Source organism: Drosophila kikkawai, unplaced genomic scaffold (genome assembly GCF_030179895.1).
Source record: "Drosophila kikkawai strain 14028-0561.14 unplaced genomic scaffold, DkikHiC1v2 scaffold_182, whole genome shotgun sequence".
Taxonomy (NCBI): Eukaryota; Metazoa; Arthropoda; class Insecta; order Diptera; family Drosophilidae; genus Drosophila; species Drosophila kikkawai.
The window spans coordinates 402-71,930 of NW_027222518.1; the positions used below are offsets into that span (position 1 = coordinate 402).

General features: G+C 46.7%; 3 protein-coding genes, 1 long non-coding RNA gene and 1 pseudogene across 4 annotated transcripts; 2 read left to right on the top strand and 3 right to left on the bottom strand.

Annotated features, from left to right (window-relative positions):
• The first annotated feature begins 10,256 nt into the window (after window positions 1-10,256).
• On the top strand, window positions 10,257-16,046 carry LOC138929396 (uncharacterized; annotated as a pseudogene).
• Window positions 16,047-17,065: 1,019 nt separating this feature from the next.
• LOC138929395 (dynein axonemal heavy chain 2-like) lies at window positions 17,066-19,548 on the bottom strand. Its single transcript, XM_070288831.1, has 5 exons — window positions 19,417-19,548; window positions 19,250-19,354; window positions 18,245-19,187; window positions 17,695-18,188; window positions 17,066-17,644 (listed from the first exon to the last, which is right to left on the bottom strand). Exons 3-5 carry the CDS (start codon window positions 19,063-19,065, stop codon window positions 17,097-17,099), a joined length of 1,863 nt encoding a protein of 620 aa, XP_070144932.1. The 5' UTR covers window positions 19,066-19,187; window positions 19,250-19,354; window positions 19,417-19,548; the 3' UTR covers window positions 17,066-17,096.
• An 18,679-nt stretch (window positions 19,549-38,227) lies between these two features.
• LOC138929392 (proteoglycan 4-like) lies at window positions 38,228-40,291 on the bottom strand. Its single transcript, XM_070288828.1, has one exon. It carries the CDS (start codon window positions 40,289-40,291, stop codon window positions 38,228-38,230), a length of 2,064 nt encoding a protein of 687 aa, XP_070144929.1.
• A 14,090-nt stretch (window positions 40,292-54,381) lies between these two features.
• On the top strand, window positions 54,382-54,741 carry LOC138929397 (uncharacterized). Its single transcript, XR_011445769.1, has 2 exons — window positions 54,382-54,430; window positions 54,490-54,741. It is a non-coding gene; the product is annotated as an uncharacterized lncRNA (long non-coding RNA).
• A 5,495-nt stretch (window positions 54,742-60,236) lies between these two features.
• LOC138929393 (uncharacterized) lies at window positions 60,237-61,280 on the bottom strand. The gene has a single exon (XM_070288829.1). It carries the CDS (start codon window positions 61,278-61,280, stop codon window positions 60,237-60,239), a length of 1,044 nt encoding a protein of 347 aa, XP_070144930.1.
• Between the last annotated feature and the right edge of the window lie 10,249 nt (window positions 61,281-71,529).

Genomic DNA, 71,529 nt, shown 5'->3' on the forward strand with positions numbered 1-71,529 from the left:
AATAGACAGGTTAATATTAACAACAAAATACAAGAACAAATCAATAGTATCACCGCCACTGTTAATCAAATTCTGAGGTCGGCTGTATGAGATGTTATTGTCCCGCAACAGAATGATCGCAATGGAGCTGCAGAATTTATTGCTGGCAGTGGCTCTTGCCAAAGTCAATGTCGTTAGCCCTAGCATGCTAGATCATGCAGACCTGGAAAATGTGTGGATTGAGGAGGCCCCACGATACCCCTATTAAAGACAATTTATCCGTTGCGTCCGTCAAAATATTACAGTCCATCAACATTTTGCACTTCATTATTAAATTCCTAAAGTCAAATCAGCTTGTGTTAGAATCACCGTTTCCCCGTGTCACATCACGACACAATGCTTAGACTGGAGGACCAGGTCATTGCGGATTGCAGCGGAGAAATTCACACAGTCCAGAATTGCTCTATAACAACGGGAGCCACTTTCTGCCGTCTGGCGCAAAGAAGATCATGCGCCCAAGAACTCCACGCTGGACGGGTTGCACACTGCGACATTTAACCCAGCGACCTGCATCCGGTCACCTTCGTGGACGAAGGTATCATCATTATCAACGATCGCCCGGCTCATGTGTGCGTGGACAATGGCACTTCCGTTCACCTGCGAGGAACTCACCTTGTCACCTTCGCCGAATGTGCCACGGTTAACGAAACCCGGTACGCCAACTATGGCGCGGCCCAAAATAGGGTCCCAGGAGTGGCTAGCGCGCCCTCCCTCAATATCACCCTAGAACATGATATACTTAGCCTCCCTTACCTTCACCGCTTGAGTGAGCGTAACCTGGAGCATATTAAGAGATTCGGAGAGAATATCAACGACTATCGTTCACATCAGATAGTGCTAGTGGCAGGAGCCATATGCTGCGCGTTGATCTGCGTCGGCTTAACCTATCGGCGAGTCATCCAGGCCAGGAGATCTACGGCCCAGATAACAGAGATGATTGCCCAAATAGGGTCGGCCGAGGGCGGCCTTATTCCTGAGGGGGGAGTAGTTAACTAACTCAGCCGGGCAACGGCAATGACCGTCCGCCCGAAAGCTCGCTCCGGCCAAACTGCTGACACAGCGTCTGGCCGGAAGCTCATGCATAGCCGGCAAGCACTACCCATTGGAGTGGCCGCTTTGATATTCTTTTTTGTTAGCTTTTAAGTTCAGTTCATATTTGGCATTCAATAAATCCAGAGCACAAGCTCTTATAAATGAATCTCCGACACTTTGTCGTTAACTCTTTTAATTACTATCATACTGACTGAGTCCCTAGGCCAGCGGTATTGAAGGGAAGTCAACCTTCCATCGTAAACATCCTATCTCAGCATTGGATTAACCAGGCCAGCCGGCCGCACACGGAGATACCGACATCGTCCTATATCGGCATTGGATTAAACAGGCCAACCGGCCGCACTCGGAGATACCGACATCAGCCATCCGGCTAATACTTACTGGAGACAGCGGCGAGGGAGTTCACATTATTACTCCCATCCCCCCATTTCCATTAATTGACACATTCAAAAACTGTAACCCAATCAAAAAAAAAGGGGAATTGGGTTAGGGCTTGCACAGGTAAATCGCTACCTGCCAGGTGTCCATTTTTTTCACTTTTTTCTGGCTAAAGTAGTCTATATCTTTTTTGGATGGGCTGAGCCACTATACACACTATAACTTCGACCTTTGTGAATCTATTCTGGACCAAAATCAATTTACATCTGCTGCGTCGAGCTGCGTCCCCGGAAATGCAACATCATAAACCAAAACTACTCAGGGTTAAATATACCAAAATACCGACTCAGCTTCATACTAACCAAAAACAAGAAAGGAAGCTAACTTCGGCACGCCGAAGTTTCTATACCCTTGCAGATATTATTTCATTACATTTTACCTACGTATACTTATTATGTTTACAGTTTGACAGTTACAGTTTTGCATTCCCAGCTTTATATTTTATCTACATCTACCGATCGTTTATATGGCAGCTATATGATATAGTTGTCCGATTTTTATGAAATTCGTAACAAAATTCTGAAATAATAAAATAAGACTATATCTCAGAGTAGATGAAAATACGTTGAAAAACAACGAAGTTATAATTTTTTTTCTATTAATTTCCTGATCGTTCCTATGGCAGCTATATGATATAGTCGTCTGATTTTCATAAAATTTTTACCAAAATTCAGAAATAATATAAAATGGTCATATGTAAAAAATAGTGCACATATGTTGAAACACAGCTAAGTTATAATTTTTTTTCTAAAAATTTATTGAACATTTGTATGGCAGCTATATGATATAGTCGTCCGATCCGGCCCGTTCCGACATATATAGCAGTGAGAGCATATAGAAGACTATATGCAAAGTTTCATTCAGATAGCTTTAAAACTGAGGGACTAGTTTGCGTAGAAACAGACAGACGGACAGACAGACAGACAGACAGACAGACAGACGGACAGACGGACAGACGGACAGACGGACATGGCTAGATTGACTCGGCTGTTGATGCTGATCAAGAATATATATACTTTATAGGGTCGGAAACGTCTCCTTCACTGCGTTGCAAACTTCTGACTGAAATTATAATACCCTGCAAGGGTATAAATATACTAACTGTAGCGCGTGGCGGTTACACGTTGAAATAAAAAACAAATATTTTCAGTTTTCAAACTATTTTTATCTGAGAAAATACATAAAAATAAAGATAAAAAATTAGATAAAAAATATTTTTAAAAAATTGTCTTCATTGAGAAAAAATATTTCTTTACTTTGATACCCTTTAAAAAGGCGAATGAGTGGGCGTGGCAGGTTTTTGCAATACATATGTAAATTTTACAAGAATAACCTATCAAATGGCGTTTAAATTATTTAGTTATCTTGTTTTGTTCAAAAGTTATGATTTTTGCAACGTAAAATGAGAAAAGGCGCTACTGTGCGTCGCCCCTCTGAGATGGTGGAAGCCCTGAAAGGCAAGGGTTTCCTTGCCAAGAATGTGAGCAACATTATAAATAAATACAAAAGCCGCAATCACTTTTCAAAGTCGATCTGGAGCCAGAAAGTAAAACCCTGAAGAAGAATGAAGTTCACCCGATCTACAAGTTGTAGTTCCTATTGCATCGAAGAATCACCGTGGAAGAACCGTACAAACGCAACGGTCCTGTGTAATGCACAAATTGCCAGGAGTATGGACATACAAGGACATACTGCACCCTTCGGTCAGTCTGCGTAGTCTGTGGAGACTTCCACAATCCGCACACTGCCCTGCGAACAAAGAAGACCCAAAAACGAAAAAATGCGGAAACTGCGTAGGAAATCACACAGCTAACTACAGAGGCTGCGTGGTCTACAAGGAGCTGAAGAGTCGCATGCGACGAGCAAAAGCTACACGCCAAAAAAATACACAAAATGTGTATTATAATTCAAAAACTACTCCAGATGTATTTATTGCCAAAGCAGCCAGATCCTCTTTTGGTCCGCTAAATGCCCCCACAGGCATCTCCTACGCTGAAGCTCTACGACCAGGTATGCAAAATCCTCCCCCCTCAAACTCAGTAAACGCTCAGCAAGCCCCAGGGCAGTCACAAAACAACCTGGAATCCATGATGGTGACCATGCAACAAAGTATGATGGAACTCATGACATTTATGAAAACGACCATGCAAACGCTTGTCCAGAATCAGAATATGGTGATACAGTTGCTTGTATGCATATTCACGTGGAATGCCAACGGCGACTCACGGCATTAACTTGAACTAACACAATTCCTAAATGAAAACCACATCGACGCCATGCTACTGGTTGAAACGCACCTCATAAGCAGATACAACTTTCATATAAGAGGTTATACCTTTCACCGCACAGATCATCCAGATGGTAAAGCCCACGGCGGGACCGACATCCTTATCAGAGAACGTATCAAACACCATTTTCACCAAATGTTTGCAACAAATTTCTTGCAAGCTACGTCCATAAAAGTGCAGTCAGGTAACGGCAACCTTTGCATTACTGCTGTCTACTGCCCACCTCGCTTTACAATCTCTGAAGGTCAATTCATGGATTTTTACAACTCCCTTGGAGATCGATTTATAGCTGCAGGAGATTACAACGCCAAGCATACGCAGTGGGGATCCCGCCTCGTAAGCCCCAAGGGAAGACAACTGTATAACGCTCTCATCAATGTGAGAAATAAGCTGGACTACGTTTCCCCTGGTAGCCCCACATATTGGCCAGCAGACCCCAGAAAGATACCCGATCTAATTGACTTCACGGTGACAAAAAACATCCCACGCAATTTAATAAACGCCAAGGCCCTTCCAGACCTTTCTTCAGATCACTCACCGCCCCTACAGGCTGACGTCGCACAGAACCAATTGGATGAAATACAAAAAGTTTGTGAGTTCCCACATTGAGCTAGCCCCCCAGCTCAATTCTGAAGCCGACATTGACTCCTCCACCTCCGCACTGGAAGAGGTACTTGTGACTGCAGCCAGAATCTCAACACCACAACAGACGGATGTGCAAAAAATCAAACTCAAAGCGAACCAGCAAATTGAACACCTTATCCAAGAAAAGAGGCGTCTGCGACGGGCGTGGCAAACCAATATATCGCCATGCTCAAAGCAACGTCTAAATGAAGCCACACGCAAACTAAGCCGGGCCCTGAAGCAAGATGCCGAAAAAGCACAATTAAGATATATTAAAAAGCTCTCGCCAACCAGTACAAAGCATCCTCTTATGGAGAGCTCACCTAAATTTAAGCTCACCGGCTGAAACCATCACCCCGATAAGAAAGTCATCTGGTGGCTGGGCCCGCAGCGACAAAGATAGAGCCGAAAATTTTGCCTCACATCTCCAGGGCGTTTTCCAACCGAACCCTGCTGCAAATCCATTTGAACTACCGCAAATCCACTTTGAAACGGAATCTACTCCAGCATCATTTCGTCCGAACGAGATAACGAGGGTCATCAGGGAACTGAAGCCGGGAAAGGCTCCCGGCGATGACCTAATAACTCAAAAAATGATAATTGAACTTCCGAATTGTGCTATTGAGGTCATCTGTAAAATCTTTAATGGAAAAAATCTATAATTATAATGATACCGAAATCCAGAAAAGACCACACGACTCCATCATCTTACCGACCAATAAGTCTACTATCATTCTTGTCCAAGTTATTTGAAAAATGCCTAATAAAGCGCATAATTCCTTATCTGGGAGCTCACAAAATCATCCCAGCTCATCAATTTGGCTTCAGAGAAAAACATGGAACTATCGAGCAAGTTAACAGAATAACATCAGAAATTCGCACAGCCTTCGAGCATCGAGAATATTGCAGCGCGATATTTCTCGATGTTTCTCAAGCATTCGACCGCGTCTGGCTCAACGGCCTCATGCACAAAATAAAAACACTTTTTCCGGTATACACACACAAATTACTTGAGTCGTATCTCTACAACAGAGTCTTCGCAGTGAGGTGCAACGCAACAACATCCGGCACCTATTCAATCGAAGCTGGAGTCCCACAAGAAAGCGCACTTGGGCCTACCCTATTTGTCCTATACACAGCGGATATCCCCACAAGCGACCAGCTAACATTATCCACTTTCGCTGATGACACTGCGATCCTCAGCCGTTCCAGATGCTCAGTCCGTGCATCAGCCCAGCTCGCCAACCACCTCAAGGTAGTCGAGAAGTAGCTATTTGACTGGCGTATCAAAATAAATGAACAAAAGTGTAAGCACATAACGTTCACTACTCTCAACAGACAAACATGCCCCCCGCTCTACCTGAACAGCACACTGATCCCCAAAGTCAACGTGGTAACGTACCTGGGCGTCCACCTGGACAGACGCCTAACATGGCGAAGATATATTGAATGCAAGAAACTTCATCTAAAACTAAAAGCCAGCAGCCTCCACTGGCTCATAAACTTCCGATCGCCCATGTGTCTGGACTACAAGGTCCTGCTCTACAACTCCACACTAAAGCCAATATGGACGTATGGCTCCCAGCTCTGGGGGAACGCGTGCAGCACCAATCTAGTCATCATACAGCGCGCCCAATCAAAAATCCTGAGAACTATCACTGGGACACCATGGTATATTCGCAATGAAAACATCCACAGGGATCTCGGCATTCCTGCAGTTAAGAACGAAATAGAAAAACAAAAAGCGTCCGACAAGGAAAAGCTCTCAGTCCATCCAAATCCTCTAGCAAGGGACTTGATACGGGTTTCCAGAAGAAGCCGTCTACTACGCAACGACCTTCCAACCCAGCCATAATTAGTCAGGGCCATTTACTCTGTACCAGTCTACATGACTGCTGTTAGTCTTGTTAGTCTCATAAATGAGAAGATTCAATAAATAAAAGCAAAGCATAAAAAAAAAAAAAAATTATTTTCCGGATCGTTCCTCTGGCAGCTATAAAATATAGTCTTCCGATTTTCATGAAATTTTTATCCATATCTAAAAAATGGTGCAAAAAAGTTTGAAAACAGCCAAGTTATAATTTTTTTCTAAAAATTTATCGCCCGATCCGGGCCGTTCCGACATATATAGCAGTGAGAGTATATATGATATAGTCGTCCGATTTTCATAAAATTTTTACCAAAATTCTGGAATAATATAAAATGGCCATATATCAAAAATGATGATGAATTTTCTAAAAATGTATTGATCATTTGTGTTTAGGTCAGCGGCCCATTGCACATTGGGATGAAATGCCTTTATTTTGGCCAAAACCTAAAAAATTCGTGTTAATATATCAATATTGTTACAATTATTTTAAGCTAAGAAATGTCCCTAGACATCAAAAATGTTTAATTGGTATTTTATTGTCCAGCCGTTGTCTTCCACCAGCCCTTGAAAGTGAACTGTTCTTGCCACGTAGTGCGTGCCAGTTTGCTGATTAGACAAGTTTCTTAACTTTGACGTTCTCGGATTCTTAAACAGTTTGACCAATTAAAATACCTTAAAATGGAAAATGTTTCACATGGTATGTAGAAAATATCTGTAACAGTGATTAATTATATGTGCTTTTGTTTTGTCATGCTTTTAATGAAATACGTAACCACTAGTTTTGTTGATTCTAACCTTAAAATATTTTTGTTTCGTGGAGCATATCTAGCAAGATACAACAGGATTCAAATAACAGCTTATGTGGTAGTATGTGTTATTATGTGTATATTCAGATAGCATTTAAATAATTTGCGGGAACTTGCGGGGGGGTTTGATATTTCAACAGATGCGAGCAAGGTTGGAATTCGTCGAGGTGACTTACAGGAAGTTTGGCTGGATAATAATCGCAATGTCATCGCTACTTTTTGATTTGCATGCGAGGAAAAATAGTCGAGTGAACAATTTAACTGACGTATTTCATCGAGCTTTGGATTCTTCTGATCCTTACTTATCAAAATCACACTCATTGCCAAGTGAAGTTATTGCACTTTTAGCTTCTCCAAATCCAGAAGATGCAGCCCAAGTATATAATATTAAAGACGACCTTACAAGTATACCATATTTAGATTTTGATTTAGAAGAAGAACGTTTATATTAATACAAGTTTATGTACTTATTTTTAAGTTTTCGTTTATCAAATTATGTTATAATATGCAAAAATATTAAAATAAAAAAATTGTCTAACAATTATGGATAAAAAAATGAAAAAAAATATATATAACAACATTAATATGAATTTTATATGAATATACTGCAGTTCTATTATGTGGGCGGCAGGGAAGGAAAGGTGGCAGTGTAAAAAAAAAAAACCGAAATTCACAAATAATATAAGCAGCAAATTCTCCAAGTTTCAACTTTCTAGCTTTAAAATTACGGTTGTGGCCAAAATAAAGGCATTTCATCCCAATGTGCATTGTGCGCCGCTGCGCGCTGAGCTGACGGAGCTTTTTTCCCGCTCGCCCCTTTAATGCGCTCACACCGCCTGCACACTCGGGTGCAGTCCGAACACCTTGGTCGGCTGCTGTCGATTGGTAGCCGCTCACTGCAGCCAGCTTCTCTGTTCTCTGGCGTCTTTTTCCTATGCTTAGAGTTAGTAATATGTATGCAGCTGAATAAAGCTGATCGCTTGAATTGCCTCCACGACGCCCCCGACTTTTTTTTCTCCTCTGGGCTTTCTTCGGTCTCTGCGCCGGTGGGAACTACTTTCTCCAGGATCTTCAGTGGAAGGATCGCCCCCCGACTAATCAATGGTCCTTCGCGCCGAATACGGATATCCTTCCGCAACACAGCCAGCAGTTCCGGTGATTTTTTTGCTCAAGATAAGTACGAGCCTCTTCTATCCCCCTCTCTCTGCCGGTCTTCAGCAGTGGTCCGAACACTCAATTTCGTTCATACTGCTGCAAGATAATTGTGTTCCTTTTTTTTGTGTCAACTCTCGATCCGAGTTTTTCCGACACAACGGCAGTTTGAAGGAAAATTCCAAGGCATATGCATCAACATACATACATACATACGTGTGATAATTTCTGCATATACTTTTTTCGCGCAAGTCCGTCTCCGCCGAAATACAGTGAAATTGTGTGGTGAAATAAATAAATCAAATTAAATAAATAAAACAAAAAGGCTCAATTAATATACGCCGGTGTCAACATATATATTTTATGTTGTGTGCCATTTGTTTTTTTTTCTCCACGCAAGGTTCACAGGCCTTCACAGTTTTATATGCCAAATTCTAAAATACAGTCCACTCTTCGTGTTCCCACTGTACCATAAGGCGAAACATCCAACACATACCCCCACACAAATCCGCTCTGCTTGTCCATATATAAATATTTTCTGCCTCAACTATATATTTTTGCATGCGTATCCAACTCCATACATATGTCATTATATTTTCTGCCCGCCCATACAGGAATTAAATTACAATAAAACCAACCAACAAAAATAACCAAGATAAGAAATTCAAGTGCAAGTTTTTTTTATTTCTCCAAATCCGCACAACCGCCGCAGCAGACGTTTTGTTGTTGTCTTTTTGTGTTCCGCTTTGTTCTCGCTCCTGAGCTCTTCGCTTATACGGGGTTTTGCCAACGGCAAAACCAAACTTCGATTTACGGTTAGTTTCGGATTCCCGCGCTGACCGTCGCATCAGCCGCGCTGGTGTTGTTGTTGTTGTTGTTTCGGTTTTTCTGTGCCTTTATCTCTCGTCAGCGCCTAGCTTATGCACGGCTGTGCCGACGGCATAATACAGTTCGTTTCCAAGTTCACGCCAAGGGTATTTTTTTATTTAATTCCGCCTTTTCGGCGCCGTCGTAGTTACGGGAAACTAATTAAATACTCCAAACTAATTATTTCCAACACAAAAAAATTAATTTTGTTTATTCCAAGCCATCGCGAAGTGTTATTTCTTTTAGTCAGCCTTTTCGGCGCCGTGGTAATTAGGTGTCAGTAATTAAATACTTCACGTTAAATTATTTCCAAAATTAAAAAATTAATTTTTTCCTCTCTTTATTACGGAATATAATTAATAAAGAACTTTTCCAATTCATCCGTACAAGCTCCACGTCCGAACCACGGAATATATATACATAAATATACAATTGGTTCCTAAAGTCCAGAGTCCGGGTCCGACATTCAGCACTAATTCGGCCAGCAGCAGCAATCGCTTCCCATCCATCATTTGTGTTTCGTGGCCGAACTTCTCCGCTGAGGATTTGCTCCTGTTTTCTCTTCGCTTGCCGCTGACATTTTTTTTGTCGCTGGTGCTGTGTCCACTGGCGTTACGCGAACCAGAGTTGAGTCGTCTTTCCTTCGCAATTCGTATGTATTTCTTGGGCGACAAGTAACGTTGTTAGCGACCCAGATTGTGCCGAGCGCATTAATGTGACCATCTGTGAGTCCGAGAATGCCCACAGGTGACGACAAGAAGCTACCTGTGCTCCCGTCAATCCGTTTGGAGAGGTCCCGATCCGCATCTCCGCGCCCGTCTCCGCGCTCAACTCCTCTAAGGTCGAAGGCAGCCATTGCCATCCCAAGGGCAAAATGCGACAATTCTGTGAATCTTTGCCCCGGTCCAGCGCCAAAAACTACGCGATCCGTGTCCAAGATGGCTCAAAAGGCGATAGATATTGCCCTGAAGAAATTTATTGCCACAACAGACCGTGTTAGCCACTTCGAGGCTAACCTGCACACTCCGGCTGCCCCTGACACGGACAGATTGCCCCCTGGCATGTGCCAAATCCACCGGGACCAAATTCGGGCCCTGTGGGAAAAGGTGGAGAAAAGCTATGAAAGCTGCTCCGACCTCCTTGCCGAATCCGACGACCCTCCGACCATTGCATCAGAGCTAGAAGTATAGTTACTGCTATTCTGTGTTTTCGAAGTGTGTGTTTCAGCTGCAGGACGTAATTGACAGATCCGCCTTCCAACCCACACAGGCTTCCGCCAGTAGTCAACCACCCCCTTCTACGGGTTGTCGTCTGCCACCAGTGGACACAGAAGTCTTCACTGGGGACTATATTCGGTGGCCAACGTTCCGAGACCTTTTTACGGCGATCTATATCCAGAATTCGCGTCTCACACCGGTGGAAAAGCTGTTCCACCTGTTGTCAAAGACAAGTGGCGATGCACATGCCATTGTGTCGAAGGCCCCTCTTACAAACGAAGGGTTCATCTCCGCATGGCAGAGCCTCACTGAACGGTTCGAAAATCGGCGGTTGCTCGTCAACAGCCAGTTGAAAATCCTATTCAACCTTCCAGCAGTCCCCCAAGAGTCAGGAGTGCAAGGCACCATCCAGAGTTGCCTAACAGCCTTGTCTATGTCCTCCATCCAAGTCGAAACCTGGGATTGTCTCCTGGTATACATGGTTTCCACAAAACATCCCAAAACCACACTGTCCATGTGGGAGCAATCCGTCCACAACAAGGCCGAAATTCCGACCTGGAACGAGCTGAACTCGTTTTTGACCGAGCGTCACCGTACTCTAGAGGCTATCGACGATATCAGGCCTAGCAGTTCGGGGCAGGTTCCCCCCCGATCGACCCCTGCACGCGCCCCTGCGCGCCGGCTCAACTCGTATGAGGCCCGAGTGACTCCAGCCCCAAGAGGGTGCGATCTTTGCTCCAGGGAAAACCACCCTATTCGTGTATGTCCGCGCTTCCTGGAAATGGAAATGGTCGCTCCGACTACATCAGGAGGAAGCAGCTTTGCCTAAATTGTTTCGCACGAGGGCACCAGCAGCGGGACTGTACGAGTGCCCATAGCTGTTTCACTTGTCACAGCCGTCACCACACCCTCCTGCATCGTGGCAATCCATTCGCGACCGCTCCGACTCCGTCTGCGCCAGCGAGTCCGCGCCCCGCGGATTCCCCAAGAAACGCGAGCACCTCAGAAGATCACTCTGACGTACAAGTGTGCTTCGCTTCCGGCTGAAAAGCCGTCCTGTTGGGCACCGCTCTCGTCGATATTTGCCATATGGGGTGCACTTTCCAAGCGCGTGCCTTGATTGACTCTGGTTCCGAGGCGACATTTATTACTGAGAGGCTATTCAATCTCGTGAAACTGCCTTTCAAGACCATTCAAGCCCAAGTCTCCGGCCTTAACCAAACCATTGCCAGTCTACCAAATTCTGTCATTTCTCCATTCGAGCGCCTTCCAGACCCGGACTGCAATTGGAAACGGCAGCGTACGTCCTTCCGCAGTTGGCCGGGAGTCTGCCTTCGTACCCCGTCCCACAAGACTTTCTGCAGGGGCTCCCTGACATACCTCTTGCGGACCCCAAGTTCTTTGAGAGCTCCCAAATCGATGTCTTGATAGGAGCCGACATTCTTCCGTCAATACTCCTAGGCAACTCCAAGGCCAATATTTGTGGTTCTCTTTTCGGCCAGGAAACCATTTTTGGATGGGTGCTGACAGGTCCCATATTTCCGAGTGCCTCCCGAAATGTGTCCGCCTTCTCTACACGAGTCACCTGCGGCTCCGACGACCCGCTGGACCAGCTCCTCACCAAATTTTGGGAAGTAGAGGAAGTGCCCTCACAGATCGTCTCCGAGTCTGATTCTGTCTGTGAACGCAATTTTGTCCGAACTACACGCAGGGACAGTTGTGGCAAGTACGTTGTGACGCTCTCCTTGCGCGACCCTGAGCATGGTGGTTCCGAGCTCTCATCTTCAAGATCCTTCGCTCTGGCTCAGGTTCTGCGTAACGAACAGCGCCTAAAAAGGGATCCCCCCCTCAAGGCCCGATACGACTCGGTAATCCAAGAATACCTCGACTTGGGCCACATGGCCGAAGTTTCTCCGAAGAGCCGTTCCGCTACTTACTACCTTCCGCATCATGCAGTTCTCAAGCCCGAATGCACGACCACTAAGGTGCGGGTGGTTTTCAACGCCTCTAGCCCGTCCGCAAACGGGACAAGCCTTAACGACATTCTCTACGCGGGCCCGGTCTTACAGGCCGACCTCACAATACAAATCCTAAAATGGCGATACTTTAGGTTCGTTTTCAATGCCGACATCGAGAAGATGTATCGACAGATTTGAGTAGACCCCAACCATACACCGTTCCAGCGCATTCTGTTTCGCAATCCCGATGGGGAAATCCGTGACTACGAATTGAAAACGGTCACCTTCGGAGTCAACTGTGCCCCTTTCTTAGCGATCCGAGTCCTGCAACAGCTCGCCGACGACGAAGAGTCGAGGTATCCGCGGGCCACTCGGATCATTCGACAGTTTATGTACGTCGACGATGTCCTCGCGGGGGCCGACATAACTGAGGCGCAGGTGGCCATCGGCGGGATTCCCACTCAGAAAGTGGACCCCCAATAATAAGGCGATTTTGGCCAACATCCCGAATGACCATCTCCTTCACTCAGATTTTCTGGAACTCAACTCTGAGAGCACGGCTAAAACTCTCGGCGTGCGGTGGAAAGCGACGTCCGACGAGTTTTTCTTCATTCCGCCAAAATTGGTCTCAGAATCGTCGTTCACCAAGCGGCATCATGGATTCTGCGACGCATCCCAGAAGGCGTACGGTGCCGCCATTTACGTCCGGGTGGAGGTGGGGTCTACGGTAGAGGTGACCTTGCTGACGGCAAGGACGCGTGTGGCCCCAGTAAAAACGTTGTCGCTTCCGCGGCTCGAATTGTGCGGAGCCTTGCTCTTGTCCGAGATGGCGGCCGCCATCCTTCCGAAGATGCCCGGGCCTGCGTCCGCCTTGCACTGTTGGACGGACTCTACAATTGTTCTCGCCTGGTTGCATAAGCCGGCGTGTCATTGGACGACGTTCGTGGCAAATCGGGTGACCAAGATCACCCAGTTTACCAAAGTGGAGAAGTGGGCACATGTTCGCTCCGAGCACAACTTGGCAGATCTCGCCAGCCGGGGAGTAGCGCTCCAAGACCTCGCGGACAGCCAACTGTGGTGGCATGGGCCGGCCTGGTTGCGAAGGCCCCGAAGCGAGTGGCCCTTGCAAGGCGATGTCTCCCCTATAACTGACCTCGAGAAGCGAGCAGTCAAGGTCCATGTGGCGAAGGTTCCTCCTGAAGACATTCTTGAACGTTTTTCCACACTCGATAAGGCGTTGCGAGTTCTCGCCTACGTCCATCGCTTCATCCAGCGCTCGCGGAAGCTCCTGTCGTCGGTAGAGGATCGTTTAACAGCTTTTGAAATCGTGTCAGCTGAGTTACTTCTTATTTCCGTGACACAACGCAGGCACTTCAGCCTGGAGAGGGGTTGCTTAAGCCAAAAACGACCAATTCCAACTTCCAGTCGGGTTCAAAATTTGAACCCGTTCCTTGATTCGAATGGGCTCATGAGAGCAATGCGGCCGGGTTACAACTTCCGAGCTGCTCCAATACGATGAACGACATCCCATCATCCTCCCATACGACTGCCACCTGTCTCGACTCATCGTCCATTTTACGCATCGGATAACGCTGCACGGCGGCAATCAGCTAATGATCCGTCTGATCCGTTCCAAGTTCTGGATCCCGAGGGTGAGGAATTTGGTTAAGTCTGTTAACCGTCTGGCAAACGGAACTCATGGGAGACTTGCCAAAGGAACGGACCTCCTTCTCGCGTCCTTTCACATATACCGGCATGGACTACGCCGGTCCCTTCGACATCAAAAATTATACGGGACGAGCTTGTCTTATCACTAAGGGGTATTTGTTGGTGTTCGTTTGCTTCTCGACTGAGGCCATCCACTTAGAGCCTACGTCCGACCTTACTACGGAAAAGTTTCTCGCCGCCTTCGCCCGTTTCGTGTCTCGAAGAGGATGCCCCCGTCAAGTGCAGTCGGATAACGGGAAGACTTTCGTGGGGGCGGCTGCCCAACTCTCCCGAGATTTTCTCCACGCTCTCAAAGAAGCTGTGACGGGGGCCTACAGTCACCAGCAGCTGCTCTGGCAGTTCATTCCTCCGGGAGCACCCCACATGGGAGGCTTGTGGGAGGCAGGCGTAAAGAGCTTCAAAACCTTGTTTTACAAGTCCACGGCCACGCGAAAGTACACGTTTGAAGAGCTTGCCACACTTCTGGCTAGAATCGAAGCTTGCCTGAATTCGCGTCCGCTCGCTCCAATGTCCGAAGACCCCGCCGACTTGTTGGCGCTTACGCCTGGGCACTTTCTGGTTGGAGGCCCTCTCCTCGCCGTGGTTGAACCCGAGATCAAGGGGGTCACCACATCCATTATAAATCGCTGGCAACATCTGAAGGCTCTCCATCAACACTTTCGTCTGCGATGGAAGGAGGAGTACCTCAAGGAACTCCATAAGCGGAACAAGTGGCGAGCTCCCACAAGAAATCTCCGTGCCGGGGATATGGTAGTCATCAAGGAAGATAACCTTCCGTCCAATGAGTGGCGATTAGGCAGAGTTGACGCGGTGTTTCCAGGAGTCGATGGCCATGTCCGTGTGGTCGACATTCGCACCGCGCGAGGACTCATCAAGCGTCCCATTGCGAAGGGGATCCTGCTTCCGATGGAGGAGGTCGCCTGCCCGCAATAACCAACCGTCCCTCCACTCCATTAATCCACCGATCCGTTCCGTAGTTTCAATGTCTTGTTCCAATTCGTAGCTCCAATTCGTAGTCCCTACCAGTACTGATTAATTGTTCTTTTTTTCATGTGTTATATTCCACCAGTCGAGTGACGCACGATGTCGCCAAGCCCACGTACCGCCGAAAGCAGATGTTCTCGAGGTACGGGATCCTACCGATGCCGAGTCTGCAGAGGGATCCATCCGCTACGGAAGTGCCGTCAATTCCGCCGCTTGAGTGCCGAGAAGAGGCTCCGGGCCGTCCTGGCCAACCGGTACTGCCCCAGATGCTTGGCCCACGTGGGGGGGGTGACCGTTGCAAAACGTGTGGCCAGGACCACCACACGCTCCTACATCTCTCCGAATCGCCGATGTCGTCACGCCAGTCTCGCCCGGCAAACCGCCGGTCAAGGGATACCGTTGCCACGCCCAGGCCTTCGTCAGCCGCTCCACGGCCCTCGTCAACAGCTCCACGCGCCTCGCCCGACACCCCTGGGCAGTTTTCCGCCGCTCGTCCGGGTACTAAGCCGACCACGGTCGCTGCTCCGTCGCTGTCGTCGCTTTTGCAGCGGCACAGCGTGAACATCCTGCCGACTGCATTGGTGCGGATCCACACCGGGACTCAGAGCTTCGACACGGCCGCACTCATCGATCCGTGCACACCCATGAGCTGCATCGACGCGTCGCTAGCTGCAGCGTTTCGCCTGCCGACTACCAACGTCGGGGGTGAACAGATTTGTTCTGCCACCGTCGGCTCCAAGATCGACAGCGCCGTCCGGCTCGACGTTGTCTTTAAGATAGAGCCTCGCGTGCGCATCCGCACCCCAGTTCGGGAGCTCAGCGATGCGGTGCGTGCCCACTTCCGGGACATCACGCTGGCCGATGAGGGGTTCTATCGCCCTGCTTCAATTTCCGTGATCCTGGGCGCCGACATGTACCCGCGGGTGATAAGACCGGGCTTTCGAAAGATCGACGACGGATTGCCGGTGACCCAGAGCACAATCTTTGGATGGATCGTGTCCGGAGCTTGTCACCAGCCATGATGAGGACGGTTCCTTTGCAACCCGGGTGATTGCAAGGGGGGGCGGGATGTTTAGGTCAGCGGCCCGTTGTGCGCCGCTGCGCGCTGAGCTGATGGAGCTTTTTTCCCGCTCGCCCCTTTAATGCGCTCACACCGCCTGCACACTCCGGAGAGCGGGCCTCGGGTGCAGTCCGAACACCTTGGTCGGCTGCTGTCGATTGGTAGCCGCTCACTGCAGCCAGCTTCTCTGGCCTCTTTTTCCTATGCTTAGAGTTAGTAATATGTATGCAGCTGAATAAAGCTGATCGCTTGAATTGCCTCCACGACGCCCCCGACTTTTTTTTCTCCTCTGGGCTTTCTTCGGTCTCTGCGCCGGTGGGAACTACTTTCTCCAGGATCTTCAGTGGAAGGATCGCCCCCCGACTAAACAATTTGTATGGGAGCTATATGATATAGTCGTTCGATCCGGCCCGTTCCGACATTAATAGCAGTGAGAGTATATAAAAGACTATATGCAAAGTTTTATTCAGATAGCTTTAAAACTGAAGGACTAGTTTTCGTAGAAACGGACAGACGGACGGATGGACAGACGGACGGACGGACAGACGGACATGGCTAGATCGACTCGGCTGTTGATGCTGATCAAGAATATATATACTTTATAGGGTCGGAAAGGTCTCCTTCACTGCGTTGCAAACTTCTGACTGAAATTATAATACCTTAAGGTGTATATATTTTTTTTTATTATATTAGAATTTTGATATAAATTTCATAAAAATCGGACAACTATATCATATAGCTGCCATCGAAACGATCGGTAGAGATATCGAAAATGTAAAGCTGGAAATGTAAAACTGTATCTGTCAAACTGTAAACATAATAAGTATAGGTAAAATGTAATGAAACTCTGTTTTGTGTGTGTTTTCAGCATTATAGTTTATATAATATAAATATCAAAACCAATCTGCAAGGGTATACAAACTTCGGTGTGCCGAAGTTAGCTTCCTTTCTTGTTTTTTAATAAAATAATAAAAGAAAATATTACATGTAGGTTCTTTATTTAATTTTTTTTTTAATTTGCTAGACTTAGCAAAATTGCTGTACTTCGCTTTATCCAATGCTCCGATTTCTCAATGCCAGATTTTAAGTCAATAGCTATGACAAATGAGTTTGAACGTATAGGGTAATAATATGCTGGGCACTGGTAAACACCTCGAGAGCGCTTTTTAAGATTTTCAACAGGCTTGAAGTGTATAACAGGTAATGAACAGATAAGCTCCATTGGAAGTGGATCTTGAAGGCACTGGTTTTTTCGCAGCCACCCCGCGCCTTCTAAGAACAGACTCCGTATGTATACACCACCTCCTTCTCGTATTATTCGAGCTGCGGCTGCATCTTCTTCTACAAAAACATAAAACTCCCAAGACAACTCATCTATCGGGGTCTTCGTGGTTCGAGCAGAGGTTTGCAATACAGCAGTAACAAATCCAGTTGGGAAGGTATAGGCCGCAAGCCAAAATAATGTTGGTGAACGAAGTGTTTTTGCCCAAGAACTGAAATGTGCAACTCTAAGGCTTAAGTCACGAGCCCAAGCCGCTAATGGCTTAAGAGAATTATAAGCTAAAAAACAGGCATTATTTTTATTTTAGTGCTTTAAGCCAAATACTCACCTTTCAACCATTGTAATGGTACACGGCCCTCAGAAATAGCCATGAAAATATCCTCTAAATCAGAACTCATTACCACTAAACCTTGTATACCACGGCGTAAGTCCCGCAAATGAGAACTCATTTCAACAATAAGTTTGTTATAGCGCTCAATTTCTTGTAGCAAGACAACTTCCAATGGAGACCGATTAATGCCAATAACTTTCGCGGTCTGTTCATAATTAATCTCATCTGGTGTACCTAGCAATATTTCCTTTGCTAGGTCAGAAACTTTTTTTTCAGTATTTTCATTGCCACCTGATCCTGAAGTCTGTACCTGCATTGATAGCAGTGTCTCGAATAACATACGAGATTCACCTATTAATGAAGCTATATCAGCATTAGAATGTTGTCCAAACGCTTCTGGCTTATCAATATAGGGAAACATTTGAATTTGATCTAAGTACGATTGAACATCACCGTCATCGGGAATAAAGTAATTAGTGAGAGATGACAATCTTTGAGAAATCAAATTAATTAATATATTAATTAAATTGATTAAAGTCTGTCTTACCTAAACTTTCTGGTCTGTATAGCTTGATCACAGTAAAATTGATTTATATAGGTTATTAAAAGGCGCCGATCCCAGTCGTCAGTAACGTGACCACCATAATTAACTCCTGCTATAAGATACTTTAACGCACCCCAAGGAGTTTCTTCATATTCGTTTAAATACAATAATAATAATATTTCAGAAACTTCAAAATCTGAATCGTTAAAGCTGTATATTACATTCCAACCGAGTTGTAAAAATTTTTTACGCTCAAGTAAAATAGTGTGAAAAAAACATAAAGCGAACAGTAGTTTTTTATACTTTATCGGATCATTACAAATTTCTATATTAACTTCATTTATATTGTTATACAATCGTTTCATATTTGACTTGATACCTCTTGGAGGTTCTGTTGTCATTTTAATACTTGTTTGCAAGATGGAAATTGGAAAGTCCGGATGAGGGCTTGAGCTGAGCCACAAGCGAAACTTTTTATGTAATTTCATAGATTGCATTGTATTAATCATTTTATCTAAAGTTGGCATCCAGCTTAAAGATAAATGACAATTTGCTAAAAAGATCCAGTTGCCATCTCTTATACCATCCATAATCAGCTTTGTTGCCACCGGTGCTTGTCCTTGGCCTAAACTAAGGGAATACATACGTTGTGCCATTTTAACAGATTCTGACAATGTTATAAGTGATTGCGCAGGATCAACTCCTGGTGATAAAACAAATATAAGTGGAGTCTGAGATATGGATTCTTCAAAAGTAGCTTTAAGATCAAGGACGGGTGGATCAACATACCGCGGTCCAAGCTTAGTAATAATAAACTGAGTCATACAAAATGATATTCGATCTGGTCGTAATGACCGTATAACACAAATTTTCTGAAAATCGGTTAATTTATCATTCCATTCTCCAACGAGGTCCTCTTGTTCTGGAAAAGTAGTAGCATACCAACCTGTAAACAAAATAATTGACTAAACTAACCTAAAAAAACTTTTATATATGTATGAACAATACCATTCCAAGCTTTAGAATTTTGTTCAAAAGAATCAATTATGCCATGAAATCCTGCGACTTTATCAAGTTCAGTAATATTATCCCAGTTTTGTTCATTTATCCACCCTAGATAAAAAATGTAGATCAGATAATATTATTTTTAATTTTATAATTTTTGTTAGTCTTACATGGTGCTGGATTAGGAGCCTGTCCTTGTTTATCTAAAACAATACCGCCTTTTAAAATAAAATCATATTCTTCTTCAACAAGTTTTCCAGCATTTGCAAGAATCTTGCTGTCATATGTATTGAAAAAAGAAGCTTATGGCGCTCAAATAGGCCACGGCAAGTGTTTCTATAAACAGAATAGGTATGATATTCATTGATATTTTGAATTCGTTCGTGAACAAGTTGGTTGCGGGGACTACGTTCTATTGATTGCGTAAATAATAAAATGTAAGCTGTCAACGAAAATACATACATTGGATCTATTTTAGACATATCCATTAAAACGAAGAAAAGAATAGCAGCTCGTTCAGATGCTGGTTTATATTCTTGGCGTGCTGCATCAATTTCCACTTCAGTGACTTCTGCAATGCTTAGAGACTCCTTAACTAGAACTGAGGTTTGTCGTGATTTCTGAAGTGTGGAAAACAATTCATCATCGTCTAATAGAGATCCCCTGCTCTCATTAAGTAAACGAAGGATTTCATTATCAAGATCAACAAGAGTTCTTTTGTTCCGAGCAATTGTAATAACTAACTCGTCTTTCTGTTCTTCAAGGGCTGGCTTTTCCCTGCAAACAATAATCCCTAGAAGTTGGGCTTCAAGTCCATCCTGTTTTAATGCAAAGTTAACAATTGTAGTCTTTGATGAAATTTCAGGGGGATAGTGGGGATTTGCGATCTTTGTCGTAATGTAAAATCTGAATTGATCATTATAAGATATGTATTTATCGTTAAATTTAAGTAGTATTTCACCACTTTGAATCGTGAAGCTTCGACGGAGTATCGGGTTAATTGCCTGATCTAAATATTCTCCTACATTTTGCAATAATACTGGTAATCCTTCTTTCATTGCTCGTTCTAATTGCCGCAAGTAATCTATCATCCCGAAATCTATTATCATTAAGTGACTACGTTCTTCCATATTCTTAATCCAATTATTAGCTTGCATTTGTGGATCAATTATAAGAGGCCAGCGGGTTCCGTGCGTTACAATAACTCCGTTTTCTGTACTTAAATCATCAGCTGGCAAACCTTGAATGTTCCACTCCCGTATTGAAACAGCGTCGATAAGAAAAGTTGTTATTTTTAGCTCTGAAGTACATGGTATTAAAAGATCTTCAATTACTGAGGACCACTTTGTAACCAATTCTTCACGATACTTTGTATCAAATGCACCCAAGTAAGACATAAATGCAGTACAAAGCAAACAGTCTCCTGGAAGTTTTTCAAAGGCAAGGTCCAACTGAGCCACTGTCTCTATCCACCGCTCACGTTCACCTGACAAGGATTCTACCAAGATGATTGCACGCTCTAATTGTTTTTTAAGTCGTTCTTCCTTAGCGCGCAACTCATTAAGAAGATCCGTTTTTTCACTTAGTTGACGGTAAAGTTCTTCAATGACAGCTTGTAGCTCCTCAAGTTTTTTTTTTGCAGCAGCTAATGCAGCTTGTTTTTCTTCTAGAGATCTCATGGCATTATCTAATTTTTCTTGTTTTGGAGCAACGATTCGGTAAACTTTTCCATAATTTTCTATTGCCATAATCCATTGCATCAAAGATTTACAAGCAAGTGACACAACGGCCACTTTATCTGGTTCTAGCTCCGGGTTCTTTGTGTAAATTGCAATTCGTTTAAGGGTCTTATCAGATATATGGTCACGATCAAAATTTTTTAAGTCGTTTAAAAACGTTGATTCACTTAAAACTTTCTTTGCGTTTTCCCAAGTCGGCTCCTTTCCGAGCAAAATTAATACAGCTTCCATAACTTTTTCTATTTTCATAGGTGGACGCCCATATGATTTTACTTCAGAAATATCTTTTTTATTCAAAGCATCTAGCGCTTTAACAGCAGCGTCTATCATGGGCATTACGACCTCTAGGTCTGCTCGAGCTGTTGCAGCTAAATCAAGGCAAATTACTTCTTCTCGTCTAATAATAACGGCTTCTGCATCAACCTTTTCTTTTTGCTCGGTTGCCTCCGATTTTTGAATTTCGATCATAGTTATGAACTCTTCGCATTCTCTGGCAAGGATTTTAACTTGTTCGGAGCTCGTTTTTAGCTCCTCGGACATCAAAGAAACTTTTTCTTGTGTCTCAGCAATTTTCGAAAGTCCATTGCGTAATCTGTTAGCAGCAGTTAATACCTCCATCCTTTTTTTTCCTAACAGTTCCTTGAAACCACTTACTAGCTGTAAATAATTGGGTGATGTGACATAATTATAACGTTTTACTTCCAAGAACATGAGGTCCGACATTTTTGCAACACTAGAGTGAATAATTGAACACGCAAGAGCAATATCACGTTGAAGGATACTTTCGGTTGTCATAACCAAACTATCTCGATGCTGCTCGTCCTCTTTTCCAGGAACTACAACATTAAGTTGAAATCCATGTAAGAAATGAGAAGCAACTTCTAAAAGGGCTTCTTGAGGCCATAGTCTTAGCCAATTGGGAGTGGTTGAACTTAATAAAGCAGGATATTGCCTTATGTAACTACGGAAATGTTCTCCAATAGGGTTAAAGCACAGTGCTATATTCATAAAATCACGAACATTTAACATAAAAAACGAGTACAAAGCTTCTGTTGTTAAAACTATTCCTGCCCTTTTAGCGGAGCGTTCAAGTTCACTTTTCAGTTCATCGAACTCATCCGACTTAAAAAGATTAATTTCTCCTGTGCTTAACATATTATTTATAATTTCTAAAAAAGCTAGTTCTGCTATTTGTTCACTACTAAATATAAACACAGTTTTTCTCTGCTTTATCCCTGTAACTTTGTAAAGATTTTTAAGGTCCTCTCTTAAATCACCGGTTTTATATTTTTTTGTTACTTCAATTTGAAAGATGCTCATTTCTAAAATAAATGCCGCTAATTTTGATAGCACTTGACGACCTGATCCACCAATACCCATATTTAGAATATGACCTCGAGGTTGAGAAATCACTCTTAGAATTCGAACTATATGCTCAATAGCTTCCTTAAAAAAAACTAGATTCATACGAGTCGTTCCTGGAAAATTATTATATTCCTCTAGCTGATTTTTCATATAATTTCTTAAAGAATCTATCTGAAGGTCTTCATAGAAACCTTGAGGATGTGCAAAGTCACCAAACAAGGGGGGTAGTTTAGATGGGCATAAACCATGAAATGTAACCTCAAAGTGTTTTCCTAATGTGTCATTTACATTATTTAGAAACCAGAGCTGATCTGCATCATCAACCAAACGGTCGCAAAATACTCTAAAGCACTCGTGAATCCACAAACGTAAGAATAAGTTTTTTTTTGTTTGAAGTTCTTGCGTACTTCTCAGAAGACCTTGAAAGACCTTAGATATATCTCGAAGGTTAAAAAGGTAATGTGACTTATTTGGTGTTGGCAACATTTTTCCAATTACTGATGAATATAAGTTAATGGTGCATAAGGTAATAGGTAACCAAATCTCACGAACATCACTAGGAAAAGAATTAAGCTTGTGACTTAGCATGGTACCAAATATTCGAATAATTGTTTCCTGTGTAGGAAATGTTAAATTCAATAAGACGAATCGGCTTTGCGTACGAGTTGAAATTGATTGCCTACCACCTCCTGGTGGACCCATGGCAGCCATTAGTAATGTGTTTTGAACAAAAATTTTTTGTTGGGTTTTACGATTAAACCAATATTTGTAATCTATCCATTGCCTAATAAGTTCTAATGGTGGTTGTGATCCGTAAATATCTTTTGCAGGCATATTAAAATCATCCATAAAGCATATCATCCTTTTTCCACCAATTGGCACAAACTGCGTTTTCGTTCGCTTTTCCGTACGATTTTCTATAGATTCTTGAAGTCCAGCTGCTGTAGTTTGCGCTGACATATTAACGCATAGTACGCAAAATTTATTCCTATCACATGAATCCATTACACTTACTGCTGTTAACGTTTTTCCTGTGCCAACATTTCCAACCAGCATTACTGGATATTCTTCAGCAAGAAGTTTTGAGACAACATATTCATACCTTATGGTGTCCCCGGTGGGTACAATTATTTTGTAAAATGGTAAGCTAAAATAGTAAACTTTACAAACAAATCAAAATATGTTTTATTTTATCTTACTTTTCATCATATTTCCAAGTGCCGGATAATTTGCTGTCCCACGGTAAAAAGGTTCTTTCTTGTGGATCTACAAAGTAGTCATACACAGTGTCTTTGATAGGAAAACAACTTTCCATTTCACGAATAAAGCTATCAAGCTTCAAACGACTATCTTCATCTACGCTCGAGCAAATAGACCATACTAAAGAAAACATAAACCATAGTCTGGTCATTTCTTCAAGTAATTCTAAATTGTTTGCGGTTATGCCATTTTGTTTTGTGCCAAATATCTCCAGCAATTTACATAACGACATAACTCCATTTAACTCATTAGTCTTAACAGGTTCCTTGCAACGTGCACGTTTATAATCCAGTATTTTAGCAAGCATGTACTCAAAATGAAATCGTAAGAAATCACCAAATTCCTTCACTTTTAAACGCTGCAACCAAGAGCTTACATAGGGTTTCCATCCCCAATCATTATAGTCATTGTATACCATTCCACAGCGGGAAACAGTAGCAGGTGACGCCACCGCCAAGTCTGCAACTTCAAACAAGAGTGACACCTGAACAGGCATAGTGATCCTTTCACTATTTACAAGAGTCAGTAGTTTATTGTCATCCATTACTGAATTCATATTTTCAATCCAAACTGCATCCACAGGTCCATCAAACAATAACCATTTTTGCAAGGGATCTTCATCAGCACAAATTATTCTCATAATTGAACTCAATACGCCGTCGAGCCATTCACCAGTAGACAAATTATATTCCCCATAAAGCTCAGCCAAATTTAAAGCTTTTGGATTTAATGGGAATACACTAACAGCCTCCCATCCGTGGTATTTAAGAGAATTCATTCGGCAAAAGGCACCTTGCAATATTCGCCATGTGACAGATTTTGCTGTTCCAGTATCCCCTATTATCATAACTGAGTGCCTTGAATTTTTAGTTTCATAAAGTTCTATTACTTTTTTTACAGCTATAGTTAAAGGTTGAAGCCCGGCCTCTTTAAATTCATCATGTATTGCAGTATAAAACTCGCTGTAGTCTATAACCGGTACACTGACTCCAGGGAATATATCTGACATAATTCCAACAAAAAGAGGCAAATCATTTGCTGTTAAGCGTGCTACGTTCATATCTTTCATTGCTAAGTATACAATCTCTTCTTCATTCGTGTTCGGAAGTTGTCGACGTTTTAGTCCTGCATATCGTAGGAGAGCAACCATTGAACGCAATCCAAAGTCATAATGATACTGTTTTGATAGTTGCTGCTTAGCTAGTTCATATAAAGTAAAAACTTTTCGTGCTAAATTTCTTGTATTAGTAAAACCATCAGAAAAAAGCAAATTTTCTGCAATGATTATGTTATCAGGGACCATCATTGATATAGGGCGAAACATTGATTTCAAATTATCGGGAAGTTCTGTCCTTCCGGCATATCCCGGATTCATAGTAATAAATAGACCAACTGTATTTTTTAATTTAATCATTTGACCCTCAAACATAAACTCGAAGGCCTTAGCTGATAGAGCAGCCATAATAGACATTATTTGTTGTGCTACTACTGATAAAACTTCAATATTTATGCGATTAAATTCATCGAAGCAACCCCAGCAACCACTTTGTGCCAATCCAGAAAAATTTTTGCCAATGCTTTTATAATCTAATCCTTCGGAACAGTTTGTGACTATAACCCACATACCCAATGCTTTACCCAGGTCTTTAACTGTCTCTGTTTTACCAGTACCTGCGGGTCCTTTCGGACTTCCACCACGGTGCAAATGAAGGGCAGTGGTCAATGTAATATAGCACCGATCTGTCAGTGGTGTAATAACTAAACGTCCTGAATTACCAGTATATTCGTATCCATACCAGTGCTCGGTATTTGTCTGTTTTATCACGCAGAGCTCAGATTCTCGGTGCCAATAAAATCTTAATTGAGAAAACCACTCAAAATGGCCAGTGTCTTTACAATTTGATTTATACATCCTTTCAATAACATCACGTCCGTGTATTTCTATAGTAATAAGAGTATTAATCTTAAGGCGCATTATTTTAGTGAGATCCTTACGGCTCATTTCTGATAACTTTGAAAGAACTTTAATTTGTTTTTTTTTTAGTTTACGAAGAGGTTTTTTTTGATCAACCATACTGCAGTGAATTAAACTTCTTGTACACTCGGTAGTCCATTGAATCTGGGCAGTGGTCAGCACCATTTGCCCGGGCCAAAGAGAAATCCATTTTTCACGATTTCCAATCAATTTTTTAAGAGATCCTCTTGTTAGTTTAAGAGAATCTTTCATAACAGCAACCATGAAATCTTCTACCTGCTTAAGGCACTTTTCTGATGGACCATCTATATACAGAACTTGTAAAAACTCGACATATTCTCCATCATCTGAATACATCCCGGTAGCCTGCCAGCGACTTAAAGTTTTTCCAACTCTTTTTAACTCAAGCTTATATAAATTGTCGAACAACTTTTTCAAATGATTTTGAACTAAATCGGGCATTTTTGCATTTCCTAAGATTTCTAGAAGGTCGTCGTTTGATATGAAATAAAATCGCGGAAATAATTGTCGTTTCGCTTCAAGATATATTTCCAATGCACGTTGAATAACCTCTAAACGTTCATCCATTCGAATAAAACGATTCAATAGGAAAGGCGCTGGTCGTAAATGGGTTGCTTTAACAGCTGTTTTTGCTTGATACATTTTACTAGATATAGTACGAAATTCTTCAGTAATTGTAACAAAACGTTTTGCCTCTTCTGGAAGTTGCTTTCGTATGTCATCTCCCTGAAATATATTTTCCAAGTATAGCCACTGACGTTGAACTGTCAAACCTTTTTCAAGAGTCTCACTAATATATGACAGAGTTTTTTCCCAATAATCGACAATATCTATAAATGGTTCAACAAAACGCGTAGCCTTTATTGCAGATATTTGTACCATGTGTTCCTCCAGCAGCTGAAAGCAATCATCGACGTTCTTAATTCGATAAATGCCGTCATGATAAAACGCCATTTCAAAGCCTTGTTTTTTCCAAATGGTAGCAATATTTTTAATTCCATTTTCTATTTGTAATTCCATGGTAGCAGCATTAGATATATCTTGAATATCTTCAGAATAGGCTTGAAAATCTAAATTAATTATAAGTTCCAGTGTAAAATTCTTTGCATTTTCGTCAAATTCGCTAAAGTAAATTAATAAAATAAAAAAACCTTTAAAAATAGTAAAATAATATAAAAGTTTTCATTTAATGTATATTAGTGTTGGAGGGGGAGGCGCTTCTTTCCATGGAAGTGATGGTGGTTTGAAGTTGGGGCCATCTTGGGATAATTTCTGTTTAGCTTTATTCGGCTGCATACATAATACTGAATAAGATTTAACATAAGATGGCGCGCCGGCCCTATTTACGCTGCGAAAACGAGATCGGCAGCGGCCGTCTGTGGAATTCGGCTACGAAGCCCGAGGCTCGAGCTCCGGAGCGCGGAAGCTGTGGGAGAGGGGCGAGAGCAGAAAGCTCAGCAAGCAGCGGCGGTACAATGGGCCGCTGACTTAAACATTCCGCTCACCCCCTACAATCACTCGCGTTGCAAAATGTCCGTTGTCAATACGGCTGGTGACAGGCGCCGGACACGACCCATCCAAAGACGATGCTCTGGTCCACGGGGAGTCCGTCCTGGACTGAAGCGGAAACCCAGCTATATCACACGCGGATTAATGTCCGCGCCAAAAAACCACGGAGATCGTCGCGGGTAGGTAGCTAGCGTGATATTCCGGAATAGTACCCGCACAGCGTCGTACGGACGCGCCAGTGAGGCTCGATCATGAAGACGACAAATCTGCTCGCCCCCAAAAGCTGGTAGTTGGCTGACAGAAACACGTTGCTAGCGACGCGTCGATACAGCTCATAGGCATACACGGGTCGATGAGCTCCGCCGTGTCGAAGATCTAAGGATGTTGACGCCTTCCGCAGCAGGAGGGACGATAGGGACGGAGCGGCGACCGCGGTCTCCGCGGCACCCTGACGAGCAGAAGAAACTTGCTGAGGAGCAGTGGACGAGGGCCGAGGAGCGGCCGAAGAGTTCCGTGAACTGACCAACGAGGGCCGAGAAACGGCTAAAGAATTCCGAGGACGGGCACAGCTGTGCTGTCGTGGCTGGCGTGGAGCCAGTGCTTGATCGGAGAGGAGCAACGGCGTGTGGTGATCTTTGCCGCACGTTATGCAGCAATCTCCTCGCCAACACTCCTTCGGAGTCCTCGTGGGCCAAACAATTGGGACAGTACCGGTTGGCAAGGACGGCCCGAAGTCTCTTCTCTGCACTCAGATGGAGAAGTCGAAAACATTTCCTTAGCGGATTGGTCTCACTGCAGACTCGGCAACGGTAGGATTGAGAACTTCGAGTACGCTGCGTGGACGTGGAGATATCATGCTCGACTGATATGAATGGGGCGTAAAGAAAAAATCTAAATCAGTACTAGAAAACTTACGAATTGGAACACGAATTAGAGCTACGACACCACAGTGACTTAAAACCGGCAAGCGGGCGCTTCCATCGGGAGAAGGACGACCTCCGCTATGGTCGATAGTGTGCGAACTAGAAACACGGAGGGGACGGCTGCTACGAATGGGATGCAGGCACTGGACGGTCATGCCTATGCAGGAGAGTGTGGTGGTGCTGATTGCACAGTTTTTAATGGTCGGTGCTTGGACGACGGACTTGGTGCGGTCGCGGATAGATTTGGAACGCTGGTAGACCAATGTAAAAAAGACAGAGCAAGCGACATCTAGGGGTCGGTTGAGGAACTCGATTCGCGGGCTAAGAGAAAGAAGCATAGGGCAACAGGGCGAATTGTCAGATGAGTTCTGGTGAGAGTGGGTTGCAGCTAGGCTGTTTAGGGGTTTGGCGCCATGGGCAAGCGGCATCAGCAGAGAAAGTCGTGCTAATCAGAATAAAAAGTTATAAATATATTGTGAGGAGTCGTTTGACTCCCCACAAATACGCGGCCGACAACAACAACAGCGGCCAGCGCCGGCGGCCAAGCAACAACAACCACAGTTGCCAACGCTCATGGAGAGCCTCAACAGCCACAGCAGCAGCCGAAGAACAACAACAGCAGCAGAAAAACCGAAAAACCAACACAAACCCTCGCGAATAACTTTGTAAATAACTTTGTATATATTTTTGAATATCTCCTTCATATGTAAACCTAAGCAATAATTGTAAGATTTCTCATACTATTTCTAAATATTAATTGCATTAATCTAAGCTTAAGCGATAATCGGTAGTTATCTTTCCCCCCGTTCTCACACCACTAGCACACACACCCACACACACCCGGAGAGCAGAGAGATATTCACCACGAACAAGTGGCCACGGAGCCAGCACCGTACAAGAGCAAGAGAGAGAGGACATACGATCGAGGCCAAAAACAACCCCCGAAAATTGGCACGCGCCCAAGAAAGAGCGAGAGCAAAGGAATGCACCGAAACTTCGAGAAGTGGAAAAATACCGGAGCTGCAGAAACTTGCAAAACAGATGGCAATTTTTCACTCTTGCGGACGTGGCGAACTCGATCAGAAGTGCGAGCGGAAAATATGTAAAACTTCGAGCCAGATTTTTGCGATTGCTAAGTGCGGTTAACAGTGAGCAGCGAGTGACGACGAGGAAGTCCGAAGTGTTGTAAATTTTTAAATAAATATTTCTCGCACATTGAAAATACGGCGCTCGCCTTGATTATTCCCAAATAAATTCTGGAAATATTTTAAAGGGAAAACTTAGATCTTTTCTCGCCACTGTCGGTCCAACCAACTCGCGGAGTAATGCGCGCCGATTTACATATGTGTGTATGTATGTATAGTACGGAGAAATGTAGAACGGGCCGAGGAAGTAGAAAAAAAACGGCGATAATTATGCCGTTGCAGAACGTAGTGCAGGCAAATGGGAAACAAGGATTTCAGGACTATATCCTTATCCGGCTCGAAGAACCATGTTCAGGAGTGGGGTGGCCAGGAAATCCTCCGCAAAAGGATCCAGTATAAGTTTATCCCAAGAAGAAAAAAACGTAGAATTTGCTGAAGGTGGCGTAACGGAGTTCGCCTGGCTTACTAGTACTTCATATTTTGTCTCTTATTCCTAATTTTAACCAGGGATTGCAAATAAGAGTTATGAGTAAAATAAAAGTTATTACCAAAAAATTGAGCTAAAAAGATGAAATATTTAGGTATACCATAATTTTTGAAGGAGTTCTCAAAAATAAAATAAACTTTTATAACCAATTTTTATTTTTTAATTGCGCTTTAACTCTTATTTTTAAATATTAATAAAAAAGTTGTAGAATAATTATTATTTTTCAATGTGTATATAAAAGTTGAGTTATAACAGTTATTTTCAATTTTTAAAATAATAATTGAAAATTAAAATTATTTTCCAATTTTTATTTTAAAAATTGAAAATAATAATTATTCTCCAATTTTTATTTTAAAAATTGAAAATAAAAATTGAATCGCATAACCAGTTGTAATCTATTATATAAAAATAAGTCGAGTTTTCTGCGGGGATCAATTAACTCCAGAACGCACGAACCGATTTCCACGGTTTTGCATTCGTTGGAAAGGTCTCGGAATTTGTGATTTTATGCAGTAAAGAAAATTCAGGAAAAATTGCAACAGAAAGCGGGAATATCATTTTTGCATAAAGCGCCAACACTGACACATAGCATGCCATAATTCTCTACTCAGTTTATTTTATGACAAATCGAAATTGTGTTCAATTTTGAGTAAAATAAGTTATTCGCTTCATATCAGTGCAATTGGAAACCAGCATTTGTATTTAGGGTGGTAAGTTGAACTGTGTAAATTATGTGGATTAGAGGTTAAATTAACCGCTCTGCCTATAGTCGAAAATGCCTATAGCACGACGTGTGAACATCGGTCTCCGCACAAGGCATGCAATCCAGCAACCAGTGTATTCACAGAACTTAAGCGAGGAGAGACGAAATGTAGTAAGGGAAAATGCCCGATTGAGACAACGCGTGGGCACACGAAGATCAACTGGTGTGCAGCATCTAAGCGGATCCCAACCAGAGTGGCAGGCTCCTAACAGCAGCCTTCCTCGACATAGCCACCGACCTCAGGACAAATTTCAAGAATCGTGAGATAGAGTGCTAGAAAATATTCGTTATCCGAAGGTGTCGCGGGTGAGACCGAGCCCCCGGTGTTGCCCATATCCGTTTTGTCCACTGGAGGGTCCCAACAGTTGGCCTCTCAGAGCCCCAGTTCCCTACCAGGGTGTCAGGCCCGGACTACCGTCCGAAATTGGTAAGGCGGATAATCAGCTTACCTTGAAAAAACCCCTTATGGCAATACCACCAACGAGACAGTTTCATCTTTCCTCCATTGTCGGAACTTCCTATTTATTGAAACCATCTTTCCGCTATTCAGTTGGTCTCAAAAAGACTTTCGGATAGGGACCACTTAGTTAGTAGTTCTTGGTGATTTTAACATCCCAGGGGCTATTTGGTCCCTAGATAATTCCATTAACCACAATACATCACAAAAAATGTGGTTTACCAAAGAACACTTCAATTAAACGGATAATTTGCTGAAGGTGGCGTAACGGAGTTCGCCTGGCTTACTAGTTAATTATGAAATTATTCAGCCGTACGAAATCCGTCTTGCTAAAGCAGAAGACTTCTTGGGCTGGACTGTCAGATTTATTCCGTGAAACAGTCCCCATGTCGATAGTCACATCGAAAGCGGGATGATAGGGATCTACTAGCTAAACTAACTCTTTCCGGATCTGAGACAAAACAAAGATCAAGCAAGCGCTCTAAGGAGTTTCGAACATGATTGACTTGGGACAGCGAAATGTCAAACAAGCCAGCAATAAAATCATGATGTGTTGTCGTAAGAAGTGTGTTAGTGGAATTATCTAGGGACCAAATACTACTAAATGGTCCCTATCCGAAAGTCTTTTGGAGACCAACTGAATAGCGGAAAGATGGTTCCAATAAATAGGAAGTTCCGACAATGGAGGAATGTAGGAACATGTAACAAAAATGGAACTACCATTAACTGATAGCTTCACGCAAAGGAATTCAACATTGTTGGATTCCTCGAAAATTATTAATTCGGACGTGAGAGTGGAGTCGACCGCTATAAGGACACCTCCCCCACGTCTGATAGGCCGATCTAGCCGGTATACTGTGAACGCAGCTGGAAAAACTTCGGAGCTCAGAATCTCCGGCTTTAACCAGGTTTCTGTGAACACAATAACTTGGGAAGCAAATGCGACGCTGTCGGAATACAATTTAGGAAGCTTACTGCGTAAGCCTCTTGCATTCTGATAGGAAATACAAAGGGAACTGGTTAGTTTTTTGGGACGGAATTGGAAGACGTAGACGGAGCATTGGGCAAATCTGGCCTAGGAAGAGTAATTCCTACAGGCCGCTTTTTCTTTTTCTTACCTTCAAACTCTTTGACAACCACATACTGTGGCCAGGTTTGGGCAGAACATAAAGTGCCAAAGACTTCGTCAGGAACATTTATCTTGAAAGACGAAATGTTCCTAGGGTAAGAAAATTTAAATTTTTCCACCTTAATTTTTTCTCTATCGACTTCTACTTTGCCTTGGATAAAAGCTATGACATCTTCCGATGTCTGATCAGGGGAAAGCCGCGAAACAAATAACTGTTTTGTTGGTGGAATTGCCGTAAGGGGTTTTGGCACGGCAGACTGAGCCACCATACCACTTTCGGCCGGTAGTCCGGGCCTGATACCCTGGCAGGGACTGGGATTAGGGCTCTGAGAGGGCTGAGACAACAGTTGGGACCCCCCAGTGGACAAAACGGAACAGGGCAACACCGGGGGCACGGTAACGAATCTTTTTTAGCGCTCGATCTCAGGATTCTTGGAATTTGTCCCGGGGTCGGGAGCAGAGTCGAGGGAGGCTGCTGTGCAGTGCCTATCACTGGTGGCTGGGATCCGCCAATATGCTGCCCACCAGTTGCGGTTTTTTTGCGCCTAGGAGACTCATTTAACAGCTTGAGGCTATTAAATTGAGTATCCAGCGCCTTGAGTTTTGCGAAAACTCAATAATAGCTCTTTAAAACCACCCCTGGTTTGCCGCATAAAAGACATAATTTCCCTCTCCACCTCGCGGCAGGCCTCACAGCAGTAACGTACGACGATGTTTTTGGCCACGTCATCTTCATTGAGCGGCAGAATTTAAAGCGAGAAATCAGAGCACCGTGTGTATGCTGCAGAATTTTATTTGCGACTGAATTTGAAGTTGAAGAAGAAACAAAAAGTAGGTATACATATTTTCGTATTCTCTATTCCTTAGAGCGAGACAAATATAGATACTTCGGGATCTCTTTCCTATACCTATACAAGCGTGCATTGTATTAGAGAAATCCCTGTAGGGTATTCTATTTTCTACACCCTTCCTCAATGCAAGCTTGTTTACAAAAAACTATTCTCAAAACAAATTAAACATTTTTGTAAACTCTTCGTGTTTCGTTTTTGGAAGGTTTTTCGTCAAAATATCTGCTATCATTTCAGTTGTACATTTATATTTTAACAAAACTTGCCCTTCCTTAACAACTTCTCTGACAAAATGATAACGTATATCAATGTGCTTTGTTCTGGAATGAAGAACAGGATTCTTGGTTAACGCCTGCGCACTCAGATGGTCTCCATACACGACGATCGGAGTGTCGTTGTCTCCACAGCCAATCTCCATAATCAGCCTTCGCATGACAATCGCCTCCTTGAATGCCGCCGATAGTGCCATGTACTCCGCCTCGGTACTGCTTAACGCCACGCTTCGCTGCTTTTCCGAACGCCAAGAGATCGGACCACCAGCTAACAGGTAGATGTAGCCAGTATACGACTTCCTGTCAAGTCTATCGCCTGCCCAATCCGCATCCACGTATCCATAGAACGATTGACCACATTGCCGGTAGTGCAGTTTCATGTCAATCGTGGCTGAGAGGTATCTAAAGATGTGCTTTATGCCAGCAATGTGTTCAGCATGCGGGTTTTGGTTCCGTTGTGCCAATTTTGAAACCGAATGCAATATGTCTGGCCTTGTTGTAAGAGCTAGCCACATAAGCTCTCCCACTACTGACTGATAAACAGTAGGATCCACCTTTTTGCACTGCGGGTTTGTGCAATCCACTTGGAAACCAGCATCCAAAGGTGTCTTCGCCGATTTACAATGTTCGCTTCCATGGGCATGCAATAAGTCCTTGATATATTGCGTATGTCCCAAAGCAATCGCTCCAAGATCGCCGTCTCGTTCGATTCCCATGCCCAGGAAATGATTAAGCGGACCCTTGTCAACGCACTCGAATGACTGTGAAATGCTGCTCTTGATTTTCAGCATATCCTCGTGCGATTGGCAAGCTATAAGTATATCGTCAACATATATAAGGATTAGTGATAGATTACCTTCTCCACACTGCTTGTACAAACATGGCTCGTTGTCACAGGCAACGAATCCCATATCCACCAATACGTTATTTAGCTTCTCGTTCCAGGCCCTTCCTGACTGCTTCAAACCATATATTGCTTTCTTCAGCAGCAATACCTTATTAGGATTCGTTTCATCTGAGTACCCTTCCGGCTGCTTCATGTAGACCGTCTCACTCAGATCGCTGTTGAGATACGCCGTGCATACATCCATTTGATGAAGATGTAGCTTGCGCTCCCCCGCCAGTGCAATAATGAACCGCACACTCTCCAATCCGCATACCGGCGAAAATGTTTCTTGGTAATTTATGCCAAACTGCTGGGAGCATCCTTTTGCTACCAGTCGAGCCTTGAAGCGTTCTATTTGGCCATCTTTATCACGCTTCACGTTGAACACCCACTTGCATCCAATTGCTCGCTGATTTTTGGGTAAATCAGTGATCTGCCAAGTCTGGTTGGCAACCAGAGAATCATATTCTCTTGCCATAGCTTCACGCCACTCCTTGGCATGCGTACTCTCCATCGCCTCTTTGCAGGATAATGGAATCGGAACATTTTCCGTACAGTCGATACCCTTTGGCTGCCACAGAGTACCCAACCATAATGTACTCTTTGCCCTTAGGTTGAAATTTGCTGCCCTTCCTCGGACCCTTGTCCAGAGCAACTGCAAGAGATCCTAAAACTTTTAGGTGTTTTACACAAGGTCTCTTACCCGTCCACGCTTCCATAGGAGTCATACTCTCTAATGCGCTGGTAGGGGAGCGGTTTCTCAAATAAACCGAAGTGTTGACGGCTTCTGCCCAAAAAGAATCTCCCAGACCCGCTTGAACCAGAAGGCATCTCGACATCTCCACTAGCGTACTATTTGCCCGTTCCGCAACTCCATTTTGCTGGGGAGTATACGCTATTGTTAGCTGTCTGTCAATTCCATGCTGCCTGAGACATTCGTCAAACTGTTTATTGACAAATTCTCCGCCGTTATCACTCCGCAGGCATTTAAGCCTTCTTCCTGTCTGTCGTTCTACCAGATTCTTAAAGTCGATGAACTTGGACAGCACCTCGTTCTTCCCACGCAGAAAGTAAACAAAAATCCTCCTGGACTTATCGTCGATGAAAGTCAGGAAATACTTGGAGCCTCCGAGAGAAAGTGTTGGGAAAGGTCCACATACATCTGCGTGTATCAATTCCAAAAGCTCCTTAGCCCGATTACTTGTTGCTGTTGGGAAAGGTTGGACATGGATTTTGCTAACCATGCACGTTTTGCAAACAATATTCTCTGGTAACTGAATATTATCTATCCCACGAACGATCCCTTTGGATACCATCTCTTTCATGCTAGAGAAATTTATGTGGCCGTATCTCTTGTGTAGCAAAATCCCATCAACCGCTGACATAGCAAAACATTTACTGCGGCCACCCTCAAACAAGTACAAGTTGCCAATCTTTTTGGCTTTTACTATGCATTCTCCATCTTGCATCACCTTGGCATTCTTAATGTCAAAGGTCACCTTGCACCTATTCTTTACAGCACTGTTACGGAATAGAAATTTCCAGTCATCTTCGGAACGTAAAGAACGTTCTTCAGTGTCAACATGCACAGGCCTGTCTGTATCTTGACGTCACCTATACCTTCTGCTTGAAGGAAACCAGCATCGGCCAGTCCGATCTGTTCCGTGTGCTTCTCAAACTTGGTGAACAGCTCTCTTGCGCAACACATATGGCTTGTTGCGCCACTATCCAAGCACCATGTTGAATTGTCAATGTTGTTGACGTCACAGGCGTGCAGCAGGCTGCTTTGGCGGTTCACCACATCTCGCGGTACCATGCGGTGATCTCCCTCACTCCGACACTGGAACTTAATGTGCCCTTGTTCACCACACTTAAAGCAAACGATAGTTTTTCGTTTCTTCTGCCCATAGCTCTGTAACGAATCTCTCCGGCCGGGATAGACCTCAGCCGTGACCAGGGATCCTCTTCAAGAAATTTTTATTTAGAGGGGACGGAAATATTTATAGGAATTTATTACAGTACCGTGCGGGGCCCGGGTTGCGAGTTTACGCGCACTAAAATCCGGTCACTGAGGGTTGGCACCGTGGCTGCCGGGTGTGGTGGTCACTGGGTGCTCTAGAAGCAGGCGGGGCACACGCACTGCTTATCAGCGACTGGCTATCGCGCTGCTTATACCGACCCGTCGATCTGCTTGATCGGTCGGTCTCTGACACAAAGCTGCTTGTCGCGAACTGCTTTCAGACACTGCTTGCGCCTACTGCTTGACGGCACTGCTTTCACCGATGCGCGGGGTGGCAACTCCGGCGGACTTCTGGCGGAATTTGCTTGATCTCGCCCAGAATCCGGGCGACGTGGGTCGAGGGAATGGCCAGGGCGTCAGGGAGGTGTTAGTCAACTCCGGTTAGGCACGGAGGCTGGCTACGGGTCGGGCGGGCAGAGGTTCTGGTGCCACCGCGGCGATGCACGGCGTGGGGAATGGCCCTTGCAGGCGGGGCGACAGCGTGTGTCGAAGTGTCCCTAATCTAGGAGTAGACTCGGGCGCGGGTGCCCTCGTAGTCGTGGCGGTGCACGGTACGCGGGAAACCAGCGTTAGTGTGGCGCGGCGACTGTGGGCACAAGAAGGGGGTCCCTAGTGGGGCGAATGCGGAGGAGCACGTATTCTCTAGTCGCGGCGGTACGTTGGGCACGGAAAGAGCCTGTGCTGGCGTGACGCTGCGGCGAGGAGCACGGGAAAGGATTCTTAACGGCACGGGGCAGAGGAGCAGATGACCTCCAGTCGCGGCGGCACGCTGGGCGCGGAAAGAGCCTGCGCTGACGTGACGCTGCGGCCGCGGGCACGGGAAAGGATCCCTAAGCTGGGCGTGGGCGGAGGAGCAGGTGACCTCCAGTCGCGGCGGCACGCTGGGCGCGGAAAGAGCCTGCGCGGACGTGACGCTGCGGCGGTAGACACGGAAAAGGATCCCTAAGCTGGGCGAGGGCGGAGGAGCAGGTGACCTCCAGTCGCGGCGGCACGCTGGGCGCGGAAAGAGCCTGCGCTGACGTGACGCTGCGGCTGTAGACACGGGAAAGGATCCCTAAGCTGGGCGAGGGCGGAGGAGCAGGTGACCTCCAGTCGCGGCGGCACGCTGGGCGCGGAAAGAGCCTGCGCTGACGTGACGCTGCGGCTGTAGACACGGGAAAGGATCCCTAAGCTGGGCGAGGGCGGAGGAGCAGGTGACCTCCAGTCGCGTCGGCACGCTGGGCGCGGAAAGAGCCTGCGCTGACGTGACGCTACGGCTATAGACACGGGAAAGGATCCCTAAGCTGGGCGAGGGCGGAGGAGCAGGTGACCTCCAGTCGCGTCGGCACGCTGGGCGCGGAAAGAGCCTGCGCTGACGTGACGCTGCGGCTGTAGGCACGGGAAAGGGGCCGATGGGAGGCTGGATGGCCGTAAAATACGTGCGAATGGTAGTGCCGAAACGCAGTAACTTTTGGGCCGCCAGCGGGGCAGAGGTCGGGGAACCTGAAAACCAATATTACCAAGGAAATACTACGGTGGGTCAGTTCAATTGTTAGTTTATTGGTTACTTGGTTAGCCTACTACTGCCTTACAGAGTCGATTCCTGTAAACTTACGCAACTAGCCCACGTGTCTGCGGGCGTGGGGACTGTTGATCACGGTGCTTTTCTTTTCACTCTCTTGGCTTATTTCACTTTCGTCGATATCGCGCTGCGGGCGTCTTCGTCGCGGGAGGAGGCGAGTACGCGATATACTCGGACTGTTTGGTTTCGATCGCGGAGGCGCGACGATGGGCACGTCTGCCTCGGTGTAAAGCTGTCGACGGAAGAGAGTGAATCTCGGAAGACGCGAGCTGTCATAGCTTTTGCGTGAACCGGAGCCTCGAACCGGTTCACCGAGAACGGGTCTGGTTCGAATAGTTCGACTAGTCGATAGCTTTCCCGGTTCGGCGACTTCTAAGGTGCCGAACTTAGCTTAATGTTTTAAAATTAACTATTTCTACTTTTAATATACTCCAGGTGTGCGTCTGTTACGGCTTCAGTGCCAACTTAAATGAGTTTTAATACATTGGCTTCAGTGCCGGCTTACTTCCTAAACTTAGCCTACGATTATGATATGGGGGGGATAGATATATGCTTAATACTAATTCTTAAGTTATAGCGAGTTGTTGTGCGCCTATAGGATAGAGGCGTCACACTCCCTCCTTAATCCGCCCGGCCGAAACGGACCTGTACTTCTCCTGTCGTCTTCATTGTGACCTGGTACGGCCCTTCCGGCGTGCGGACGCGAAAGCGCTGACGCGAGTATTGCGCTGCATGGCTCCGGCGCTCGACCTCCTGCCAAACCGCCAGTGGAACTCGCTGGTCATACGTGTTCGTCCACCAAGCGGATGGTATCGCAACTCTCTCGGGCGCTGGGTCGTCGGTGGTGAAATCCTCCGCCGGAGGGGCTCGACGAGCGAAGTGTGGCGCCGGAGGCGGAACCTCGTCGGCGGTAGGGTCCACAGGGGCTGGACGTGGGAAGCGCGGCGTCGGAGGGGGTACCTCGTCGGCGAGGGTGGCCGTAGTACCTGGGCGCGGGAAGCGCGGTGCCGGAGGTGGGACCTCGTCGTCAGTGGTGGTCGTAGGCATTGGTGCAGTTGGCGGCAGGCTCGGGTCCCAATCTGGGATCAATCCTTGGATTAGACCCTCCACTCCCGGCTCTAGCTCCTCCATGAGGATGTCCATGGTGCCCGGGGAGAGATCGAACCCGCGATCTCCTAGGCCGGCACGTGGGGTGGCTGGGGGCGTGATCTCCTCGTGGGTAGTGGAGCGACTAGGGTTGGTGACCCGGCGGTTGGTCTCAGCTGCGTGGTGTGGCGCGTTCATGGCCGTGGCTATCCCGCGGCGGTGGGCCGAGGATCGCTGGTCAGTCATAACGGGATTCGGCGCTGGCCGCGGTTGTGCCTCCTTACGACGGAATTTCTGCTCCGTCTCTACCTCGCTGTCGCTGCTCTCCGACTCCCATAGCATTGCCTTCCCGGTAGGCTGGTAGGCAGGCTCAGTGGTCTCGTCGGCGACGGAGATCGAGCCTTGGCTGGATGAGGTTAGCGGCGCGTTGTCCTCGGCCTGGGCACTGAGGTGGTGTAGCGCTTGTCGGCTTGTGGACGCTCGTGGGGCGTCATCGTGGGCTTTGCTCGTGATGTGGCGGAGCGCTTCGTGGCTCGTGGATGCCCGTGGTGAGTTGTCGTCGGCCCGGTCGCCGGGGAAGATGGGCAGGACCGCATCCTCCCCCAGTGCTGGCGACGGCGGGCGAACCTCGGGGTTGTTTCCCCAATCCATCTCCCAGTCTTCATCCGGGGCCATGATACAGAGCCTCTCCGGTGATGGGGGAAAAGTAACAATCGGGTCCGGGGTGGGTCGGAAGGGTGCCTCAATGAGGATGGAGGTGTAACGGGCGTGGATCAATTGGATCCATGATCCCCGCCAGAACCCGTATCGCTCCTCCCCTTCCCATTGATAGTGGGCGGCTCTCGGGGCACCATCGTTGGTCTCGCTGTCGCTGCTTATGGTCTGTGCATCGTCGTTGCTCTGGTCGCCGGCTTCCTCCCCAGGGTACAGAGGGGTGGCGTCGCTGTCGGTAGCGTCCTCCAGCACATAATCCTCGTCGCGGGCCGGGGCAGCTGGACTGGAGGATCGGGAGTCTCCCTCCTCGTCGTCGTCCTCGTCCGACTCCGAATCCTGCTGGCGAGGGCTGCATGGGCTGTAGTGCCCGGCAGTTGGTGGAGCGGCAGCGGTCGGGTCAGGGTCTCCGGGAGCTGGGCGCGGGTTGGAAAACCAACGCGGGTGGCCCGGCGCGTCTGGATTTGGCGGGCCCGGGTTGTAGGATCCGTGGTACGGTCCCGACGGCGGAGCCTGGGAGCAGGGGATCCTGCGTCCCGTTCTGTCCGTATAAAACGGAGAGACTGAGCGGGCCGAGGGTCGTGGAGGCGTTGGTGGCGCGGCGCGCCGGGTTGGCGAGGCTACCGGTGACTCATCCGACGACTCTGACATCGGGTGGGACGCGGCTCGGCGTGGTGGTGCTCTGGCCGTACTTGGGCGCATCGGGGTCGACGGGGCTCGGGCAGGTCCTCGAGCCTGTCGGATCCCGGTTGGGCAGGCTCTCGTGGGCCTACCAGCGTAGTAGGCGCCAGGGCGTAGCCGGGGGTCGCGGTCGGTCGTGGGCCTGTTATGCGCTCCAGTTGGAGCCGTGTCTTCCTCATCGCTAGAGTCGATGGTGATCGGCTCCATCCTGCCTTGTTCGTGACACGCGTATGAATGAATCTAAGGGAGAAAGAGAACTATCCAAACTTAAACTAACCAGTACTTAAATGTTAATGTCCTAACGGGCAGTAGTAGGCAAAACTTCTAATGTTAATCTAATGCTAACAATGGTCGTAAGGTTAGAGGGAAACTAGTGGGTCACTTAAATTCACCCCTCGCTGGTATCGTGGTCGGGTGACCGTGGCTTGTCGGACCCGGGTTGAACACCGGCGTTGTCCTCCGACATGGCGTCGTCGTCAGTGTCTGCATCACCTGTGGGAAGAGAAGAATGGAATTCTTTTAGGTCGGCGATATTGGCAAGGCGGCCCTTTCGTTTCCCGGGCAAGCGGATTCGGGCTATGTTTGGGGATGGAAGGGCGACCACTTTGTATGGCCCGTCGAACTTGGGCGCGAGTTTGGCAGCGAACCCATCCACGGCCTTGGAGAGGTGATGCTGGCGCACGAGGACCAGGGAGCCGATGGTGGGCCTCCATGCCCGACGCCTGAGGTCATACTGCCGTCCTTGGTCGCGGCTGGCCTTCTGGATGTTTGTCTGGACGATCTGGAAAATTTCCTTCAGTCGCCCAGCTCGGTCGGCAGGGGTCTCCGGAGCGACGCCTGCTCCCGGTGTCACTTGGTCGTACCATGAGCCTGGTAACCGCGGCTCTCGTGCCTGTAGTAGGAAAGCCGGGCTGTATCCCGTGGTCTCCGAAACGCTGGTGTTGATGGCGAGGCTCAGCTCAGGTATTAGCTGATCCCACGTACTCTGATCGCTGCCGACGTACTGAGAGATCATGGTCTTGACTGTGCGGTTCGCCCGCTCCGTGGGGTTCTCGCGGGGGCAATAGGGGGCCGTGTATTGCACTTCTACGCCCATCTCCTTAAGGAATCCTCTGAAGGCCTTGCTGGTGAATTGGGTGCCGTTGTCGCACACCAGTTTCTTTGGAGCTCCAAACCTCCCAATGATTCGTTCGCGGAATGCCTGTATCAACGTGGTGGTGGTGGCTTTTCGCAGTGGGACTAGTTCCACCCACTTGGTGAAACTATCGAAGAAGACCAGCAGCATTGTGTTTCCGGCCTTGGAGCGCGGTAGTGGTCCCACGAAATCTGCACATACGATGCCAAAGGGTTCGTCGACCTGCCTCGTTAGCATCCTTCCTGCTTGTGCCTTTTGCTCTGCTTTGTATTTCTGGCAGGGGACGCATTGTCGGACGTATTGTTTCACGTCGCGGAACATTCCGGGCCAGTAATATTTTTGTGAAATCCGCAGAATCGTCTTCCGGGTGCCAAAATGGCCAGCCGTGGGCGCGTCGTGGCATTCTTGGAGAATCCGTGCTCGATGCTCAGCCGCAACGCAGAGTTTCCAAGGAATATAATCTTGGTCGTCTGGGCGGTGTCCGAGGTGTCGGTACAGCTCTCCGTTTTCGATCACGTAATCTGGAAATCGCTGGGGATCATCCTGAACTTCCGTCAGTTTTCGTTTCAGCCATTTGCACAAGCGTTCGTCTGGCATTAGCCGCTGGAGGTGCTCCAGTGGTTGCCGGGATAGGGCATCGGCGACCACGTTATATTTCCCGCGGCGATAGTGGACATCATATTGGTACTGTTGAAGTTCCAAGGCCCACCTGGCGATCCTTCCAGTCGGGTTCTCAATTTGATCTAACCATTTCAGGGCCAAGTGGTCGGTGATCACGTCGAAGCGATAGCCCTCGAGGTAGCATCGTAGTTTACGAATTCCCCAGACGATGGCTAGGCATTCCTTTTCCGTAGGAGAATAATTGAGTTCGGCAGCGTCTAGCTTCCGACTCACGTAGGCGATGACCCGTTCTTGCCCCTCGATTTCTTGCGTCAGCACACCGCCGAGCCCGTAGTTGCTCGCGTCGGTCTGGAGCGTCATCTTGACGGAAAAGTCTGGACATGCCAGTACCGGAGCATCCGTTAGCAGACTTTTGAGGAGCTCGAAGGCTTTCTGTTGTTCTTGCTCCCACTTCCACCGCTGGTTTTTGCGCAGCAAGTTCGTCATGGGCTGAACGACAGACGCGAAGTTCGGTACGAACCTCCTATACCAAGAGGCCATACCTAGGCATCGGCGTAATTCCCGCAGGCTCGTGGGTGGACTTAGGTTCCGTACCGCGGCTACCTTTTCAGGGTCCGTGTGGATGCCCTGGTCGCTAATGACGTGGCCGAGATAAACCAACTTCCGTTTGAAGAAGGAACATTTATCTTGGTTTATCCGCAAGTTCGCCTTCCGGAGGCGTTTGAAGACTTTCCGCAGATTCTCCATGTGCTCTTCAAGGCTGGCCCCGATGACGATTATGTCGTCGAGGTAAGCGAAAGCATATGGGTCCAAGTCTGGCCCGATTACGCTATCGAGCGCTCGCTGGAAGGTGGCTGGAGCCGAATGGAGCCCAAAAGGCATGACCCGCCACTGGAAAAGGCCGCGGCCAGGGACCGTAAAGGCGGTACACGCCCGACTGCCTGCTTCCATTGGAATCTGCCAATAGCCATTGCGCAAATCCAAGGTGGAAATATACTTCGCGTTTCGAAGCCGCTCGAGGATATGGTTGATCCGCGGCAGTGGATACGCGTCGGGGATCGACTTGGCATTTAGCTGGCGATAATCTACGCACATGCGCCATTGCCCAGTCTTTTTCCTGACCAGGACCAAGGGGGCGCTGTGCGGGCTGCGCGATGGCTCGATACACTGCTGATCAAGGAGGGCGTCCACCTGCTCGTCGATGGTCTTCTGCATAGCTGGGTTCTTTGGGAAATACCGCTGCTTGATGGGCCGATCGTCTCGCATGGTAATCCTATGCTCGGCGATGTTGGCCACTCCGGTCATTCCCTCGAACTGGACCAGCTGCTCGTATAAGAATGCTTGGATGCGAGGGTCTTGTTCCTCGTTGGTGGCTTCGGGGGCGCCCTCAAGATTCTTCTCGGGTGTCTCGGGATGTGTGTCGATGTGTGCCTCTGTGTGCTTGTCCTCGGGGTTTACCATCTCATGTAGGTTCATGAGGTTACTCTCAGAGGTTCCTGTGCTTGGATTCCTATGTGCCTCTGTGTGTGTCTCTTGTGTGCCCGCGCTGGGGCTCTCGTGTGTCTCCGTGTGTCTTCCTTGTATGCCCGCGCTGGGGCTCTCGTGTGTCTCTGTGTGTCTTCCTTGTATGCCCGCGTCGGGGCTCCCGTGTGTCTCTGTGTGTCTAGTGTATTGCTCTCCGGCGTGGGTCTCCGTGAAATGGTCGGCGATGCCCAGGCGGGGATCTTCCTGGCGAGTAGGCGGTGCTTCCTCGCTCAGCTCGGATCCGACTGAGCCCCGAGGGCTAGGTGGTTCGGTGGTTCGAGAGTCCGTGGTGTCCGTCGTGCGGGTGCTGCGTCTCGCTCCTCTGGGTGGCCTCATGTCCCGCTCTTCCGGCTGTCGTCTCGACAGGATAAGTGTGGCCGTCCCACACTGGATGGTGGTGCCGATCGTGGCCAGGAAATCCATGCCCAGGATCAGGGGTTCCAGCATGGCCGGCATAACGAAGAGGGGCACCTGGATAGTCTTCCGAGCGAGGGTGATATCGGCGCGCAAGAGTTGTCGAACCTCGACTCGCGAGGTGTCGGCCAAGTTAATTTGGGTGCGGATCTCCTGGAACTGGTGTCGTTGGCCAACTAGGTTGGCGACTTCTTGGCTGATGAAGCTCTTCGATGCGCCAGTGTCGATGGTGGCCAGACGTCGATGGCCACCGATCTCGACTTCTGCGGCGATCCTCCCTCTCTCGATTCTTAGCGGCGCGTTTACAAGGTGTTCGTTGCGGGGTTGGTCCCCAACGGACTCCGCCGGTCGTGGGGACCCGCTCCGTTTCCCGACTGGGGTCGGCGACAGCACTCTACGGTGCGAACATCGCGTCGCCCGCAGTCCCAGCAAAAGTATAGTCGAGGGTTCCGGCATTCGCGGCTGAAATGCCCGGAATCCCCGCAATTTCGGCACGCATCCTGCACGTTGATGCGGCGATCTGGTGTCGCTACCCGGTTTACTCGCACGGGTGCGGGTGGCCGTGCCGGGCCTGGCGTCCGCGGAACGTCGTTTGATCTGGTGTACCCGGGAGAAGATGTTTGACCCCCACTGTGGGGAGGCGGACGGAAGGAGGGGCTACTCGGAGGCGTTGGTATGGCTTGGGATCGCCCTAGGCTGCGTCGCCTGACGGCTTCGAATTCGGTCGCCAGTTGAGCCAGCTCCCCAATTGTTTGGAACTCGCTGCGCCGAATGTACATCTGATAGTCGGGTGCGATGTTCTCGTACAGGCGGTCGAGCTCCTGAGTCTCGTTATAGCCCGCGTGGCGCATGAGAACGCGAAGGTCGAGCATGAAATCTTTAAAAGTTTCTTCTCCTAGCTGCTCGCGACTCCGGATTCGGTCGTCCAAGCGCTGGAGGTATCGGGGCGGGAGGAAAAACTCGAGGAATTCCCGTCGGAAGGTAGCCCAATCAGCCTCTTGGAGACGGCTGGTTTGAAACCACTTGTCGGCCCTGCTCGTCAGCAGTTCCGCCATGGCTCGAGGGAGGAGTCCTAGGTCGATTCCATAAGACAAGGCCCGACTTTCGACCTGTTCGATGAAGGCCAATGGGTCGGAGTACCCATCAAACTGCAAACCCCATTTGCGGATCCGCTCTGGGACGCACACAAAGTCGCGACGGGGCCGGTCGTAGTTCGGCTCAGCGTAGGTTTCTCGAGCGGTAGTGAAAGTAGGAGGGGCGGCGACGGCGAGGCTTGGGGCGGTAACAGTGAAGCTGGGAGGGGTAACCACGAAGCTCGTTAGAGGAACTGGAGTAGCGGAGCCGGGGGCGCTGCGTGGGCGTCCCGAATTGGCATTTTTGCCGGCGGAGAGACCACTGGGTCCCGGCCGCTCTTCTCCCTGAGGCACAGGGCTCGGGCCCCGAGTGGTATACCGACGCTCCAGGTCGGCGAGTCGAGTCCACACTTCCTGTGGTTGCTCGGATTCCTTGATCAAGGTTACGAAGCTCCGTCGTAGGTCATCGACGACTCCGTCGGCAGAGAACCCAAATTCCTCCGCGAATGCTAATAATTCGGCCTTCGGGCGGGAATAGATCCACCGCGAGGAGACCCCAGGGTTTTTAAGTAAACGTGGAACGAACTCACCGGCAGGTTTCTGGTCCGACTCCATGGTTTCTGTTGCTTGGCTGTCTTCGCGGGTGTCTGTGTCCGTGATATCAGGAAGCCTGGGCCGCTGGGGCACTTTGTGTGGATTAACGGTCTGTTGGCACTAACACTCGTTCGCGTTGACTTAGCGGAGACGCGGATGAGCTCGTGGGCTCCTGGACGCGGTTACTGGTGGACACGATTGTCGCTGGTCGCGGTTACTGAGCGAGGCGGTTTTAATTTCGCGGTCGCGGGCACTTTTCGGTGGATTTTCACTCGTGGAATTCGGCGGAAGTTATTTTCTGGCTTCGGCCCGGGGCCACACGGCTGTTATATAGGTGTTATTTTTCCTGGTTTTTAACCCAATCCCGTCCCTGCTCGGGCGCCACTTGTAACGAATCTCTCCGGCCGGGATAGACCTCAGCCGTGACCAGGGATCCTCTTCAAGAAATTTTTATTTAGAGGGGACGGAAATATTTATAGGAATTTATTACAGTACCGTGCGGGGCCCGGGTTGCGAGTTTACGCGCACTAAAATCCGGTCACTGAGGGTTGGCACCGTGGCTGCCGGGTGTGGTGGTCACTGGGTGCTCTAGAAGCAGGCGGGGCACACGCACTGCTTATCAGCGACTGGCTATCGCGCTGCTTATACCGACCCGTCGATCTGCTTGATCGGTCGGTCTCTGACACAAAGCTGCTTGTCGCGAACTGCTTTCAGACACTGCTTGCGCCTACTGCTTGACGGCACTGCTTTCACCGATGCGCGGGGTGGCAACTCCGGCGGACTTCTGGCGGAATTTGCTTGATCTCGCCCAGAATCCGGGCGACGTGGGTCGAGGGAATGGCCAGGGCGTCAGGGAGGTGTTAGTCAACTCCGGTTAGGCACGGAGGCTGGCTACGGGTCGGGCGGGCAGAGGTTCTGGTGCCACCGCGGCGATGCACGGCGTGGGGAATGGCCCTTGCAGGCGGGGCGACAGCGTGTGTCGAAGTGTCCCTAATCTAGGAGTAGACTCGGGCGCGGGTGCCCTCGTAGTCGTGGCGGTGCACGGTACGCGGGAAACCAGCGTTAGTGTGGCGCGGCGACTGTGGGCACAAGAAGGGGGTCCCTAGTGGGGCGAATGCGGAGGAGCACGTATTCTCTAGTCGCGGCGGTACGTTGGGCACGGAAAGAGCCTGTGCTGGCGTGACGCTGCGGCGAGGAGCACGGGAAAGGATTCTTAACGGCACGGGGCAGAGGAGCAGATGACCTCCAGTCGCGGCGGCACGCTGGGCGCGGAAAGAGCCTGCGCTGACGTGACGCTGCGGCCGCGGGCACGGGAAAGGATCCCTAAGCTGGGCGTGGGCGGAGGAGCAGGTGACCTCCAGTCGCGGCGGCACGCTGGGCGCGGAAAGAGCCTGCGCGGACGTGACGCTGCGGCGGTAGACACGGAAAAGGATCCCTAAGCTGGGCGAGGGCGGAGGAGCAGGTGACCTCCAGTCGCGGCGGCACGCTGGGCGCGGAAAGAGCCTGCGCTGACGTGACGCTGCGGCTGTAGACACGGGAAAGGATCCCTAAGCTGGGCGAGGGCGGAGGAGCAGGTGACCTCCAGTCGCGGCGGCACGCTGGGCGCGGAAAGAGCCTGCGCTGACGTGACGCTGCGGCTGTAGACACGGGAAAGGATCCCTAAGCTGGGCGAGGGCGGAGGAGCAGGTGACCTCCAGTCGCGTCGGCACGCTGGGCGCGGAAAGAGCCTGCGCTGACGTGACGCTGCGGCTGTAGACACGGGAAAGGATCCCTAAGCTGGGCGAGGGCGGAGGAGCAGGTGACCTCCAGTCGCGTCGGCACGCTGGGCGCGGAAAGAGCCTGCGCTGACGTGACGCTGCGGCTGTAGGCACGGGAAAGGGGCCGATGGGAGGCTGGATGGCCGTAAAATACGTGCGAATGGTAGTGCCGAAACGCAGTAACTTTTGGGCCGCCAGCGGGGCAGAGGTCGGGGAACCTGAAAACCAATATTACCAAGGAAATACTACGGTGGGTCAGTTCAATTGTTAGTTTATTGGTTACTTGGTTAGCCTACTACTGCCTTACAGAGTCGATTCCTGTAAACTTACGCAACTAGCCCACGTGTCTGCGGGCGTGGGGACTGTTGATCACGGTGCTTTTCTTTTCACTCTCTTGGCTTATTTCACTTTCGTCGATATCGCGCTGCGGGCGTCTTCGTCGCGGGAGGAGGCGAGTACGCGATATACTCGGACTGTTTGGTTTCGATCGCGGAGGCGCGACGATGGGCACGTCTGCCTCGGTGTAAAGCTGTCGACGGAAGAGAGTGAATCTCGGAAGACGCGAGCTGTCATAGCTTTTGCGTGAACCGGAGCCTCGAACCGGTTCACCGAGAACGGGTCTGGTTCGAATAGTTCGACTAGTCGATAGCTTTCCCGGTTCGGCGACTTCTAAGGTGCCGAACTTAGCTTAATGTTTTAAAATTAACTATTTCTACTTTTAATATACTCCAGGTGTGCGTCTGTTACGGCTTCAGTGCCAACTTAAATGAGTTTTAATACATTGGCTTCAGTGCCGGCTTACTTCCTAAACTTAGCCTACGATTATGATATGGGGGGGCTAATACTAATTCTTAAGTTATAGCGAGTTGTTGTGCGCCTATAGGATAGAGGCGTCACAGCTCTTCGTCTGTGAGTTGTGCTTCTGTGTTGCAGCGAATGCCTCAGTATTGTCGACTCGTTCTTCTGCAATTCCTTTTCATTCGCTCTCCTCCTTTAACTTTATGGTGAGAACCTCAAACGAGGGCAACTGATCTCGTGTCTCCATAGCAACCACGAAATGTTCAAATTGTTCTGGAAGGCTCGATAGCAAAACGATAGTACGTAGTTCGTCGTTCAGCTCTATTCCAACTCCAGTTAGACCATCCAGAATTTCCACAAATGCACTTATGTATGCCGTCATGCTCTGCCCTTGCTCCATCCGTTTGTTGAGCAATTTCTTGTACAACTGTACCTTTCGTACAGGTCCGCTTGGCTGATGAACCTCCTTCAACTTGGTCCATGCTTCCTCAGCAGTCAAGCAATTCTTGATGTAGGCCAATTGAGATGTCTTTACACTCAACGTTATTATTGCCAACGCCTTATTGTCCAAACCCACCCGAGTTTGTCCTTCTGGAACATTCGTGTCAGTTAGCTCTCCCGATGTTACACTCCACAAGCCGGAATGCACCAATACAGATCGCATCTGTATTTTCCATGTGTCATAGTTATTCTCCTCTAACTTATCAATTTGATAAAGAGCACTCATTGTTCTTAGTCTCGAGTCACACACCGCCTAACTTAAATTCTCCAGTTCCTGGGCCCATAACCTATTGAGCGGCAGAATTTAAATTTGTAAATTGTAAATTTCTTGTACAACTGTACCTTTCGTACAGGTCCGCTTGGCTGATGAACCTCCTTCAACTTGGTCCATGCTTCCTCAGCAGTCAAGCAATTCTTGATGTAGGCCAATTGAGATGTCTTTACACTCAACGTTATTGTTGCCAACGCCTTATTGTCCAAACCCACCCGAGTTTGTCCTTCTGGAACATTCGTGTCAGTTAGCTCTCCCGATGTTACACTCCACAAGCCGGAATGCACCAATACAGATCGCATCTGTATTTTCCATGTGTCATAGTTATTCTCCTCTAATTCTAATTTGATAAAGAGCACTCATTGTTCTTAGTCTCAAGTCACACACCGCCTAACTTAAATTCTCCAGTTCCTGGGCCCATAACCTATTGAGCGGCAGAATTTAAAGCGAGAAATCAGAACACCGTGTGTATGCTGCGGAATTTTATTTGCGACTGAATTTGAAGTTGAAGAAGAAACAAAAAGTAGGTATACATATTTTCGTATTCTCTATTCCTTAGAGCGAGACAAATATAGATACTTCGAGATCTCTTTCCTATACCTATACAAGCGTGCATTGTATTAGAGAAATCCCTGTAGGGTATTCTATTTTCTACAGAAAGTTTTTAATTAACTTTTTCATAACGAAGTCATCTCTTCCTTCGTTATTTTCTTCTATAATATCATAATTATTTAGAGTTTCGTATTTGATGTTATTTAAGTAGAAGGGATTTGCGGGTTCTGGGCCAGCTACGCAGGGCCATAATGGCATAAAATTGGAAGAAGATTTTACAAATTTTAAAAACAAAGCTAAACAAAACACAGCCACTATGGCATTGTTAGAAACAAAGTCAGTGGACTCCACTGCAAACGTAATTAATAAAATCGAATCACATACCATTGATACAAATTTGACAAATATTTTATTAGCAGTTATTGTTTTCATAACGAGTGCTTTCATTCTGTACAAGGCTTATATTTTCCATAATAAATGCATTTCGAAAAGAGCCATAAACAGGAGTCAGGCTAATGACCTGGACAAAATATAAGAAGCACAAACAATAATTGAAAATAAAATTTGAAATATTATTATGTATATGGTAACTTGTAAGGAAGTTCGACGGCTGGGGTAGGTCTCAGTCACGCCCAACGTCCTCTTTATCAGAAAAATTTATAAAGATATGGGACAAAGTGTTTTGACGCGCGGTAAACGGACTTGAGATGGTTGTTGTCGGTTACCGGGATACGAAGCGAGAGAAATGGCTTGTCCGGTCTTCGCAATAGAGCGAAATAATCGGCGGAGCGCGTTTTGGGTCGGGCCCATAGCAATCGCTATAAGGAGACAGAGAGAGGGGTCGATTATGGGGAGCACCGCTTCCTATGGCAGAGTTTATGGCCTAAAATCTAGGCATTTTTGGGAAAATATTCTACGTGAGTCATGGCCAACGTGATTTGGGGTCGCTCCCCGCGAGCTGGACTCGATTTGAGCCGAAAATTATATTTAAAGGAGCTTTTCTTGAATTTATTTAATTTTCCTCACTTAAATTTCTCTGCGTTTATTTTTCCCAGTGTGGGCAGCGTACGGGCTCCCAGAAGAGGCAGTCAGGAGTTAGGCTCTCCACGAAAAAGCAAAAATATATTTAAATAAAATTTACTTTAATTTTATGATTAAATTTTTGGAGTTTCATTTCTCCCAGTGTAGCCAAAGCTCAGCCGTTCCCCGCAAACCTATGCCTGACATCCATTCATCGCAAACGCATGGCCACCACACTGCGCTAAATACCCGGAGAAATATTTAATTTAATTCGCCGGAATACATTTGCCGCGAAGATAAGGTCCACCCTTTTCGCCGGACTTCGACTTTGTAATAAAATATTTCCTTATTAAATTTCCAACTGATTTCACTATGAGGAGAAACGGCGAGGAGCGAAATATTTTTAATTTATAAATTTCCATGAAGTTTTAGCGAAAGTTTGGTCCACCCCTTTTTCTCTGCATGTCTCGTTTGACAAAAGTTGGCGTAGGTCAGGGAAAATAACATGGCGACAGCGAGGGGAGTTTAGTTTTTCAATCGCCATGCATATATATATTCGGGTTTATTGTAAATAAATTCTAGTTTTCATTTGTGTTTAATAAATTTGGTTTTCAGTTGTATTTAATAAATTTCAGTTTTTTTCATTTGTATTCTCGGATTTTTAGTTTTCATTTCGGGGAAATTTACAAAGTTTTCGTGGAAGGTGTTTGAGGTTAAATTCTGGGGTTTTATATTTCTAGCCTACTCTAGTGAATCCGCATCTTGGCCGTCGAGAAATTTCTATATGCACGAGAGTCTCGCTGGCCAGAATGCGGTTCACCCTAATCACTCACCCGTCTCCGTTGTCCGCACACACACACTCGCACGTGGCTGATGGTCCGCCACGTCTTCGCCTGCCTTCACAGGTGCCTCCTTGGCCACCTAATTGGCCGCCACTCCACTTGTTGACGTCACTAGCACTCCGTCGAGCACCACCTCCTGGCTGGTCTCGGGTGAGGGAAGAATAATTGTCACTGTCAATCTGGTTCTTATTTTTCTTTTTGCCGTTTGCCGTCGCGCAGACAAAGTCCCGTTTGTCACTGTGAACTTGAACTTGAAACTTCGTCGACCACTCGCACGTCTACACGTTTTCGACACCTCCGCCCAAGTGAAAAAATGCCATGCGGTTTTGCCAAATTTCGGCTGCGCTGGTAATTTTCCATTCGGTTGCATTGCGGTGCATCGACTTCCCTCTCGCTCTCTCTCGTTGGCGCGTGCCAATTTTCGGGGGTTGTTTTGCGCTCGATCGTATGCTCGCTCTCCCTCGCTCCTGTGCGGCGCTGACTCCGTGGCCACTTGTGCGTGGTGAATAACTCTCTCTGCTCTCTGCGTGTAGGTGTGTGTGTGTGTGTGGGTGCGATCTAGTGATGTGAGAACGGGGAACCAAAGATAAATACAAGCTCTTGTCTATGCTTAAATTTTGTACAGCTAATAAATGATTATATTACGAAACTTGGCTGATTAAATATACATAGCTTATTTTAGAAAAAAAAAAGTAGACAAATGGTTATATATGCAAAGATTGAGTTATAACGTAGGAAATGATTATATATACAAAGCTTATATTTACAGAGTGATGAATGATTAAATGTTATACAAAATTATTTACAAAGCCTATTTTACAAAGTGAGAATAATTTGGGGCGTTTGCCGGTTTGTTTTGGTTTTTTTTTTTTGTTTTTAACGGCGGCGGCTCTCCATGAGCGTTGGCGGCAGTTGTTATTGCCGTCGGCTATAGCTCTCCATGAACGTTGGCGGCAGTTGTTATTGCCGTCGGCTGTAGCTCTCCATGAGCGTTGGCGGCAGTTGTAATTTCCGCTGGCTGCTGTGGTTGTTGCTGCCGGCTGCGCTTGTTGTTATTGTTGCTGCTGTTGTTTATGCCCGCCGTTGTTGTTGGCTTTGGGGCTGCTGACGCCGATAGCTGGCGCTGCCTGTCGTTGTTGTTGGCTGCGAGCGCGCTGGTTGTTGTCGATGGGCGCGCTGGCCGTTGCTATTGCCGCTGCTGTTGGCCGTTGAGGTGGCCTTTGATGTGGCCGGCGTTGATGACGTCGATGGCCGGCGTTGGGGCCGGTGTTGATGACGCCGTTGCTGGCTCGGATGGCCGGTGTTGTGGCCGTCGTTGCTGGCGCGGATGGCCGGTGTTAGGGCTGTTGTTGTTGCCGCCGCCAGTATTGGTGGGGAGTCAGACGACTCCTCACATCCTCCCCTTATTTCGGGGTGCGCTGCGAGATGGTAATCGTGTTCGCCATGGTGAAGTGGACCCAGAACTCCACGGTGCCCGCGTAGAACAGGAATTTTCTGTTCACTCGCCTGTTCGCGGCCTCCTGCGGTTGGACTCGCTCGACCACCGAGCGTGGGATCCGTCCTCCCGGGATCCGGATACGCCAGTGTGCAGGCGGCAGGACCCAGTCCTGATCGGCGGTGGGGTACTCCTCCTTCTCCTCGGCTGCGGGGGTGGTAGGCGGACCCTTGATCGGCACCGGTGCAGGGCGGTTGCGCTGTTCAGCTCGCGCGAGGCGGGCCTTGGCGCGGCAGTCCTTGTCATACTGCACCATCCAGGGATCGGGCGGCAGCTCGCTCGCGCTGCGTTTGGGCTTCGGCTTCAGACCGCAAATGACCCCGGACGCGGTGAAGATGGTGCGTCGGGCAACATCGGCTGCGTCGAAGTCCGACATGCTGCTGGCCCTGGTGACGCCGATGGGGACCACGTCGCTGTCCTCCTGGCTGCCGTCGTCGTCTGCTGTGCCCACGTCGCTGCCCTTGCTGCGAGGGCCTGTGGCGACTACGTCGTCGCTGTCGCTGCTCCCGTTCGGTCGACCGTGGCGGCTCTCCTCGAGTGTTGGTGACCTCGGGGTCCCCACGGCCGACTCGAACACCACCCGGCGACGTGCGACTGGCACCCGGTTGGGCACCGCCGCGGCTGCGCCGGCGTGGCTGACTGCTCGATAGAGATCGGGCAGCGGTCTTCTGCCCGACAAGATCTCGTCGGCGTGCTCCATCGCCTCGTTGAAGGCCTCCCAGTCGATGTCCTCGGGTAGGACTCCCGCCTGGGGTCCGGTCTTCCCGGGGCTCGGCTCTCCCTCGGCTGGGTACTTCACCACCACGTCATCCATGCGGGAGACTTCTACGGTGGCTGTGGCTGATGTGGCCACGCGCCACAAACGGCTCGAATTGTCCGACGCCATTGTCTCTGTAGAGGGAGAAAAACAAAGGTTTATTAGCGGGTGGTTGTGACTATTACTAACTAAGTTGTAAGGAAAGTTAGTAATCAGGGCAAAAGGTTCGCTGCGATGGCACTGGGAGTGTTGAGTTTCCACTAGGGAAAGTGGGACGTTGGGAAGGCGCACCCTCCAGCAAGTGGCCCCACTGACTCAGTTGTTGGCTTCTGTATCAGTGTTCCTAGGTGGCTCTTGCCTCGGCCAGATCGAGCGTCGCTCGTCGGCTTTATTTGAGCAAGTTTATTTGCTGTTGTGCCGTCTTCATACGGACTTCCGGGGCTGCTGCTGCGTGGCTGTCGCCGTGTGCTCTCCCGCCGTCTGCGGGTATCCTTGTCTTCTGCGTCTCTGCTGCTGCTGCTCCGCTGCTCAGGGGTTTAGCGCTCCTCGATCGCTAAACTTGCTCCGTAATCTGTGTGTCTTCTACGTGGTCCTGTCGGCTGGGCACCAGATTTTGTGTTTNTGGCTCGTTGACTGCTTCCTTCAAGTCTCCAAGGGCTGCTGTTCGACGTTGCCGGCTGTGAAGATGCTGCAAGCGCACTATGGTGGGAGAGAAAAATTTGATTACTTTGTAAGGGCCTTCATATTTGGGAGCGAGCTTGGCGGCAAAGTTATCCGCCGCCGTAGACAAATGATGCTGTTTTACAAAGACCAGTGATCCTATGGTTGGCCTCCATGATCGTCGTCTGAGATCATAATGCTTGCGCTGTTCCATGCCATAATTCTCTACTCAGTTTATTTTATGACAAAACGAAATTGTGTTCATTTTTTAAAAAAATAAGTTATTCGTTTCATATCAGTGCAATTGGAAACCAGCATTTGTATTTAGGGTGGTAAGTTGAACTGTGTAAATTATGTGGATTAGAGGTTAAATTAACCGCTCTGCCTATAGTCGAAAATGCCTATAGCACGACGTGTGAACATCGGTCTCCGCACAAGGCATGCAATCCAGCAACAAGTGTATTCACAGAACTTAAGCGAGGAGAGACGAAATGTAGTAAGGGAAAATGCCCGATTGAGACAACGCGTGGGCACACGAAGATCAACTGGTGTGCAGCATCTAAGCGGATCCCAACCAGCGTGGCAGGCTCCTAACAGCAGCCTTCCTCGACATAGCCATCGACCTCAGGACAAATTTCAAGAATCCTGAGATAGAGTGCTATAAAATATTCGTTATCCGAAGGTGTCGACCGTGACCGTGAGACCGTGCCCCCGGTGTTGCCCATATCCGTTTTATCCACTGGAGGGTCCCAACAGTTGTCCTCTCAGAGCCCCAGTTCCCTACCAGGGTGTCAGGCCCGGACTACCGACCGAAATTGGTAAGGCGGATAATCAGCTTCCCTTGAAAAAACCCCTTATGGCAATACCACCAACGAGACAGTTTCATCTTTCCTCCATTGTCGGAACTTCCTATTTATTGAAACCATCTTTCCGCTATTCAGTTGGTCTCTAAAAGACTTTCGGATAGGAACCACTTAGTTAGTAGTTCTTGGTGATTTTAACATCCCAGGGGCTATTTGGTCCCTAGATAATTCCATTAACCACAATACATCACAAAAAATGTGGTTTACCAAAGAACACTTCAATTAAACGGATAATTTGCCGAAGGTGGCGTAACGGAGTTCGCCTGGCTTACCAGTAGAATAATAAATAAAAGAAACTAATTAAAACAACATACGGCCACAATCTCAGAAGTGGGATCGAGGAAAAAAATTTTTGTGCACGTCAACTAAAAATAACTGAAAATGATTTGGACATTAATAAAGTGACGGTGGCTCAGCTGAAAAGATGGCTAGAGTGTTTAAACTTGTCGACGAAGGGGTCAAAAGCTGATCTGTACTCCCGGATATGTGCGATTCCACCCGAAAGCCGAGGCGACCAAGCGGCGCCAGAAACGACGGCGACGTGTGCGATAGAGATGGCGAGGGTAGCAACGGTGCGGCAGATGATGTGCGTAGGAGCGAAAGAGAGGGCGAGCGAAGTGAAGCGAATGAGGCAGAGAGGAATGAAAGAGACGCCAGCGAGAATTCTGGAAATTTCGGACGAAACGACAACGGGCAAAACGGCAGCAGCGACGCTAACAGTGGAAGAGGCGTTCGAGACGATTTTTCGTCAGCCGGATTTGGCTTGGCAAAGGAAATCCTATTGGATTTATCGGAAAACATGTCTGTTCGAGCCTGGGTCTCCCAATGGGAGAATGTTGCCAGATTGTATAAGCTAACGGACACCCAGAGTAGAGTTTTGCTGATTGGAAAACTGAAAGGCAGCGCGTTGCAGTGGCTACACGCAGATGCAACCCGGTTCGGAGAATCGACGAGTGAGCTGGTAGACCAGTTACTTCTTGCGTTTGGTGGCAACGAGTCGAAAGCAGAGTTGAGACGCAAATTCGAGGCGCGGCTATGGAAGCCAACTGAGAAGTTTGCAGTCTATTTCGAAGAAAAACGCAGGCTGGCACGAGAAGTCAACATGGAAGATGACGAGCTGCTGGACGGACTTATTGTTGGCATTCCGGCGATAAATCTACGCAATCAGGCCAAGCTTCAGTGTTTCGAGAACCCAGGGAGGATGCTTAAAGCATTTGCCAACATAATGTTGCCGGTAAGGGCGGCTGGAGAGAAGAAGATGCACAACGCGAAGGATGAGCTGGCGAACAAGGAGACGCGTTGCTATAACTGCATCGGTAAAGGGCACTGGGCACGAGACTGCATCAAATCGAAGAGGACTCCTGGGTCTTGCTATGGATGTGGGGCGATGGATCACATGATCAGCAAGTGCCCCCAAAACAAGAAGGATGGGGCAAATAATTACGTAAGATTGTTTAAAATTTTTGTTTATGCAAACTCTAACCAGCCAATTATTACAGAATGCTTGATCGATTCAGGAAGCCCAGTATCTTTGATAAAATTTTTCTATGTACCCAAAAATATTAGATTAGAGCCTCATGAAGAGCTATATTATGGATTAAATAAAAGCATACTAAGAAGTTATGGACAAATGTTATGTTATGTAATGAAAGAAGAAATAAAGATTTATTTTAATTTAATTGCTGTGGCTAACGATTCAATGAGCTGTAATATTGTGCTGGGTAGGGACTTTATGGAGGCTTGTAATCTGAAAATTAATTTAGAAACTTTAAAAATGATCACCGTTGAGAGAATTGAAACCCAAATTGAGAATAAGACAAATATTAGTTTATTGAATGACACTAAGGAACCTAAGGAAGCGGATGAAATGTTAGAAGAAAGTTTAGAAAATGAAATGTTAGAAGAAAGTTTAGAAAATGAAATGTTAGAAGAAAGTTTAGAAAATGAAATGTTAGGAGAAAGTTTAGAAAGTGAATTTTTGGGAAAAGGTTTAGGACATGAGATTTTAGAAGAAGAAAGGTTCGAAAGAAAAATTTTAGAAGAGACTTTAGGAAATAATAGGGACGATTTCACAAGAGAAATGATGAATATTAATATTTTAGAGGATGATGAAAAGGAAAATTGCTTTATTATTGGTGGAAAAATTAGCTACAAGGATCGAGAGAAGTTTATTAAGTTGTTAGAGACACATTATGTTCAAGTCAAGCGACCTGAGAATCCGAAAATAAAATGTGAAATGAACATAGTGTTAGAAAACTCGAAACCATTAAGTTGCGCACCGAGGAGACTGTCATATAGTGAAAAAGAAGCACTGTTAAAAATGTTAGAAGAATACATTAGAGATGGAATTATTCAACCTAGTAAATCGGAGTATGCTTCTCCTATTGTATTAGTGAAGAAGAAGTCGGGGGAACTGAGACTTTGTATCGATTTTAGAAGATTGGACAAAATAATGTCAAAGGATAATTATCCGATACCATTGATTGATGACCTTTTGGATAATTTAGTAGGAAAATCGGTGTTTACGAAATTAGACCTTAAGAATGGCTATTTTCATGTATTTGTTAACAAAGAGTCAGTAAAATTTACGTCTTTTACCACCCCATTGGGGCAATTTGAATTTTTGAGGATGCCGATGGGCTTAAAAACAGCTCCGCAGGTATTTCAGAGATTCGTTAATGACATATTTTCGGAAATGATAAGGCAAAAAAAGGTGATCATATATATGGACGATATTTTAGTGGCAAGCAAAAGTTTAGAAGAACATTTAGAAGTTTTAGTAGAAGTATTTAGAAGGCTAGTAGAAAATAAATTAGAGTTGAGAATGGACAAATGCAAATTTTTACAAGACAAGGTTAAATATTTAGGTTTTCTGATTTCGAATGATGGGATTAAGGCTGACAGTAAAGGGTTAGAAGCGATACAAAATTTTCCGGTTCCAGGCAAGGTGCAAGCAGTTCAAAGTTTTTTAGGTCTTTGCTCGTATTTTCGGCGATTCATTAAGGATTTTTCGATATTAGCGAAACCATTGTATGATTTGTTGAGAAAAGATAGAGTTTTTAAGTTCGAAGCAGAAGAATTTGATTGTTTTTCGTTGTTAAAGGCGAAATTAATGGAAGCGCCAGTTTTAGCGATATACGACTACAGAGATGATGTTGAGTTTCACTGTGATGCAAGCGCTTTAGGATTTGGAGCTGTGCTTCTTCAGAAAAAAGAGGACAACAAATTGCATCCTATTTTCTATTTCTCAAAAAGATCGACTGCAGCAGAAGCAAAGTATCATAGTTTCGAGTTAGAGACTTTAGCCATAATTTAAGCGTTAAGAAGGTTTAGAATATATTTACTAGGCAAACGTTTTAAAATTGTAACAGACTGCAACTCTCTAACGTTAACGCTCAATAAGGTTGAGTTGAACCCAAGAATAGCACGGTGGGCTCTAGAATTGCAAGAGTTCGATTATGAATTAAAGCATAGATCAGGCAAACAAATGCAGCATGTAGATGCATTAAGCAGATGCAACAACATAATGATAGTGGAGACAAATACATTCGAAACAAATTTAGTAATTTGTCAATCAAAAGATGCAAAAGTCCAAGAAATTAGGAAAATGTTAGAAAGCAGCGAGCAGCGAGAATTTATAGGAAAAGTAATGATAACCGATTATTATTTTATGTACCGAATCGAATGGAGGAACACGTGCTATACAAATACCATGATGAAATGGGTCATATTGGGAGGGATAAAATGTTAGATGTTATTGGGAAAAGCTACTGGTTTCCAAACATGAAGGACAAAATAGTAGAGCATATTCAGAATTGTTTAAAGTGCATCGCTTATTCTCCGAAAGTGGGAAAAGGAGACGGACACTTACATAGCATACCCAAAGGCAATAAGCCTTTTGAGATCATTCATATAGACCATTATGGACCGGTAGATAGCAGCAGATTGAAAAAACATATATTTGTTGTGGTAGATGCTTTCACAAAGTTCGTTAGGTTGTACACAACAAAAACGACGAATACAAAAGAGGTGATAAATGCATTAAAAGACTATTTTCGAGCGTACAGTAGATCGAAATGTATAATATCGGATCGAGGCAGTTGTTTTACATCGTCTGAGTTTACAGAGTTTATGGAAGATAGTAACGTTAAGCACATAAAAATTGCGACGGGCTCGCCTCAGGCAAATGGTCAAGTTGAACGGATAAATAGGAGTTTAGGACCCATGATAGCAAAACTGATAGAACCGGAAAAGGGTTTACATTGGGATAGAGTTATGGAAAAGGTTGAGTATTCGATGAATAATACGATGCATAATAGCATAAAGTTAAGTCCTAGTGAAACATTATTTGGGATAACACAGAGAGGAGAAACATGTGACGAGCTAAAGGAAAGATTGGAAGATGAAGAAGAGAAAGGAAAGATTAGGAAAAACTTAGAAGATGAAGATGAGATTATTGAGGAAAACAGGAGAAATTTAGAAAAACTTAGAAGAAAATTAGAAGGGAAAGAAGAGATTAGAAATGAGTTAGAATTATAAGAAAAAAGTATTGAGGAAAATAGAATAAATTTAGAACAAATTAGACAGAAAGCTGAAGTAACACAAAGACAGGCTCAAATGAAAAATGAAGAATACTACAATGCAAGAAAGAAGAAGGCAACAGAATATAAAGAAGGAGATTACGTTATGGTTAAGAATTTCGACTGTACTGTGGGTGCTGCAAGAAAGCTCATTCCGAAGACTAAGGGTCCTTATGTCATAGTAAAAGTTTAAAAAAATGATAGATATGTTCTTAAAGATATAGATGGGTTTCAGTTGTCTCGCAATCCATACCAAGGCGTGTGGAGTGCAAATAACATTAGACATTGGATAAAATCATAATATAATGATTGTTGAGCTATTGAGCTTTTTCAATAGCTGTCGAATTGTCCAATTTCCTTTTGACCCAAAAAATACGCACTTGTTTTAAAACGTTATAAATTAAATGCAATATTTATTAAGCCACGAAGTTTTCTATCAATTAGCAGCGCAGGCCAGCCGAATTGCCGCTGCGGATATTTATGACCCGAAATGGTCCGAAACTGGTTATAGGCAAATATTTAAGCTGATCGTTTTCAGGCGTAGGTGAAGACAAACGAAGACGAACTGAGAAAAGAATTTCTGCTGCAGTTAGCGGACGGCCAAGGGCAGCTATGCAAATAGAGCGAGAGAGTGATAAAGTTTATGTTATGCAGAAGGCAGGAGGAGAGGTAAAGCTTTGCTACGCAGAGCAAATTTAATGTTGTTGTTTAGCCGCTGGGTCATCAGGTGCGGGCTGCATAACCAGACATTCTCCCCCCGTTGGAAGACAAGGGCTTTCAACTTCATCCTGCTTCGGCAGCACACACAGCTTAGCAACTGCGCGATTGATGAGGCCAGTGGCGGTCTTCAGCACAGCGACTCGAGCCACATTGTCGGATCCAGCGACGAGGTTGACCACTCGAGCTAGTGGCCACTTGAGGGAGGGCAGGTTTTCGTCCTTAACCAGAACGACATCACCGAGTTGAACATCCGTCTTCTGTGTGCGCCACTTGGAGCGCTGCTGAAGGAGCGTCAGGTACTCCTGTTTCCAGCGGGACCAGAACAGTTGCTGGTAAAACGAAATTTTCTGCCAGCGATCCAACCGATTGAGGTTCAAATTAGTGTAGTCAGGCTCAGGAAACAAGGCCAGAGGAGCAGTACCCAAGAAGTGCGCCGGTGTCAACACATCAAGATCGCCAGGGTGTTCTGAAAGTGAGACTAAAGGACGAGAATTAATGATTGCCGCGATGTGGCAAACGAGAGTGCGCAGGTCATCAGCGGGCAGTATCGCAGGTCCAACAGATCGGTAGAAGTGGTACTTCGCAGTCTTCACAGCCGCCTCCCATAGACCTCCAAAGTGGGGTGAGCGAGGAGGAATAAATCGCCATTCGATACTGTCAGTCAAGCAGAATTCATCTATTGCGGTTTGGTGGCTGGCATTCAGGAACAATCGCTTTAGATCAGCCAACTCGTTCTTAGCGCCTACAAAATTAGTCGCATTGTCCGACCATATGCGGGCAGGCTTGCCACGAATCAATATAAAGCGCCTCAATGCGCTAAGAAACGCTGAAGTGGAGAGATCCTGGACCAGCTCGAGGTGAACAGCCTTTGTGGAAAAGCAGATAAAAATGCAGACGTAGCACTTGATGGGTGCCTTATTCCGAACTTCCGACTTGTGATAGAAAGGGCCACAAAAATCCAGTCCAGTCACCTGGAAGGCGTAAGATGCGCTGACGCGGTCCTCCGGAAGATCCGCCATAATGTGGCCAGCAACATGTGGCTTGGCCCGAAAACAAATTATGCATTTGCTCACAGCACTCGCAACCGTCTTGCGGCCACCAATTGGCCAAAACTGCTGCCGGATTGAAGCGAGCAGGGAGCGAGGTCCAGAGTGTAGGTTGCGCCGATGAAAATGCAGGATTATTGCGCGGGTTACAGGATGCTGACGAGGTAATATCAGTGGATGGCGTGCCTCATAGTCCAGAGCAGAGTTTTTCAGTCGACCGCCAACACGTAAAAGCCCAAGTTCGTCGATAATGGGCGAGAGCGATGCGATGGAGCTGGAGGCCTTTATTGGCCGTCCTCGAAGCAGGCAATGATACTCGTCATTAAGATGAACCCTCTGAATGGAGCGAATGAGCATTTGGGTGCCACAGCGAACATGTTCCGAAGTGAGACCTGGTTGCCTGATACGATGGCGAAACTTGTAGATGTAGCCGAAGACATGCTTTAATTTTTCCCACGAGTTGAAGAATTTGCAGTACGAGGATACATCAGCAGCTGCCGAGATGCCAACCAAAGCAATCTTTTTAAGGTCAGGAAGAGTCTTCACTGCAAGGCAGGACTCTGGCCATTGAGATTTTTCCTTTTGAAGATAGTCAGGTCCATGAGCCCATAGGTTAGAAGCTACCAGTTCACTGGGAAGAGCACCTCTTGACAGGATATCTGCTGGATTGCAGCTCGTAGGGACGTAGCGCCATTCCATTCCAATTGTAATAGACTGAATTAAAGAGATTCGGTTAGCAGTAAATATTTGAAAACGTGACGACTCATCTCTAATCCAGGACAAAACAACTGCAGAATCCGACCAGCAGTAGTAGGAGCACGAGAATAGCCCCATTTGTTGTACTTCTTGAATGAGTTGAGCCAGCAGCACGGCAGCAGACAACTCCAGCTTAGGGACCGTGAGAGTCTTCAGTGGCGCCACACGAGATTTAGCGCAGAGGAGATGGGCAATCCTTCGGTCATCCTCCATGGACACGACGTAAATGCAGCCTCCGTATGCGTCAATACTGGCATCACTGAATCCGTGGACTTCGATCACGTTGTTTGGGTTCAGTGCTAGTCGAGGAAACTGGAGCTTTTGCGTCTCACAAATATTGGCCGACAAACTTAGCCACGATGAATTAAGCGCTGCAGGCAAGCTTTCGTCCCAGTCGAGTCTCTCTCTCCAGATCTTCTGTAAAAATATTTTGGCTTTAGTAATTACAGGACAAATAAGACCTAGAGGATCATAAAAGCAAGCGATCGTAGACAAGACTGAGCGCTTGGTTGGTTTGGCAATAATTTTCATTGGCGATGTGGAGAACAGCAAAACGTCCGACGACGAATCCCAAGCAAGTCCAAGCGTTTTTGTAATGTCGCTGCCATCGTCGAACTTCAAGAATGAATCCCTTTCGGCCTCTGGGATTTGCTGCAGCAAAGCAGGATCGTTTGAGCACCATTTTCTCAACTTGAAATTGCCCCTTTCGAGAAGTCCAGTGGTCTGCCGCATGATCTCCAAGACGTCTTGTGTCGAGTTGCCTCCTGTGATGAGATCATCCACGTAGAAGTCTCGCAAAAGTATTTTGGCGCCAAGGGGAAACGATGCCTTCTCATCTTCTGCCAACTGATGCATGGCTCGAACTGACAGAAACGAGGCAGGTTTAGTTCCATAGGTGACAGTGTCCAGCCTATAAACACGAATTTCCTCTTGCCGTGAATCACGCCACAAAATGCACTGCAAGTAACTATCCGGCTCAGCAATCCGAACGCATCTATACATTTTGCAAATATCGCCGGTTAGGGCGACAGGAAATGTGCGAAACTGCAACAATGTGTTGAACAATCTCGGCTGCAAGGTGGGCCCTGCCATGAGCAACTCATTCAATGAGTATCCAGACGATGATTTGGCAGACCCATCAAAGACAACACGCAGCTTCGTAGTTGTGCTATCCTCTTTAATGACGCAGTGATGCGGCAAATAAAACTTGCATAAATTCCGTGAGTCTAAATCCACAAGAGACATATGATTCAGATCGAGGTACTCACGAATAAATGCCGAGTACTGAGCTTTGAGATGAGGATGACGATCCAGTTTGTTCTCCAGGTTAACGAAACGACGATAAGCTTGTTGATATGAATCTCCCAGGATTTCAACACTATGCTTGGTTGGCAGGCGAACCGAGTATTCTCCTGACGGCAGCCGAGTAAAGTTGGCGTTGAAATGAGCTTCACAATCGAGTTCCTCTTTGGTACGTTGAGATCCAGACTCTCCAACGTTTTCAACTTCCCAAAACTTCCGCACAACGCTCTCCAGACGAGCGTCATCTCCGACTAACGTCCCTGCAGTAGCTTGGACCGCCAAGGCCGCTGACTGGCGTGGCGCTGATCCTCCGCCAGTGACAACCCATCCCAATCGAGTTTTTTGCAACAACGGGAGCCCATCAGACAACTTAATTTGGCCAACGCATAGCAGCTCAAAGAATAGACTTGCTCCAATTAATAAGTCAATTCTTTGTGATCTGAAGAACTGTGGATCGGCCAGGCGAATGTTGGAAGGTATGTTCCAGTCCTCTGGGCTGACGGTGAAGCTAGGCTGGTCGTCCGTGATGGCAGGCGCAACCAAAGCCGAGATACTGGAGACGAAATCTGAAGCTTGAGACTTTAGAGTAATATTTACCGAAAAACCATCCGAGCAAAATTTAGAGTCTCCAAGTCCAGATACAGTGGCCGTGGATTTGACTTTCGGCAACTGAAGCGAGTGTGCGAGGCGAGAAGTAATGATATGCAACTGAGATCCCGAGTCGAGCAAGGCGCGGCAAGGAACCCACGAACCAGAGCGATTTTGCACACTGATGACTGCAGTGGCAAGCAAAACACAATCCGTATCAAGATTCTGAGCGACTAAAGCAGCGGATTGCGATGACGACGAAGCGAGTGAGAAGTTTGACGATACATTTGGAACAGCATTTGACGACGATGGCACGTTAGGTGGAGCAGGTTGTGGGGGCGCTGTTACAGGCGGTGCGGGAAAGTGTAGAAGGCTATGATGCTTAGATCCACATGCTCGACAGGAGCCCGAACTACAATTCCTCAATTGATGTCCAGATTTGAGGCAGTTTAGGCATAAGGCTAGCCGTTTAGCTTCACGCAGACGAGCTTGAGGAGAAAGGCTGGAGAATTGAGCGCAATTATAAATGCCATGATTTGCACCCTGGCACATAACGCACAATCTGGTCGAGGCTGTGATGCTAGTGGCGACAAACGAACTTCTCCCATGACTGCTGAACCTCCTGGGCCTTGAAGCTTGCGCACTGCCACCATTGGATAAAGCAGCATGCTCCACATTCTCCAGTTTCTGGCATCGCTTCTCCAGAAATTTAGTAAATTCTGCGCAGGTGGGTATTTTGTCCAGAGAGGCAGACTCTTCCCATTTAGCCTGGGTAGTCGGGTCAACTTTTTGCAGCAGCGTATGAACAAGAATGCAACCAGCGATCTCCTCCAAGGTTCCCAAACTCTGAAGCGCTCGAAGATTGGCATTGAGCTTATCGGAGAGCTCACGCAGCTTCACAGCTGATGCACTTTCCACCTTTGACAAACCAAAAATATCTGTTATGTGAGCCTGAAAAATAAGGCGTTTATTATTGAAGCGATTGTCAAGTAATTCCAGCGCTACTCCATAGTTAGAGTCAGTGATCTCCAGCGAACGAACGGCATCTAAAGCTGGACCTTTCAGGCATGATTTCAGGTGCTGCAGCTTCTCAATTGGAGCCAGATCACTATTCCTATCAATAATTGTCAGGAACATTGAAATAAAATCGGCATACTCAGTGTAGCCGCCGCTGAAGGTTGGCAACTTAAGCTCAGGAAGGCACGATCTTCTTGGAGCAGGCGCAGCGGCCTCCATGGCCACCTCTGGATGCATGGTTGAACACGGAACTCCTTGGAATTTGCGCTTTCCCAGCTCTTGCAGCACCACCGATCTCATGGAGAACACCAAATCCTCAAAGTCGTCCCGCGCTTTGCTGCCAATTTCCTCATAATCGAGTTCCTCCAACGAATCATGAGCCAATGAAAAAGAGGCTTCGGTTTTATTTATAAGCTCAAGTTTCAGGGTGAGCTCCTCCTCAGGAACGGCCTTAACCCTATCGGCAGTAAGGCCAGAAGCAATTTTTTGAGCATGGGCAGCTATCGCGTTTGCCCTACGCTTAAAGAGCGTAACTCGATTGGGCGGCGAAAACTGAGGAGTTTCTGGGGTCGACATTTTATTTTATTAGCTCACAATATAAACTGCAGCCAACAGTTTGACATGCACTGCAGATTTTTCTTTGTACCGCAATGATGCCCGCACACAAGCGAAAGTATTTTGTCAGAGTTACTGCACAAAATAAGCGGGAAGCGAATTCGAATAGCTGTTACCGACGGCAAATGAACAGCAAGCAGGAGAACGAGAGCAAAGAGTACACGCAAAAGTACCGGTGCATATATGTGTATGTATGTATGTACGTTTGCCTAGCGCGGCGCGGCAAAGTACAGCCACAAGCAATGCACTAAACGAAATTGTTTACGCGCTTGGCACAATTATTAAACCGAAATGTTTAATGTTTTTACTAGCCAAGATCACGTCGGGGTCACCAAATGTTGAGCTATTGAGCTTTTTCAATAGCTGTCGAATTGTCCAATTTCCTTTTGACCCAAAAAATACGCACTTGTTTTAAAACGTTATAAATTAAATGCAATATTTATTAAGCCACGAAGTTTTCTATCAATTAGCAGCGCAGGCCAGCCGAATTGCCGCTGCGGATATTTATGACCCGAAATGGTCCGAAACTGGTTATAGGCAAATATTTAAGCTGATCGTTTTCAGGCGTAGGTGAAGACAAACGAAGACGAACTGAGAAAAGAATTTCTGCTGCAGTTAGCGGACGGCCAAGGGCAGCTATGCAAATAGAGCGAGAGAGTGATAAAGTTTATGTTATGCAGAAGGCAGGAGGAGAGGTAAAGCTTTGCTACGCAGAGCAAATTTATTGTTGTTGTTTAGCCGCTGGGTCATCAGGTGCGGGCTGCATAACCAGACAATGATAAAATATGTAATTGTAATATTGTAAAGTAAAGAAAAACAAATTGTAATACTGAAACAAATTGTAAATATGATAAAATTGTAATTAAGTTATAGCATTAAGTCAGAGATAGAGGGATGTCTCAAAGTCAGGACGGCCGAGTTGTAACAGGCCAGTTGATGGTATTATGATCTGGTCTCTGAGAGAGCAGGTTACTCTCTCTCTCAGAGAGCGCTGCTTATGAATTTCGGGGGTTGAAAGGCACGCGGCCTGAGAGTGGCAGATCACTGTTTGATGAGAAGCCAAAAAGAGAAGACGTATGTGCATAGATTGTGAACAAAATAGACAAGAACAGACAAGACAATAAAGTGTAAAATAATATAAGCAACATTTAAAACGATAATAGAATAATGAATAAAAGAAACTAATTAAAACAACATACGGCCACAATAAAGAGGTTGGGTAACTTACAGTAGTCCATTATTTCCTCGACGAAAGATCTTTCTCCAGATGCTGAATGGTGGGGTTAATATTAATTATTTGTTTATTTATTATTTATAATTTGATTCGCTTGTGCATTTAATTAAATTCATTCTAGTGTCTTCTTTCTAACTTTATATTTAAAAAAAATAAGAACAAAGAATTAACAATAAAATTATTGTTCCTGGCTAACAACTACATTTTAATAGTAGCATTAATTATTTTTATTTATTTCACTGTACTTCGAGCTTCATTTCTCATTTCTTCTCGCTCACATTCACAATCTAAATTTATACTATTAAGTTTGTAAATAAAAATATGAAAATAATTAAGGAATTAAGGCAAGTCGATCCTCAATTAGGCACAAAGTGCCAGAAACTAATAAATAAATTTTTTTTATTAGTTTTCTGGGTTGAAATAATGATGTATCCAGTACATACCTTGTTGAGTCTGGCACACTCAAACACTTTAGATTGGCGGACAGGTGGAGGATTAATTTTTAATTAACAATACCACGTCTGTCCGGCTTAAGATCTTAGAGGAAAAGGAAATTGGCAGCGCAAAGTTAGTTGCACTTACTCTAAGCCCAGGCTTGTATTTTGGGCCAGTATAAAATAAAGTATGCGATATAAATTTAACTATGGTATGGCAACTCCGCCCATAGGTGGCGCTGTTGATCATACTAGCCGATAGGGCGCCTAGTTTGAATTCAGCCGCTAGATGGCTCAGTCGCTAGTGACAAGCGGTACTACAGTTTCTTATTGAAAATTATACATCTCACACAGTTGTTCACCACCTGCTGAACCTTCTGTTCTAAGTGAGGGATCCAATGATTGAACAGCGTGAACAATTTTTTGTAATGCAAAATGACCTGCACTGTGGGCGTCAACAATATCTTATTTTTCCATCATTTTCGGGATCACGAGGAGGTCATTGCCATTCACCTCCTTATAGACAAGTCCAGCTTCCATCTTGTAGCCCTCATATGGACGGCTTGCCAAAATTTCCATAATTACCTTCAGCATCTCGTCCCTTCCTTGCGCGAATTTGATTCGAGCTGTGATCTTAGAGGACACTATCATAACACGGTGGGGGTAGCTACTAAGGCAATCTACATGCTTCAACCGTTCCCCAGGCGATGTTCCACACTAAACTCGAAATCCTGCAAATAAATAATCCACTGTGTGACTGCTCTTGGCCTTCTGTAGGGTTTGCTTGAAAGCGAAGCAATCCGTAACCAACTTAGATGGCGATCCCAGCAGATAATGTCTGAATTTCTTTCCCGCCAAATTTTTTTTTTTTTTTTTATTTTAGGCTTTGCTTTTATTTATTGAATCTTCTCATTTATGAGACTAACAATAAGTGTATCAAATCTTACAATACTACCTAACTAGCAGTCATGAGACTGGTACAGAGTAAATGGCCCTGAATAATTATGGCTGGGTTGGATGGTCGTTACGCATGGTGCCCCAGTGATAGTTCTCAGGATATTTGATTGGGCGCGCTGTATGATGTCTAGATTGGTACTGCACGCGTTCCCCCAGAGCTGGGAGCCATACGTCCATATTGGCTTTAGTGTGGAGTTGTAGAGCAGGACCTTGTAGTCCAGACACAGGGGCGATCGGGAGTTTATGAGCCAGTGGAGGCTGCTGGCTTTTAGTTTTAGATGAATTTTCTTGCATTCAATATGTCTTCGCCATGTTAGGCATCTGTCCAGGTGGACGCCCAGGTACGTTACCACGTTGACTTCGGGGATCAGTGTGCTGTTCAGGTAGAGCGGGGGGCATGTTTGTCTGTTGAGAGTGAACGTTATGTGCTTACACTTTTGTTCATTTATTTTGATACGCCAGTCAGATAGCAACTTCTCGACTACCTTGAGGTGGTTGGCGAGCTGGGCTGTTGCACGGACTGGGCATCTGGAACGGCTGAGGATCGCAGTGTCATCAGCGAAAGTGGATAATGTTAGCTGGTCACTTGTGGGGATATCCGCTGTGTATAGGACAAATAGGGTAGGCCCAAGTGTGCTTCCTTGTGGGACTCCAGCTTCGATTGAATAGGTGCCGGATGTTGTTGCGTTGCACCTCACTGCGAAGACTCTGTTGTAGAGATACGACTCAAGTAATTTGTGTGTGTATACCGGCAAAAGTGTTTTTTTTTTTGTTATTTTGTGCATGAGGCCGTTGAGCCAGACGCAGTCGAATGCTTGAGAAATGTGGAGAAATATCGCGCTGCAATATTCTCGATGCTTGAAGGCTGTGCGAATTTCTGATGTTATTCTGTTAACTTGCTCGATAGTTCCATGTTTTTCTCTGAAGCCAAATTGATGAGCTGGGATAATGTTGTGAGCTCCCAGATAAGGGATTATGCGCTTTAGTAGGCATTTTTCAAATAACTTGGACAAGCATGATAGTAGACTCATTGGTCGGTAAGATGACGGAATCGTGTGGTCTTTTCCGGGCTTCGGTATCATTATAATTATAGATTTTTTCCATTTTGTTGGGTAATGGCCGAGACTTATGATCCCATTGAAGATTTTACAGATGACTTCAATAGCACAATTCGGAAGTTCAATTATCATTTTTTGAGTTATTAGGTCATCGCCGGGAGCCTTTTTCGGCTTCAGTTCCCTGATGACCTTCATTATCTCGTTCGGACGAAATGATGCTGGAGTAGATTCCGTTTCAGTGTGGATTTACGGTAGTTCAAAGGGATTTGCAGCAGGGTTCGGCTGGAAAACGCCCTGGAGATGTGAGGCAAAAGTTTCGGCTCTGTCTTTGTCGCTGCGGGCCCAGCAACCAAATGACTTTCTTATCGGGGTGATGGTTTCAGCCGGTGAGGTTAAATTTGGGTGAGCTCTCCATAAGGGATGCTTTGTGCTGGTTGACGAGAGTTTTTCAATTGTGCTTTTTCGGCATCTTGCTTCAGGGCCCGGCTTAGTTTGCGTGTGGCTTCATTTAGATGTTGCTTTGAGCATGGCGATCTATTGGTTTGCCACGCCCGTCGCAGACGCCTCTTTTCTTGGATAAGCTGTTCAATTTGCTGGTTCGCTTTGAGTTTGATTTTTTGCACATCCGTCTGTTGTGGTGTTGAGATTCTGGCTGCAGTCACAAGTACCTCTTCCAGTGCGGAGGTGGAGTCGATGTCGGTTTCAGTATTGAGCTGGGGGGCTAGCTCAATGTGGGAACTTTTTGTATTTCATCCAATTGGTTCTGTGCGACGTCAGCCTATAGGGGCGATCCGTAGTTTCTGGGCTTTGAAGGAGGGTTATCAACAGCGGCGAGGGATCTGAAAAAAGGGCTGGAAGGGCCTTGGCGTTTATTAAGTTGCGTGGGATGTTTTTTGTCACCGCGAAGTCAATTAGATCGGGTATCTTTCTGGGGTCTGCTGGCCAATATGTGGGGCTACCAGGGGAAACGTAGTCCAGCTTATTTCTCACATTGATGAGAGCGTTATACAGTTGTCTTCCCTTGGGGGTCACGAGGCGGGATCCCCAATGCGTATGCTTGGCGTTGTAATCTCCTGCAGCTATAAATCGATCTCCAAGTGAGTTGTAAAAATCCATGAATTGACCTTCAGAGATTGTAAAGCGAGGTGGGCAGTAGACAGCAGCAATGCAAAGGTTGTCGTTACCTGACTGCACTTTTATGGACGTAGCTTGCAAGAAATTTGTTGCAAACCTTTGGTGGAAGTGGTGTTTGATGCGTTCTCTGATGAGGATGCCAGTCCCGCCGTGGGCTTTACCATCTGGATGATCTGTGCGGTGGAAGGTATAACCTCTTATATGAAAGTTGTATCTGCTTGTGAGGTGCGTTTCAACCAGTAGCATGGCGTCGATGTGGTTTTCATTTAGGAATTGTGTTAGTTCAAGTTTATGCCGTGAGACGCCGTTGGCACTCCACGTGGATATACGTAGATTAGACATTGATTATTTCGACTGTTGTGCTACAAGCAACTGTATCACCATATTCTGATTCTGGACGAGCGTTTGCATGGTTGTTTTCATGAATGACATGAGTTCCATCATACTTTGTTGTATGGTCACCATCATGGATTCCAGGTTGTTTTGTGACTGCCCTGGGGCCTGCTGAGCGTTTACCGAGTTTGAGGGGGGAGGATTTTGCATACCTGTCCGTAGAGCTTCAGCGTAGGAGATGCCCGTGGGGGCACTTAGCGGATCAAAAGAGGATCTGGCTGCTTTGGCAAAAAATACTTCTGGAGTAGTTTTTGAATTATAATACACATTTTGTGTATTTTGTTGGCGTGTAGCTGTTGCTCGTCGCATGCGACTCTTCAGCTCCTTGTAGACCACGCAGCCTCTGTAGTTAGCTGTGTGATTTCCTACGCAGTTTCCGCATTTTTTCGTGTTTGGGTCTTCTTTGTTCGCAGGGCAGTCTGCGGAATTGTGGAAGTCTCCACAGACTACGCAGACTGACCGAAGGGAGCAGTATGTCCTTGTATGTCCATACTCCTGGCAATTTGAGCATTGCACAGGACCGTTGCGTTTGTGCGGTTCTTCCACGGTGATTCTTCGATGCAATAGGAACTGCAGCTTGTAGATCGGGTGAACTTCATTCTTCTTCATGGTTTTACTTTCTGGCTCCAGTTCGACTTTGAAAAGTGGTTGCGGCTTTTTGTTTTTATTTATAATGTTGCTGACATTCTTGGCAAGGAAACTCTTGCCTTTCAGGGCTTCCACTATCTCAGAGG

Bases quoted from the DNA above. Each gene is read 5' to 3' on its own strand.
- LOC138929395 (XM_070288831.1), bottom strand. From the start codon at position 19,065: ATGACTCAGTTTATTATTACTAAGCTTGGACCGCGGTATGTTGATCCA. The intron at 18,189-18,244 runs GTAAGACAGACT...GATTTCTCAAAG, and splicing joins ATACAGACCAGAAAGTTTAG to ATTGTCATCTCTCACTAATT. The intron at 17,645-17,694 runs GTGAGTATTTGG...CCTGTTTTTTAG, and splicing joins ACCATTACAATGGTTGAAAG to CTTATAATTCTCTTAAGCCA.
- LOC138929392 (XM_070288828.1), bottom strand. From the start codon at position 40,291: ATGGAGCCGATCACCATCGACTCTAGCGATGAGGAAGACACGGCTCCA.
- LOC138929393 (XM_070288829.1), bottom strand. From the start codon at position 61,280: ATGGCGGATCTTCCGGAGGACCGCGTCAGCGCATCTTACGCCTTCCAG.